General features: G+C 36.5%; 2 protein-coding genes across 4 annotated transcripts in view; both read right to left on the minus strand.

Annotated features, from left to right (window-relative positions):
- Positions 1 to 783: 783 nt before the first annotated feature.
- Positions 784 to 43,697, minus strand: ncs1a (neuronal calcium sensor 1a). 2 transcript variants are annotated; one of them, NM_001328512.1, is made up of 8 exons: positions 43,087 to 43,697; positions 22,286 to 22,310; positions 12,263 to 12,401; positions 11,285 to 11,363; positions 8,867 to 8,955; positions 6,455 to 6,532; positions 5,829 to 5,949; positions 784 to 1,871 (listed from the first exon to the last, which is right to left on the minus strand). In NM_001328512.1, exons 1-7 carry the CDS (start codon positions 43,148 to 43,150, stop codon positions 5,851 to 5,853), a joined length of 573 nt encoding a protein of 190 aa, NP_001315441.1. In that variant the 5' UTR covers positions 43,151 to 43,697; the 3' UTR covers positions 784 to 1,871; positions 5,829 to 5,850. The 2 variants fall into 2 exon arrangements, 1 of the variants encoding a protein (NP_001315441.1); XR_012405782.1 differs by having other exon boundaries at positions 794 to 5,002; positions 5,567 to 5,949; positions 43,087 to 43,434.
- Positions 43,698 to 58,688: 14,991 nt separating this feature from the next.
- The window catches only part of gpr107 (G protein-coupled receptor 107), a 32,946-nt gene continuing 19,545 nt past the window's right edge, over positions 58,689 to 72,089 (minus strand). For both annotated transcript variants that reach the window (XM_009301549.5, NM_001080046.1), the window contains 4 exon segments: positions 70,866 to 70,915; positions 69,947 to 70,030; positions 68,954 to 69,075; positions 58,689 to 59,690 (listed from right to left, as the gene is read on the minus strand). In XM_009301549.5, the coding sequence (XP_009299824.1) occupies positions 59,600 to 59,690; positions 68,954 to 69,075; positions 69,947 to 70,030; positions 70,866 to 70,915 (347 nt within the window). In that variant the 3' untranslated portion in view covers positions 58,689 to 59,599.

Below are 72,089 nucleotides of genomic sequence, written 5' to 3' on the forward strand. Positions count from 1 at the left end.
TCACTATTGAAATGAAACCCAAGGTTTCTAACAGGTGTTTGATAAATTGGTAGCATACCAAAACCTAATAAATGCAGAGGGGTAGGATTGCCAAACCAGACCAGCTCAGTTTTTTCCTTATTGAAATTTGAAAAAATTGATTAGATTATAAAATTGATAGATTCCTTGGGTTGTCCTAAGAACATCCATTCCAGTTATGCCATCAAAAACCTTAAGCCTTAAACCTTAAGCCTCAAGTTAAAAACCTACTTTTTCTATTTGATTTGGACCAATTGACTCAGATCATGCTAACAAAAAGTTATTGAATTAGTGTCGACGGTTTTTGTTTTATGCACTGACAAATGTAATGGCATGTTAGCCCACTTTCCACTAAATTTGGCTCAAACCATGATGCCGAAAGTTGCTCTGTAGCTTGTTGCTGTACTTGTTTATAATGTGGCCATGGACTGCTTGGCTCCGATAATTACTAGCTATATTGTTAATAATGGTTTTGTTCTACCATTCTATTATTATACCATTATATGATGGTTTGGTTCTGTACATGAATTGTAATATTAAAGTCTCAGGTTATCAAGGAATGTGCTTGTTAGGTCTCCACTCAAAATGGCTCACAGACAATTTATTATACCATACTGTACTAACATAAAACATGCAGATTTTTCACGTGTCTTTTCAAATGCAAATAAGCTGCTGTGCTCCGCCCCTTTTCAACAATAAGATTGTGCCTTTACTTCCTGATTGAGAGCCTTAAACAACACAAACAAAAGACACACTCTAAAAATACAACCAGGTATTTTATTTAAAAATGTTTTTATTTAAGAGAGCCCGTTAGGATTATACTGCATTATTGTTACCCCATAACCACAATATTTCATCTACTGCAGTGTCTGGGTGACATGAAGACAAACTCAACAGTGCATTTTGTAAGTGGACAGCAGACAGGCCATGTAACATTACTAGATGACAATATTAGAAAGACAAAATGTTGAGCTTCAAAAAAAAAAACAAAAAAAAAAACATGACAGTTCATTTCAAAGCAGTGTCATTTTATCCACCCTGCCAATATTACCAGAAATATAAATATACCAACAACGTGCAGATTTTCGAATACTGTGGGCATGTGCGGAGATTGTTATATATATTTGCTACTAGTACAAGATGAGTGTTGAATGCATCGCGTTTACGCCCACACCATCACAACAGTCATATGTAATACTGTCGAAAAGTTGCATTCTACATCACAAAGTGCACAGTAAGACTGCCTGTGGGTCAAGCATGTCAGCAGATACAGTCTCTTACAATAATACGCCGGGGCTATTAAAGTTTAACTACTGATTCTGAAGAATAAGCATTGGTTTTATAAGGCCTAACGATCAGTTGTTGTTTATTGTTGAATGATGCTGATTTACATAATAATGTTATATAAATAACTACATGTTGTTCAATGCCAGTGCTTGTAACTTCATCTTGTTTCATCGTGTAGCGAAGTCTAGACCAAAATCCAGCTAGGTCCATTCAATCACATATGGCAAACACCATTAACTCATTGGTGTTTAGATTATATGACTTATACACATTTAATAACACTGATGTGGATGCCCTCAAAGTCACTGCCCATATGAGTGTCTCTTTTTTTATTCACACAAAAGGGCGTTGAAGTCACCTTTTAGTGTGCATCGTTCTTCCCGATTGAGTTCTGCAAAGGATTTTGGTTTTCCAGTGACAGTGGAGATGAGTGATTGACAGCTGATCGCCTCCCAAGAGCATTTCCCACAACGCACCTCTGTGTTGGCATGTCCAGGAGAATGGTGACAGGTCAGCTTTCCTCTCACAGTGCCAGCAGAATGACATAAATGTGTTGTATTGATCACCTTGTATATAAACAGAAAGGAAAGACATAAAGTTTAAATTAACAGGGTGTCCGCGCTGTCTAAAAAAAGTCATAAAAGTTGATAAATCAATTATGAGAAAATTAAGGCCCTTAAAAGGTATTGAAATGTCTTAATTGCATTTTTATGAGGTCCTCAATTTTGTTAAAGTATTGTCCAAAGTGTCTGACTCCAAAAAAGCATAAATAAATTTATTTTCCTTCTTATATTAATAATGGCATGCTCAATCCGTGCGATTTGTTCAAGCTGGAGCATGTCCGGCCAAGCTCCTCCATCCGGGTGGTGTCACTTAATTTGCAACAAACACGATAAGGTGATGTGACGCTCTCCACATGTAGCGAAACTATACAGTGAAACAGACAGTAAATTGGGAAAACGTAAGTTTGCGTACTCCTGGTTGGAGAAAGACGAGTTTAAACAGTGGCTGAAGCCTGCTGCTGAAAACAACCGCGTAATTTATTCTTTCAAGCTTTATTTCCTCCGAGCTTATCTGAGTTCTGTGGCATGGTTGTGCTCCACTGTTTATTTGTTAAAGGTTTGATACTGATTATTAGAACTTGAAGTGGTGATGAGGTCTTAAAATATTCTGAGAAGGTCTTTAAAAAGTCTTAAAAAGGTATTGAAATGACCTTTAGGATTCCTGCATATACCCTGATTTAAACAGTGGGGGGTACTAAAGTATTTACAGATAAACTAACTAGTTTTTAAACTACAACCAATGCAAATGTCAAACAAAATCATTTCAAAGGGCTAGTTTCAACTATAACAGAGGTTATGGCATTATTTTAGATACCATTAATGCATCTAAAATGATTATTTTCATTAGAGGAACATCTATATGGATTCTTGTATAAGTTTACATTTTATACTATAGTATCTATATAAAAAACGCAACCCTAAAGAGAGGAGTCTGGATGAAGACCTGGTGCAGTGCAATCTGAGCTGTGTCCAATGCTTTTTAATGCGCTCACCTATCCCTACCCATCACAGTGAGGTCACTCACTCCATTGAGTGCATTGTGTCTGACATTGCATCGCAACTCAGCTTGCATCATAAAAGCAGCATCCAGATACTATTGACACTGAATGACAAAACCAATTCAATGTCATAAATGTACATTTTATTGAGATTTATATAGCCTGCCTAAATAAGATTTTCATCAATTCATGGTTTGTTATATGACAATATCTAAATATCTTGTTTTGTGTTCAATAGAAAAATGGAAACGCATAAAGATATTGAACCACTTGAGGGTGAGTAAATGGAAAGTAAATGTTCATTTATGGATGAACTATTTATTTATAAAGTTCTTAGTATATACTATTGTGTATTACTAAACAACAACAAGTCGTCCAGGGTCACAATTAATATTATAAATAGGTTTAAAATAATAATTGAAAAATATTCAGTGCTTGTTAAAAGTTTCTTTACATTTTTAAATTCTGGATAAGGCATAAGACCTATCGTCCAATTAAAAATCGGTGGGCCGACAAATAACTCAATTACGATAGGTAACTCAAACTGTGTCAACAAATTTAAATATGTATTTCTGAGCAGCCTCATCACACAGACTGATCCATCATTTGCGCATACACATGAAGCAAGGGTCTATAGCTGACAGAGTGAGTGACATCAAGTAAACTCAGCATCAATCTAAACTTCTTTCTGAAAGACAATTGATCCATGGTGAATGACATGATCTTGTGTTATATCAGGTCGTTGATCGTCATCAGGTCGTCATCTATTTGGTGCGCATTTGCACGTTCATGATTTTAGGAGGTGTTGCTTTGGACGGCAGGGGAGTTTTTCTCCATTGGTTTGGCTCATTTCTTAAAACAGAAATAACATTATTAAAACAACATGGACAAATCTCCAAACCACTTGGCTATTGTTCTCAACAGAATTGAATTTCTCATTCAATTCATCAAATTGCAAAAGTCTAAATACATTTTTGCAAATGATTGAGTACAAATAGCCTACATTTAGCACAATTTCCAAGTGAATAGATCTTGTTGATCTAAACTAATTGTTAACTCTCAGTCTAATGGTTGTTCTCTCCAAAATGTGTCTGCGTCATTTCATTGTATAAGTCATCACATGCACAACAGTCTGTTCAATTGTCAAAATAAGTCAAGACCATGATACCATGAATACCATACAGTAGGTGAATCCTTGAAAAATTTGAGTACAATTTATTACAATTATTTATTCTGTGGAAGTTACTTTGTGTGTGTTTGATCATTACAATCAAAAAAAGGAGGTACCATTTCCTTGGCAGTATGAGTGCAATGTGTGACGTCAAAGCTTGAAGGCTACTCTCATCCTAAAATCCTATTTTCAGTTTTATACACAATTGTGATCTGTTAGCTAGTAAAAAAATCAGTACAGCAACCATTGTCAATGAAGGACTGGGCTAAGACTATAAGGTGGCCATGAGGGATATTTTAGTGGTCCTGTGCTATGACGACAAAACATAAAATATCTAAACATTTTGACTTGCATTTTGGGGGCAGTGACTGTTTAAATGACTTTTTTTTTTTTTTTTTGACACATGAGTAAACTGTTTTTGGAAAGGTATGAGCTTTTGCAAGTAAGCTACAGTGTTGTGCTAAACTATAACACTGTTTTGCCAAATGATCTTAGAATTTTGAGAATGTATTTTCTGTTTCAAGAAATGAGTCAAATCAAAGGAGAAAAACTGTACTACATTTGACATCAGAATTATTAGACCCACTTTGATTTTTTTTCTTTTTTAAATATTTCCCAATTGATGTTTAACAGAGCAAGGAAATTTTCACAGCATGTCTAATAATATTTTTTCTTCTGGAGAAAGTGTTATTTGTTTCCCTTTGGCTAGAATAAAAGCAGTTTTTTATTTTTTTAAAACCATTTTAAGGTCAAAATTATTAGCCCCTTTAAGCTATGTATTTTTCGATAGTCTACAGAACAAACTATCATTAAACAATAACTTGCCTAATTACCCTAACCTGCCTAGTTAACCTTATCATATAGTTAAGCCTTTAAATGTTAATTTAAGCTGTATAGAGGTGTCTTGAAAAATATCTAGTTAAATATTATTTACTGTCATCATGGCAAAGATAAAATAAATCACCCTAGTAGCAAAGAATTTTGGCCCAGATTTGGCAAAAAGCTGGCACAGCAGGCATTCATCCGGCACTGGCATACAGCATGTGGGCCAAACATGGCCCGGGTTTGGCAGAGGTGGCACCGTTTTTAAGGCGGCACACAAGATTTGGGCCAGATGAAAAACGTAGTATTTGGCCCAGATTTAAAAATTTGATAAGTGGGCCATGTGAGTTTGGCCAGTCTTGACCCACATTTAAAATACACTAAAATCATTTTTGAGTAAAGAAAAAAAATTCTACCAATCAGGTCACTTTGAGAAAAAGCGTGCCCATAGTGTGCCTAAAGCGCATCACTCCATGGGTTTATCAATTTCATTGCAATCATGACACACCAACCTATCTGGCCCAGTTCAGGCCCAGTTATGAGTTATTAACTTGGCTGAGACTTGGCCCAGATATGGTCTGTGTTTGGCCCTTGTCTGGAAGCCAGATTTGGTCCAGTCATGTACCGTAATTCACTGCGGCATGTGGGCCAAGCAAAACCTGATTGTGTGGGCCAGAGCTGGGCCAGAGAAATTTTGCTATGTGGGCAGTTATTAGAAATGAGTTTTAATACTATTGTGTTGAAAAATTTGATGAAAAAAAATCTTCTCTCTGTTAAACAGAAATTGGGGAAAAAAATAAACAGAGGCTAATAATTCTGACTTCAACTGTATATTAGTCTATAAGTGAACAATGAATACTATATTAGTCTTTAAATGACTATAAAACCAGACAGATTTGTCCATTTAGAAACGCCATTGTAGTTACTATTTCATATTGCTGTTATCGGACGATGGGAAAACGGACTCACTGAATGTCACTTTGAGATGGTCCTAAACCAATCCGTCATAAAGAGACAGTGCCTGTACAATAGACGGGTCAGCCTTAGAGCCCTCCTGAAACTCCTGTAGAGTCAACATCCCATCTGCATTCTGTTTGATAAAAAAGAGACGTTTCACAGTTCCAGACGCACATTCTTCATTAAGCACATGCAGTTAGTAAACGAACATGGAGAGAGTCAGGTAGAGAGAGTCTTTATGCTGTATTTAGATCTTTTGTTTGTCTCTAAAGCTTAGTTTTCCCTCAAAAGCTCTTGTATCAAAGCTTTGCGAGGGATACTAGATAGAGCTTCAATTTTGTGTCTTTCATCTGGCTTTCCTTCTGTGTTTCTAGTACTTGCTGAAGCATTTCGTGACAATCACAGCAGAATGAAACCATTTTATATGACTGAACATACAGAATAGCTATGAATATTCAGTAGTATTAGGTCAAGGGATTGGTTTGCTAAACAATGCTTGAACATTCTCAGAAACTTTTTGCAATTCACTGTAAATCAGTACATTACCCTTACTTATTTTTAAAAAAACAACTATTTCTAGTCAATTGATAATAAAAGAGGAGGTGGAAGGCATGCAGACTAATATACAAAGGATTCACCTTATCCATCATAGCAAAGATGCGATCAACTCGTTTTTCTGGTGTGTTTTCCTCTTCAGGTAACTCCACTGTGTTCCCCTGCAAGAAATAAACAAAGACATTAAATCCTGAGATATACTGAGCATTCAAACTTGACCTTTCATTCTGTGATAAGACCTACTGACATAAACAAATCATCTGTGAATAACAAATCCTGTCAACCAGCAAGGAGTTATCGTGTTTACTGTATATGGAAAACAAGGAGAAATATAATTTTAGCACACATTAAATCGAAAGCTTTGTCTTGTGCGAGCCAACTGAGTCAAAAATAAGATTTACAGTTTTTTCCAATTGCTAACAAGTGCTTATACCCAAACTTCAGATACTTTTTCTAAACTCTTAACACAGACTCACACCTACAAAACCCAAATTGCCAAATGGATAATTTTCTTCACAAAAATCCATTTTGATAAACATATATTCATTCTTTTCGGCTTAGTCCCTTTATTCATTTGGGGTCGTCATATCGGAATGAACCATCAACTTATTCGGCGTTTGTTTTCTCTGCACACACTAACTTTACCAAAACACTAGAAATCTGACTCAAAATGAAATTATTCTGTCAAAGAATAACACTTGTTTTCACTTCACAAGGTGCATGCAGTAAATCAAAGTACACCAGCTTTCAAAATACTGGCTATTATCGACATTACAAAAACTGCAGAGACTTTTATGTTTCGGTTTTAGATGTATTTTCATGCAAAATATGCAATCCACCATTTTGACACTAAATGTCTTGGTTAAGAATTGTATGTCCACATGTACAGTAATGTTCACATTTAAAAGCATTCCAGTAAAAAGCAAATCCAGACTGGATTACTGCAACTCTCTACTAGTCGGGCTTCCAGCTAACTCTATCAAACCTCTTCAGCTGCTCCAGAACGCAGCAGCACGAGTCTTTAATGAACCTAAAAAAGCACATGTCACTCCGCTGCTCATCCGTTTGCACTGGCTGCCAGTTGCTGCTCGCATCAAATTCAAAGCTCTGATGTTTGCCTACAAAGCGACTTCTGGCTTTGTTCCTTCTTATCTGCTCTCACTTCTGCAGATCTATGTGCCCTCCAGAAACTTGCGTTCTGTGAATGAACATCGCCTCGTGGTTCCATCCAAAAGAGGGAAGAAATCACTTTCCCGAATGCTCGCGTTCAATCTGCCCAGTTGGTGGAATGAACTCCCTAACTGCATCAGAATGATAGAGTCACTCGCTATTTTCAAGAAACGACTAAAAACTCAACTATTTAGTCTCCACTTCACTTCCTAATCTGCAATTGCTTCTCTGGATATACCACTAACTGTACTCAAAAAAAAAAAAAAAACTTGCATTACTAATGCTAGTAAAGAGAAAAAATAACCCCTGCCACTAAAAGAGTCTAAGCCAGACTGGAATCAGCTGTGGTTGGGCCAGTTTACCCAACAAAATCAGCTGTGTGTTAATTATTCAATTGTTTGTTTATTATCAGCTGAGACACATTTTTGATATTGATATTGTTTTTGAACTTATATTATTGCAGTAGCAGAGGTTTTTATACTGTATCTAAGGTTTGGAATATTGTTTTTGCCATTGTGGGATGCATTAACATTTGTAAATACTACAGAAACAATCCATCATTTGGTTGGGAGCTATAGCCTGTCTGTTAGGAAAATGTAAGTATTGTGAAAATGTGCTCACTGACTGCAGATTGGGTGAACATGACATGAAATGTTTGAATGGTATAGCCACAAAAGACCGATGCTGTGCTAATTGTGTTTAGAGTTTTGAAAATGTGACAACTGGTTGCACAAACGCTGTTAGCGACTAAAAACAACTGTAAAAAATACAGCAAGGAACACAAACAATTAGGTTTGAATATATATTTAAATAGATTTTATATAAATAGATTTTACTTATGATTTACATTTTTAAAAATCTACTGCAAACATCTTTGTCTTTGCACAAATGATAATGTATCAACAACAGCAAGAAAGCATCTCATGTAATCAAAAAGCACACAATACTATTAAAGAGATAGTTAACCCAAAAATGAAAATGTACCCATATTTACTGACCTTCGAGTGCATGAACCCCTATGAGCTTTTTTCTTCTGTTAAACACTAAAGACGATATTTAGATAAAAGCTGAAAACCTGTAATCATTGATTCATAATGGAAAAAAAAACTTATACCATGGAAGTCAATGCAGGCTTTCCAGCTTTCTTCAAAATATCTTCTTTGCGGAGGTAGTCACCGCAATCTGTTTATCAATCTGACAGACCCCCATAATCAACTTTTAGAGTTTAGGCTTACAATAAACTCCACGCTGGCCTTCCAAGAAAACACTTTTATTAACTCAATAGGAATAGAAAGTTACGCTTCAGAGAGAAGCAAATGACTCACCACCATCTGGTAGATGGCGTCCACGATGTTCAGCATCTCATCGCGAGTTATGTAGCCATCATTATCAAGATCGTAAAGTTTAAAGGCCCCTGTGATAGCAATAACAAACAAGCACATTTAGAAAATTCATCTTCAAAAGAGCTGAGAATAGTGGTGTATACTTCTCATTAGAAAACTATTGTTGGACTTTTCTACATTTTATTTGACATGCTCAAGCTTTTATTAATCATGAAGAAAAATAAAAACACAGTGGAAAAAATTCTGATCATAGAGTAGTGCTAACAACTGCCTTAGATGGACGATGTTTTTTTAGATATTACCTTTGCTGTTTGAGAAAGTAGGTCTGCAAAGTTTAAAAAGATCACAGTTCAAGACTGTTCTTGTTCCCAAAAGAAAAAAATAATGCTGACCTGCCTGAAATGAGTCGTCAGCCATTCTAGTTTAATTTAAAAACACTGTAGTTGTGGCTGAAGCCTTAAAGAGTTTGGATTGATTTGTTGACGTGTCAGGAAGATGCTGAAATATCCTGATCAAGTTGTGTTTTATAAGGTAAGTTGATTTTTTTCTTCTTCTAGTGTATCATTGTAGAACTTGGGCTCGATTGATTCCCTAAAACTAATGCTATTGTTACCCTATATATCATTGTTTACAAATGGTAAGGAATCCTCTGAAATTCTGGCATTGTCATAGATGTTTTATGTCCAATCCACATTGTAAATGGTGGACCAATCACAATACAAACTGTGCCATCTGGCTAATAAGAGCCAAACAGACTTGCAGAAAGGCAGAGTCTATAGCAGGGGTGCCCAAATTTTTTCTTATGAAGGGCCAAAAATCAAACTTGATTGAGGCTACTAGGCCAGACGTAAATATGCCATGGGTAATTTCCTAATGTGTTTAATAATATTTAAAAATTACTAGAAAACGTTGCTTTATATTAACTAATACAGCAAACATTACATTTTTTTATGAACCTATTACAGTAAAAACAAAAAACAATCTCATTTATAACAGAATTACACTAGTTTTTGCATTGATTTGCTCAGCGATGTCTTCTGCATAGTTTATTCATTCATTCTTTCATTTTCTTTTTGGCTTAGTCCCTTTATCAATCCGGGGGTCGCCACAGCGGATTGAACCACCAACTTATCCAGCACATGTTTCACGCAGCGGATGCTCTTTCAGCCGCAACCCATCTCTGGGAAACATCCAAACACACTCATTCACACTCATACAGTACGGACAATTTAGCCCATCAAATTCACCTGTAGGGCATGTCTTTGGAGTGTGGGGGAAACCGGAGCACCCGGAGGATACCCACACGAACGCAGGGAGAACATGCAAACTCTACATAGAAACGCCAACTGACCCAGCTGAGGCTCGACCAGCAACCTTTTTGCTGTGAGGCGACAGCACTACCTACTGCATCGTCCTTCTGCATAGTTCTCTGAAATTATTTACTGTAAATTTTAAAAAATCTGATTCATTTAATATATACATTTAATTGCAGTGTTTTTTGGAGCTCAGAAATAAAACAAACAAACAAAAAAAAGTTACATCAAATTAGAAATGATGATCTCTGTGTTAAAGGCATTCGCCCCAACCCCCTCCATCATCCTCACTCTCTTCTCAGATGGGATGGTGGGCCAAATAAAATGTTACATTGGGCCAACTTCGGCTTGCGGGCCCTTCTTTTGGGCATCTCTGGTCTATAGTGACCAGTTCCAATAATCATAATAACATATGTAATATGTTACAGTATATTATATATAATTTTAGAGATTGTGAAAAGAAGAGCTGATGCTTGAGTGCATATTAACAGAAAGTTGTGTTTTTATAAACCTAAAGATGACATGAAACAGTAATTAAGGTCCCTTTTTTCCTATATAGTGATGTACTTCCAACTGAAACGGTTTTTGAAATGAGAAAAAAATGGGGCAGTGCTTGATTTCATCCTCTGGAAACTGATTGGATCGTTGTAAGATAGGATTTGCTAACAAAACAGAGGAAGATTTGCCAGTTTGCACAGTTGTGAAGGATTACTGTTTAACGGAATCACCATTGACACCCTTTTTAGAAGTCAGGTGATGACGAGAACCTGCCACCTGCAAAGACAGTGCAGAAACACACTGATACCCACAACCTACAGGATTGATAGTCAAGCCCCGAAGAACTGATAGCCACGCCCTACAGGCATTCCTCCTTTTGAGGGCGGCGGAGAGTTTGTGATATTTGATTAAATAATGTAAGGCCAAATTATTATTTTTTTACGTTTTGTACGTTTTGATTTCATGCCAACTTTAAGACACAAATAGGATCTAAGACAGAATTGGACACCTCTCTGATGCAGAAACAACTGCTCTAAGAGGTACAGTATGGCTCTTATTATTAGAGGTATGAAAGTAATTATGTTTATACATCTGAGTTTTTCATCCAGTGTTCCTCTTGATGTGACAGACAGAGCTTGAATAAACTCTGAGAACTCAATGCGTCCATCCTGTGGACACATAACAGAAAAACAGTGTGAGAACTGACAGATAAAGTCTAAAAAGAAGTCAAGATTTTACAATCTCACACAAGATAAAAAGGAGAGAGCTAAGAGTGAAAACAACTGCAGAATGACACAGCAAAAAAGCCCTGCAGTTAAACACATAAACAGCAGTGAGGGCTGTTATCTCACCTGTGTTCAGTACCATCTTCAAGAGGTTTTCACATATTACTATTGTCATTTTGACAGTGATTCAGAAGTGTGTCTAAAGATGTGATTGCAGCAGACAGTCCTGCTCGGAATCTACAATCATCTTAGAATAGTCTGCAGGGCCTCTAGATCTGCACTGTCTGACTGACACACACAATGGTTTGCCATCCTAAGGAAGACTTTTTAAAGATATATTGCTCTTGAAATGATATAAAATGCATATTGTATCTCTTACAAGAAACAATCAGCATTTTTACATTTTCAAAATAAATAATTATTCTGTATAATTTATAAGCTTGTTTTAAGTGCCCATAAACATTGTGCATTATGAAAAAACATGAATACATACATATTCTTTTGCTTAAACTCAAACAAACATTTATGTTTTACACACAAAAAGAACACAGTATTCTGCAAATATGCTGAAGCTGCATATCTACAAGAAAAATAGAAAGACATAATGTTCCTATCATTGAGTAAATGAAAGTGAATGGATTGTTTACACACTCTGTTTTGCTATTCAGCCAAACAACTCTTCAGGGACAGATTCAAGTGGTGATAATTTTCCAACTCAGAACAGAAGATAACAATTCAAATCATAACATTTACTTGGTAAACAGCTACTTTAAAGATCCCCAGCAGGCTAATAGAACAGTGTTCTCCTATTACTGACTTGTTTCAGCTATTTGAGTAGTTACCTTGTTCTCGTCAAAGACATTGAAGACGAATGTGGCAAATTTGGTTGGATCACCGAAAGGGAAGAACTGCTTGTAGATCTTCTGAAAGCCAGAGGAGTCCAGTTGACCACTGGGGCAGTCTTTAATAAAACCCTTATACCTGACACACAGACAGGGACAATAAGTAAAGGTGAGCATTTAAAGACAGCAATTGTGATTTAACAAAATACATGATTATACTCTACATCTTGTGAAAAAAAAAAAGTACACTATTATTAAAAAAAACAAATGTGTGCATATAAAAAAGGCATTTTAATGTGAAATCTCTGCTTTAAAAGCACAATATGTAAGATTTTTTATTCATAACACCCCCCCCCCCCCCCCCAAAAAAAAAACCCTCACTAGAGCAGTGTTACGTATTTTGCTAACTTATGTAATTACATTTTTCTAAATGTCTCAAACAATGTTAAAATCCAGAGAAATAAGCTATTTTATAGCCACATGAACAGTGCCATTGTGTTGCCATGGTAATAATGTAACACACACTTTTGCATTTTCAGGTTTGAGTTATATAAAAAAAATGGAAACACCACAGACACTTCGTCACCTTAGAATTATAAGGTTCTATCTGACATTTTTGTCAAAATTGAGTTATTGACATTATTCTTATTAAATGACAACTTATTTACATTATGGGATGTTTTTATAAGTTGTTCACATTTTAAGACTTTTTATTTAAAACACAAATATTGCACAAATACAATTTGCTACTAAATGCAAAAAACTTTGAAGCTCAATACCTCAAAATCATTCAGAACGCAGATAGAACCTTTAATTCCAAGGTGACGAATTTAATACATTGTGTTTTTGTTAGTCTGCACACAGGACCTTTTAACAAGAATACATATTTAGTATTATAAAACAGTGCTTCTTCCCCATATGATCATGACCAGAATAACCAGAAGCAGTCAACTGTGGCATAATAAAAGCTCTGCTACTTTCATGTCATGTTGCACTCATCTCTCATCGGCAATTGCTTAAGCTCTCTGCTGCTCGTTTTGCTTTAACTGGTTTCAGCCTTAGGGGCTTACTCACACTAGGTACAGTTGCCTTCAATCGTGCTTAAGCGCGATTGTCCCCTCTCCCCTGACAGCCTACACTCACACTGCATTTTGCCTGAGCACGCCCACGTCATCGATGATGTGACTGTTCAGTTTAACAGGAAGAGAAGCGCTCTCGCTCAGCACAGTGGAGATTGCTTTGGTTATATTGTTTTAGCCGATTATGATGCAATGGCATGCAATCAAATACTTTGCTGAACAGATCCATAATATTTTGCTGAACAGATCCATAATATTTTGCTGAACAGCTCATAAATGATCATAAAAGTCCTTGTGCTCCAGGTATTAGGAGGTTTACTGAAAGTGCAGCTGATGTGCAGCAACGGGGTTTGTATCTTCAACAAACTATGACAGTTTCTGTTTATTGAAAAGTAAGAATGATTAATAAATCCATATAAAACAGTCCCTTAAAAGTGACGTTGCGTCTTCAGTTTTGGGCTCTGCCATGCTTTACACTCAAACTACAAGGGTACTGCAGCAAACCGAACTTCGCTTTGGCACATCTCTTCAAACCAGCCCAGGGCCGGCCAACGGAACTGTTGAACTCCCAAAAAATGGTTGTTTTTATATGAATAAATAATTTTTTTAAGATAATAATACGCTACTATAAATAACATAATATATAATATAATTTTTACTCTATATTTGATCAAATTAATGGAGCATTGGTTTGCAGAAGACAGATATTTAAACTCTTCTTTTAACCCAGTGACAAACAGACATTTCTCACCCAGTATTTAGCCCACTGTGTGGGTCTGGCACCAACTGTTAGCACCGAAACGCATTGCAGTGTTGGAGAACACATGTTCTGGGGGGTTCAGGAAAATTAAACCTCTGTCACCATATCCAGTAATTTTCAGAAACAACACTGCAGAGCTATTTGTTTTCTGTATGCTAACTGATCCCTGACAAATTCAAAGACTATCATTGCGGATAATATCCAAGCAATTTGGGGCAAAGGATGAAATGGTTGTCTAGGATATTATAGGGGACGTCAGGCTTCAAATGCAAATTCATTTACAGGCACATCAGTTTAGATCAGTGCATTTTCAACCTCATTCTTGGACTCTCCTGCAATACTTATGGCCCACACTTGCTGTCTGTGAAATACTGAATATGGATATCAATACTAACATGGGGAGAAAAAAAACACATAATGAGAAGACAATTTTCTGTGAACACACTATTCAGTCATTGCACAAAATAGCTTCATAATCATTATAAGAATCTCCAGCATATGTCATGTGGGGAAAAAAACCTCTTCATTAGCTAAGTGTTCATTACCTCATCAGAGGAGCTGGTGTGCAAGGAAGAACATTTTTCACATTATGCTAATTTACAGAAGCTTGATGACAGAATACTGTCATAACCGCATGTGTAGCACAATTTAATAAGCAATTTGACTGCTTTTAATGATCTAATCAGAGAAAACTCTTTTTTTTACTGAGACATTTACAGTATGGGGACATGTGCAGTCATTAACTCTTGTCGCATATTTATATAATGACTAAATCACTGTATCTCCTGAACAGCTTTCTAGAGTAAATAGTTCTGATGGGTTTAGTGCTGTATTCTGCCTTTTACTTTAATAACATTTGTATAGCCTATGAACTGCTGTACTAGTTTCATGTGTATGCTCTTTCCTTTTACATTTAATCCAAACTTGTTAGTCTCATAATAAGTGTAATAATGTTCAGTCAGACATTATTCAAATTTTCAAAGATCTATTTGTCAAATTAAACAGAAAGAAATTAAATTGACACTGCAGAAAGTTGAAGGGACAACATGAATTTGTATAATCTCATTTGTACAATTTAGCATGATTTTAGTATGATTTTCCCCCCAATGATGGTTGGGTTTAGAAATCTTACATTTTTATACAACTTAACTTGTATGAATTCGTACTAATTAGCCACTAGACTGAAAAAAACATAAAGTTACATTTCCTCATGAGATCAGGCTGGATTATCACAAATACATATAAAAAAACATATTAATTTAACTGGCTGTAGGTTTGTACTCTCAGTGCTAGATTGTAGATGTAAGGGCACTGTACACTAATATAGAGGTTCAACCTTTTTGACTTTGAGGCCCACCTCCTTCTCTGATAAATTTTTGAAGGCCCACCTGTCTGACATTTTCTCTTAAACTGTTTGTCTAGAGAAAATGCTTATTTTAGACCTTTATTTATTAGCATTTATTTTCACGCATTCATTAATTTTCTTTTCAGCTTAGTTACTTTATTAATCAGGGGTCGCCACAGCGGAATGAACCGCTAACTTATCCAGAATATGTTGAATGCAGCAGATTCCCTTCCAGCCACAACCAAACACTGGGAAACACTCATGCACTCTTGGATTCACAAATACATGCTCTATGGTCAATTCAGCTTATTCAGTTTACCTATACCACATGTCTTTAGACTGTGAAGGAAACCAGGGCACCCGGTGGAAACCCACGCCAACACAGGAAGAACATGCAAACTCCACACAGAAATGCCAACTGACCCAGCCAGGGTTCGAACAGCGACCTTTTTGCTGTAAGGCATTCGTGCTACCCACTGCGCCAATGTGACGCCCATCATTTATTTTGCCTTCCACTATTATTCTCATTAGTTTGGACAACTATGCAAATACATTAAAGTGTTCATAGAAAAGAGAGCACTGTTTTGAATTAACAGACTTGTGCGATACCGTACGAGTCGCAGACACGAGGCACATGCGAGCTAGTTATAATAACTCTAATTATTGTTACCTTTACACTTTGCTTGAAATTTTGCTTTATACAATTGAGAGATGTAGTCCTAGTGTGCAGTGGTTGCAAGTCTAAGCCACAGTTAAATCTATATTTAAAAGTGAGGCTGTTTTTACTTTGATCATTTAAATATAACATATTTAATAATGAAATCAAACAATTATAGTACAATATTTGAGTTAATTTGAACTACTTTAATCTCACGTCCCACCTGCAGGATCGCTGAGGCCCACTAATTGGTCGCGGCCCACTGGTTGAGAATCCCTGCACTAACATGTACAGTAGGTGATACTTTAATATGGCCATTACTGCCGGTCTTTGTACCGCCACAGCTCTAAAGGGGTAAGAACGAGTTTTTAATGTATGACCCCAGTTAGTGAATATGCCGCCAGGGGGCACAAAGGGACAGGATGCAAACGGACAGAAATAGCCTATAGAGCAGCTGTAAATATGCTACTTGTGAATGAAGATGAAACGATAAAACAAAGCATTAAAATTCCTTTATTCATCATTAAAAATTTGTTAACATGCTTTATTATTATTGTAAACTTGTTAAGTGGAATGAGGATTTATTTGAAAATAAAAGACAACTAAAATTAATCTATTACTCGCTAAAAATGGCCCTGGCTCATTGAAAATACATACCTCAGCCTCTTTAATTTTTGTGAAATGTAAAATATATAGCTCAGGGTACATTACATTTTACATTTCAGATGAATTTTGATTTTATATTGCTTTTATTTCTTTTAGAATCTGAGCGCTCAGCATCAGAAGTACAACACTGTTGAACTAAAGAGCAAACTGACCAGCCAAGAAAAGTTGTTCATATTCATAGTTTTCCAAGCGGTCACACTAGGGGAACGCCCCCAAAACATGACCGTCTCCCAATGACAGTCAAATCACAGGCTGAGTGATTTCTCTTTTTTAGCCAGAAAGGCAGATAAAGGTTGTGCAATAATATGTAGAGTTATGAGGAGACACATCTAGACTGTGCTTCTACAGAAATTTCTACAAAGAAAGAACAGCCAGAAAAGAGAAATGTATGCCAAATAAACCATAACAAAATTTTGTACCTTTAGATGTCAGTACGATTAAATGCTTTTTATAGTCTCTCTTTTAATTTACATGTTAAGCAATTAAATTGCAATTAAAGTATGAATTGAGATACAAAGTCAAAAAATAAATAGCAAAAGTGAACAAATAGATCATATCAACAAATATTAATCTTAGCAAAACAAACTGACACCAAATATAAAAGCAGACGTTAAATCCCTGAGGATTATCCAAAAGATAGATGTAAATATTGGAGCTCTAAAAAGGACATGACACAAGTGCCAGAAATTTACAGTTTATGAACATATCTGTGTTTTGCTTTGTTGATATGTGATTCAACTATTTGTAGCTTGAAACTGATGGAAACATGACTGGTTTGTGCTGTGTTTCTATGGTGATCCTAGTGCAGCTGCCATTATGGCCCATTGTTTTTTTTGCCCACCAGGTCTCAATGACAAACAGTGGGTAACAAATCATAGCCTGTTAAGTTGTTTGTGGTATTTATTTTGTGATAATAAGTCCCTGTCAATATGTGTAAAGTAATAATATATATATATAACAAGAGTAAAAAAAAGAACAAAAGCTGCTGGTGTTATATTGCTACATAGTGATCATTTTTCCTATAAACTGCAGTCAAATGTATATGTTCAATTCAATTTTTGCACTTTTACAAAAATGTAAGCTAAATCGGTAAATAAAACCAAAACCACCCGAAGAATCACTTTCTTTCTCTCTCTCTTAAAAAAGCACTCCTTACTCTAGGATTAAATTCTCTAAGCACAAAAAATTTACATTGTATAACTAGCACTTCTTGTGTGTATTGCCTCTTCTTGTTGAATCACTGAATGCCTCCTCAATTGTTAGTCGCTAAACCATCTCCAAGTCAAAGTTTTAACAGATGCTTAATTAGTGAAATAAATGAACAAACTACCAAATAGTATGTGTCATGAGTACAACTGCATTCGCTTTCATTATCAAGGTGTAATCATCTCAATAAGAGAATTTTGAGTGCACAATTCACAATAAAGAAACGTAACCTTATTTCCTGATAGCTCTGCCCCTTCTGCTATGTTAGCAGTTCAATTATTCATTCATTAATTTTCTTGTCGGCTTAGTCCCTTTATTAATCCGGGGTCGCCACAGCGGATTGAACCGCCAACTTATCCAGCAAGTTTTTACGCAGCAGATGCCCTTCCAGCCACAACCCATCTCTGAGAAACATCCACACACACATTCACACACACTCATACACTACGGACAATTTAGCTTACCCAATTCACCTGTACCGCATGTCTTTGGACTGTGGGGGAAACCGGAGCACCCGGAGGAAACCCACGCGAAGGCAGGAAGAAAATGCAAACTCCACACAGAAACGCCAACTGAGCCGAGGTTCTAACCAGCTACCCAGCGACCTTCTTGCTGTGAGGTGACAGCACTACCTACTTCGCCACTGCCTTGCCCCACACTTCATTATAGATTCATTATTTAAAGCACACATTTTTTAAGTACTATCAATGTGAACTTAAATTATTTATACTACAAAGTGGCATAGAACAATGTATAAGTATGCAATTTGGGATGCACCTAAATATGATTCATGATGTACTGCTTTTAAATACTTAGTATTAATTTAATGGTAGTATTAGGTAAGTTAAGGCATGGGGAAGGATTAGGCAATGTAAAATATGATTATGCAGAATAAGGCAATAATAAGAAAAGTGTTGCGAATCTCTTATTTCCATTTTATACAACAGTTCTGTCTGGTTCTTGAATCTGATTGGCTGATAGCCATGCAATATTCTGCTAATAGCAGCACTCGTGCAGCCTCTTAGCCTTGTGTATTACTCCACCTACATACAACGACAAGCAGAGGACATTCTACAGTTAGAGTGAATTATTGGTGCTGTTCTGCAGATCGAGACAAATATTGCAGCTGTTGGACAAGCTAATGTACTTTTGAGGCTTTTTTAGTGGAAAATGTAGTTGTTTAGATTGCAACTAAGCAGTTTATTTATAAGGATAGTGCCTATTTTATTAGATTTATAATTTTGGAGATTCAGTGCACCGGCCACCATCAGCTTGTCTGACCAAAAGAAAGTAACGGTTGACATTCCATCACAACTTCGTGACAGAAACCGCAAAATAAGTTGTTAGAGTGAAAAAAAAAGTCAGCGTTTTCTCAACGCAAGTTTAAACTACAGCTGAATAAATTATTATAAATCAGCCAAGTGACATTCTAAGTCGATCTCTCTCTTTTGTATTTTGTAGTGCTGTGTTTATACCACAGAAACTGCCAGTGTTTGCTTTGCTTTGGCTTTTTTGGGGTTAATTATTGTGCTATCCTGATTGCAACAGAAAAAAAACTGAGATATCTCTGTAGATTGATGGCATTTCATGCCGTTAAGCCTTATAGTCTTAAAATGTGAGTAAAAATCATGTTTTGTCATCACTTTGGACATTAAGCTAGAGAATCATTCCAATACTAGCTCTAAAGTGACATTTGTGAACTGGCAACGGTTTCTGCTGTTCTGACCATCAGCTGCAGAAGTGAATGAATGGCAGAAGAAAACAGTTACTCATACAAGAGGGTTTCTGAGACTCTTCGTGTTTGATTTTTTTTTTATACAAAAGATTATGTTGTTGAATTGTTGTATAAACGCAATATCAGTGCGATATGGCTGTATATCGGCACTGGTGGGGGGCACTTAGGCACTTAGCCTACGACCTCAAGCTATTGCACGCCTCCCACTATTGTCAATATACAGCCATATCGCATTGCAACTCATGTGATATTGCTCATGTATCTACTCTTTGTTAATTAGTTTAAGAGAAAAGTTCCTGTTAACTTCAGACCCTGCACTGCAGCTATGTATAAACCAATAACCCCTAAACAAGCTTTAAACACCAAAAGCACAATTCAAACACTTTGCTGAATTTGTTTTAGGACTTTCAGCTTCCATTTCCTGTTTTTTTACACATGTAGTACTAAAAATGGAACAAAAAACATTGCTTTTTAGTTGTGTGTGATAAATCTCTTCTCAGGGATACTTTGAAATTGAATTTGTAAGGCTCCATTTACTGATCCTCTGAGGATTTGATATGGATAGCTCAAAGGCAGGTCTACTTCTGGTATCAACAAACGCACTTCTATCATCAGAGAAAAAGAAGAAGAAAGTAAAGCGCACCTGGAGCTGTGCGTGCATGTGTGACTGGCAGGCATGTGTTCGCTTGCTGTTTAGTGATCTGATCAGCTCTAGACCAAGCTCACAGAGGCTCAGCTTTCAACTCAACACAGTTGTGGCTGTCTTTAACAGAGTTTTCTCCAGTGAGATGCCACTGAAGCGTATCTACAAAGCACACATCATCTGTGAGTCTAAGAATCAGACAAGAAGTAAAGGTATGGTGTCTGTTGGCTTGCTATTATAGATGACTACATAGAATACAAGGTGAACAGTCACAAAAGATTGGCCCACCTTGTAAAGGTAATAAAAGTATAAGATTTTATTATCCTCTTGCGCACTGTCTCTATTTTTTTATGTGTATTGTTAGTCTCGCTTCTCTGCTCCATCACTTTTGTCTTCTTTTATTGCTCTCTCTTCTCTCTTTCCCTACTGGGCGTCCTGCCTAGAGTCAACCGTTCCCCATCTGCCATGAGAGGCATCAAGCAGCCAGAAGGGGTATAGATGCTGGCATGTGAAGTTAAGAATTTATGGAGAACAGGGGGTGAGAGAGAGAATGCGAGACATGATGACTCAGAGCCAAATTTGTGCTCTGAGGAAGCACTGAGTATTTACAATGTTGTGGTACTTTACAACAAACCTTTCTTGCTGGCAGTTTTTTTAATAAATCAATTAGCATGATAGAGATTAAATTAATGGCCAGTGTTTGCTATCAGAAATGTCCATGAGCCAATGATGTGTGCAATTTCTTCTTGGTTCTTTACATTTGTATTTTTCCAAACAAGTCCTTTAATAGCTATGCGAATAGCCAGGGGAAAACCCATAGTCTCATATAGTCAGACCTACAGTTGAAGTCAGAATTATTAGCTGCAATTTGATTTTTGATTTATTTATTTTTTTATATTTCCCAATTGATGTTGAACAGAGCAAGATAATTTTCACAGTATGTCTGATAATATTTTTTCATCTGGAGAAAGTCTTATTTGTTTTATTTTGACTAGAATAAAAGCAGTTTTTTTAAAAAAAAAAAAAAAAACATTTTAAGGTCAAATTTATCAGCCTCTTTAAGCTAGATTTTTTCAATAGTCTACAGAACAAACTATTATTATACAATGACTTGCCTATTTACCCTAACCTGCCTAGTTAACCTAATTAACCTAGTTAAGGCTTTAAATGTCACTTTAAGCTGTATAGAAGTGACTGTCATCATGGCAAAAATAAAATAAATCAGTTATTAGAAATTAGTTATTATAACTATTATGTTTAGAAATGTGTTGAAAAAATCTGCTCTCTGTTAAACAGAAATTGGGAAAAAAAATAAAGGGGGGCTAATAATTCAGAAGCGCTAATGATTCTGACTTTAACTGTATATAGTTTAAAGTCTCAAAAATACTTTATAATCAAATTATCATAACAGTGAAATTGTGATCATCTGTTTAAAAAATATATACACACTGTTGTGGATATAGTGCTCTTTTTTAACCTTTCTTCTATGTTTATTTTGTTATTGAGAAGAACGTGTGCATTACATATTAACACCTGCATCATTAGGATGTTGATGTACATGTAGGTTCAGAAGACTTTTATCATCCATCCACAAGGTTAACCAGCTATACTCAGAGAAAACCCCCGATTCAGATCTGTTTTTACATCACTGTGACGGTTGGGTTTAGGGTTGGGGTAGGGGAAGACGTTAATTAAATACCATTAATGTAACAAATAATTCTGGTTAACTTCTGGCCGCAGATGTGATCTGTAGCTGATTAACCATGTGGATGGATGATAACGCCTTCTGAGCCTAGCAGTAGGCACAGAAGGCCCCTACTGGCCCATATCTCTCAGCTAAAAATCACTGATATTGTCCATTCAGACGAGTGATAACATTAAAATCAGCTGATCGCACTCTTGAGACAGAAACTGAGAGAAAAGACACTCACCACTGCTGTACTTCCTTCTCTGTGACTGCAAAACAAGACAGAAGACAGAAAACAAATGACAGTTAGATTCTGCTCTAACTACCGATATTAGATGACATACTGTAGTCAGAAAAGTTACGTGCTGGTTTGTGCTGGGTAATGCAGGTTGACCAAAGCAGGCACTGAGGGTTCAATTAAGGATGAAAATTTAAATACATTTCTTAATTTGCAATAATTTCAATCCTGAATTACAATTTAAATTAAAAGTGAAGTTAAATTGTACATAAATATAAATATTTATTTGCAGACATTCATTAGGAACCCAGGTACCCATTTACATTTTCTCCTCAGGTCATTTTCTTGTAACCTTCAACCGAAACACTGACGTGAATTAAGCTCAACGACAACAACATCAAGCATTAAACAATCCATTCAACAATATCAAAAACTCAAAGAAGCGTTTTTTGTTTTGTGTTATTGTATCATGGTTTTCATGACGATAAACATACACATATAATTTATGAAAGCAAAAGAAAAATAAAGAGAAAAAGGAGGATGAAAATTATCTCTGATAACCTGCAGTGCAAAACATCACTTCATTTTTTTTCGTTGTGTTTTTCTCATGTAAATGTTTGCTTCTAAGGGTGCTTTCACACCTACACTTTTGTTTCGGAACGTATCTCGTTTGCCCAGTTAGCGCGGTTCGTTTGGCATATGTGAACAGGGCAGTCGCGCTCTGTTCCGCGCCAAAGTAATCGCTCCGAGATCGCTTTAAAGAGGTGGTCTCGACTCGATTGAAAAGAACCCTGGAGCGGTTCTATTACAGTGAGAAAGCGATCTGATCCGAGCGCGGTTATATCACAGTGTTTTATGGATATGTAATAGGCATACGGCGATATGAAGAGAGAATTATGAGTAGGGCGGGAAGTTTCACGAGTCTCCGGATGCCTGCAAACGAGTGATGATCTCCCGGTAATCTCGCGTCTCCCTCCCGGTCCTCAAATAGGCTACGTCGCGCACCCTTCTCACCCCTCCCCACCGCATCTCTCCTCAGACACATCGCGCGCGCACCTTGTCAATCACCATCAAACCCCCACCTCTCCTGACAGATTAGCAGGAAGCTGCAAAATAAACCCTGACACTCCGACCAATGTGAAGAGAGCTTACTCGCACGTGACTTGTTTTAGCTCTTTTGGTCCGATTAGAAACTTTGCAATGTGAAAGCGAACCGCTCTAAGAGCAAAGAGCAACAATGTAACAATTGTAATCTCTGTTTCGGAACAACTGAATCGATTCACAGGTGTGAAAGCACTCTAAGACGTTAGAAACCGACATTTTCTTTTAGCCTCAATTTGATGTTGCCACTATGTTGCCAACTCTTTGCTGTACTGGTTGTTACCAGGTTACGGAAAAAAGTCATTCAATGCTCTAAATATTTATTCAGATAAGAGAAACCCCAAAGCTGTATTATGTTTACGACATCACAGGTAGCATTTAAAGACTTAGCTTAAAAGCACAAGCTTAAAATGCACGCAATTGACAAATAGTCACAGGCAAATTAAACTTTAGTGACAAGGCAGCACTGATCTGGCCAATAATGATCCTGTCTACTGTCCCAAGCATCTCTCATGCTGGCCCCGTGCCATCGGGCAGTCCTTATTGTTGAGCCCTGATGTTATTTACTTGTTTGTTTATTTTTTTGTCTTTTGATTTTGACTCGAATCTCGAATCTCCCAACGTACGCGTCAAGCTACCGGACAAACTGGTAACAGCAGAAAAGCCGTCCACACAGAAGTGTTCAGCAGGTAAGCACGAAAAGGAACAGAGTCATACCACCCCGTTCCTTACGTTTTAAAGACGAAATGCTGCCATAGGTAGATCTGGCTACAACATTTTCTGATCTCCAGAAACGTATATAGAGCTACGTTTTCAGAATGGCCTATGTTGTATGAATTTTATATATTTAAAATAAGTTTTTTACACTCACCAAGATTGCATTTATTTGCTCAAAACAGTAGTATTGTGAATTTAAATATACATATTTTTAAATGTTTAAACGTAATTGGACAGACAGTAAGAGAGACAGGCAGACAGGTGGATCAGGGAGTAAGTAAACTATCAGCACTGCAATTTCAGTAGATAACCAACGTTATATCGCAAGTGAGTAGCCGAATGGAGACATGGAAATGTAGAAACCTGACAGGAGAACTGCTGTAGCTGTCTCTCACAGCTTAGAGGCAGACGGCCATGTCAACACAGCTAACATCAGGCCTGTCACTACACTGTCACTACATCTGACAGCCCCTGAGCCATCGCAGAGAGAGCTTTTCACCAAGATTTATCCCTAATACATACACGAGCAGGCACACACTTTCAGATCCACTGCTACACTGTCTGGACTAGTAAGTGAAGTGTGAAATCAAATGATATGTACAGTATAGCACATATCAAGTGGCGTTAGATGTCATCAAACTAGGTGTATGACATCTATTATTTACAGTAAGGAATATTATAATAGTTTTTTTAAGAATATACGTGTTGACACTGATTTTGTCACTCACCTTTCAACAAAAGAAAATGTCTTGAGAGTCCTAAATCACTTACTGTGTGATGAAGCGTATAACACTATAGGATCTTTTACTTATGCATGACTAAAAAAATGTGTTTTGAAGTTATTTTTAGACTACTGAAAAGCATTATAGGACTTTCATATGTCAACAATTTTACTTGCGGTTTATTAAAGTTACTTGTTTTTATATTTTAGTAGTTTAAGATGATGAATTTCAAGCCAGGTAAGCCAGCCAAGCCATTTCCCTCATTTTAGAGACCAATAAGTATGTAGTTAGAAGTCCCTGCAATTTAAGTTATGAAAGACAAAAATATCCCTTTATGGATTTAGGTTTTTATATTTCCAAGATATTATATAGTTCAATAAACATGGAAGCTTTCTTGTTTTATTATATGTTGTTCTCTGTTTTGCCAATGTAAATAGCTTTAAACAAAGCTGAAAAAACATTGGGCATCTCTGAGCAATGCTGTATTTTTGTTTGCTTGTTTGGAAATGATTAATGTTTGTGCTTTAACAAATAATTTAAACCAATTATTCAATTAGCCATTCATAAAAAGCCACTTGATAGGGCTCTAAGCTCAGAAAGACTCCTCAAACAGGAGTACTCTCTTGAGAGGAGAGGATGTCGAAGCTTAGTGTTTAGAATGCCCCCTCCCAGAGTAGGAATTTGGTTTTTGGATTTAGTCAGTGAGTGGCAAAGGGATCCTGGAATTTGAGAGATAATGAATAATTACATGCTTGATTATTTATAGATCTTCTCATTTGTGCTGATTGGATAAAGGGTGTGACTGGTAATGATGAATTGGACTTGTTAATTATCTGTGCGTGGTCCTCCTGAAATGTATTTATAGAACATTGCTTAATTATAGAGAAAAGAATCCTAAAATTGAAATAATAAAATCATAAAATAAAAACCATCTCAGACTTGTGGTCCAGACATTTTTGTGTTCCAATCTCATTATTGCAGAGAGCTTATGGTTAAAACCTAAAAAAACAATATATATATAATAAATCTGGCCTTAGATATGATGCTGTGGTATATGTTGACACTCAGATCTACTTAGCCTTACTGCCTAATGACTTCAACCCCATTGATACCCTTTGCCAATGCATTGATGAAATTAACAGTTGGATGTGCCAAAACATTCTTCAGTTAAACAATGAGAAAACTGAAGTCATTGTGCTTGGGAACAGAGATGAGGTTCTCAATTTGAATGCATACTATGGCTCTAGGGGTCAAACAACAAAAAAACAAAAAGAAGGTCAAGAATCTTGGTGTTATTCTAGAGTCAGATCTGAGTTTCAGTAGTCATGTCAAAGCAGTTAGTAAATCAGCATACTGACATCTCAAAAACATCGCAAGAATTAGATGCTTTGTTTCCAGTGAAGACTTGTTTAGAGAAACTTGTTCATGCTTTTATCAGCAGCAGGGTGGATTACTGTAATTGACTCCTCATGGGCCTTAACAAAAAAGACAGTCAGACTCCAGAATGGAGCTGCCAGGATTCTGAGGAAAACTAGAAAATCTGAGCACATCACACCAGTCCTCAGGTCTTTACACTGGCTCCTAGTTCCATTCAGATTAGATTTTAAAGTATTACTACTTGTCTATAAATCACTAAATGGCCTAGGACCTCAATACATTACAGACATGTTTACTGAATACAAACCTAAGAGATTACTCAGGTCTTTAGGATCATATAGAAATTTTTAAGAGTTCAGTCAAAGCAGGGTGATTTGGCCTTTAGCTACTACGCCCCCCACTGCTGGAATCAGCTGAAAACACATCTGTTTAGCTGTGCCTTTACTGAATGAGTATTGTGCTACATCTGACAGATGGCACCATTATGTCTTTCTTTTCTTTTTCTTTTTATTCTTAACCTGTTTTAACACATTTGAATCGGTTTTTATCCACTTTTATTAATTGATTTTTATTTTCTTAAGCTTCTTCTTTATTCCTGTTTATGTAAAGCACTTTGAATTGTCACTGTGTATGTGAAATGTGCTACATAAAAAAACCTGCCTTGTCTTGCTTATATTGCCGACTCAACACTTCTTCTTTATTGACTAGGGCTGTGTTTCACAAAAGCATCGTAAGCATAAGTAGATCATAAAAATGATAGTTAGAATTGATCTTAAAATTAGTTTGTTTCCTAAAAGCATCATATGTCGAAAATTGTCATATATCTAGTGCTTAGGCGTGATCATTAAAGCAAAACATGCACTGTCCTGATAGCACACAATTTTATTTTGTGAACTGCATCCCATAGGTTGCATTGTTTTTATACTGTACAAACTGTATTTTCTATTGCTCTACCCCAACCCTACACCTACCCCTTACAGGAAACTGTGTGCAATGTTTCATTGTGTAAAATTTATAAGCCTTTTGAATAATGGGCACATCAGCAATGTCCTCATACTCATAATCTTCTTGTAATACCGTGTCATATCCATATCATTATACACATTTGTGTCAAGATACACACACACACACATGGGTGCACACACAAAAAGCTCTGTCTGGGGCAGGAATGTTGTTATTACCACGGTCAGTGATGTGCATCCATGAAGAGCAAAAGGTTGAGCAGAGAAAAAATAAATTGAGGAGGGAGGATCAACTGTATGAACATATTAATGATTAGACCAGTGTTTCTTTAATTATGGATGAAAACAAAGCAACCCAGGTTCATTCTGATTACGTACCCCTATATACATTTCTGGAGAGTGCCAAATACGGCCCATGGGAGCTAGGTTTTTTTTTTTTTTTTTTTTTACGAATCCAACAGAGGCTGCTGTGTACGGTTTTTCAGATCTCAAATTTCTCTCGCAGGTTCCATCCGCACCTGCTGTTCTCACATAAATCCACTAGAGGCCGCTGTCGACTGACTGACCAACCAAACGATTTCAACCACCCTCCTCCTTCTCTAAATCCAGTGCCTAACCAGGAAAGAAAAGTTACCGTGACCAACGTCTGCCAAACAATTTTAGTTTTCATAAAAACATTACTTTATTAAACGATGATAGCGCAAAAAAAGAGCATCACATTTATTATTTTGTGCCATATATAATGTTATAGGTCAGTGATGGATAATAAATACATGGAGCTATAAACATAAATCGTATTAAGAATCACTATTCACTTCACGTCAGTATTATGTGCCAAGTGAAAAACAAATTAAATTAAATGTCTTAATCTTTAAGAAGAGCCCAGTTACCTCTTCTGTCATGTTTTCTGGCTGACTTGAGATTGCTTTGTGTCTCTCTCCCACTATACTGATCCATTTGTGCAGTTTCAACTTCTCGAGATCTATTTTGATCAGGCTCATTATAAGACTCAGGGTTTTAAAAAATGAAAATATGTGTGACCATTTGCCATTTTGGAAACACAAATATTATTTAGGTAGGCCACTATGCCATTATTTATTTTAGCTGCTCTGTCATGAATCTGGTTTGTTGATTGTCAACCTTTTCCCTTCTGTGTTCTCCTACCAGCTGTTAGCTCTTGCAATCAGCGCGAGTGCTGATCAGAGGTCACCTGTTCTCGCTTTGTCATTATTGACACTCCTATATCTACCTCCCTATTTCTCCCTCTGTTGTCAGATTATTGTTACTCTGTGCGTTTGTTCTACGTGTATTTTGTTCTTCACATAATCAGATCAAATCCTTGTTTGTCTCGCCAAGTCTCGTTTTGTATTACCCTATTGTGTTCTACATTGTTTGTACAAGATTGCCGCAGCCTGCTGAAGTTTTAGTCACCTGTTGACTGTGCTCTGACCACCAGCACCAGGAGGTCAGAAGTTCCCACATCGCAGTGGTGGGCACGGACAAATCTGCTCTCCCTCTCTCTTGCTCCCGGCTGTGGGTGGCCCCTTTGAGTTTCGTTTGTGAAGAACCAGCTCTGTGTTTTTTTCTGAATTAACGACAGACTGCCTTGGTTGACTTTTGTTATTAAAAGACTTGAGTTAAACTGCAAAACCTCTTCTCGATTCTGTTCCGTGACATGCTCACTGTGCGCAAAACAACAATCACCAACCAACGAAAGTGATTGAAAACACAAGAACAGCACATTGGCTGACAATATTGTTCAGAGCCAATAGTTTTGCTTTAACTTGCGCATGTTGACTATCGCCGTGTGTGTCACACAACCTTCTCTTGCATTCACACTCTCTCTCTTTCTCTCTCTCACACACACACACATACACACGTAGGTATTCACCGTGCACAAGTTAATGCCAGATCCATTAAAATAAATTCCAGATTGCAAAACATAAATATCGGCCATTTTCCGGAACAGGATCTGGCAAGATCCGGCTCAAATTAAGCACTGCCTAAACCCAACCAACAGTGTTTTTAAAAGCACCGGTTGACCCGCCCACACCCTTTATTTTTTTAGCTTTTGTTTTTCTTACACTCTTTCAGAAACCGCTCTTTATCAGACTCAAACCCCGTTGTCGCAGTCAACTTCACTTTGCGTCTTAAGTCTGCCGACAAACATGGCGAGCTACTGGACAAACTGGTAACAGCAGAAAAGCCATTCATAAGTTAAGCGAGAAAAGCAACACCATCATACCGCCTCGTATAATTCATTTTAAAGATGAAATGCAGCCATACGTATCTCTTGCTACATAATTTGCGATTTCCAGAAATGTATATCGGGCTACGTTTTCAGAATGAGCCCATGTTGAAACGAAGACAATTGTTGAAACAATGCTCTTAGGCTTTGACAAGAAGAGAGAGCACCAGACGAATATAAAGCCAAATATTCTAATAAACGAATAAAGTATTAAAATATTAACATACCTAAAGGGCAACAGAAACCTGTAGGTATAATAAAAAGGCAGCCCAGACAGGAAGAAACAAGGGTAAGAGGACACATCATAACACAGGTGTGTCTCATCAGTGCTCTGACCCAACATGACTCCATCTACTACATCCTTCTCCATCTCGTACAACAAAGAACAACAAGAAAAAAGCCTGGAAGAAAAACAGCTTTCTCTATCAAAATAACACAGGCAATAAAAGACACTCTGCAATCTCTCAAAGCATAATAACCAAGCCTATAGCCCAGCCATCTCATCTAATCTGTCCATCAGGCTGCAGGGCCCTTTTGCTCGTTCAACACAATTACAAAGCCTCTCCCCCCTCACTGTCAGCTATCGTGGACCATGGCAGCAAATTAAGACCAGCAAAAGAGCAAGACGAGAGCAAGAGACAGAGACAGGCAAAGAATAATGAACAATGTCTTGGGAGCCAATGAACTCTCAGAGACTCTTATTTGTCTGATTTGTAACGCGAATGATATCAGATACACCAGCACTGAGGTCATATTTTTAATACATTCAGAAGAAATCTAAATATATGTACATTGAAACCTTGCCAGTCTCATTTCTCAACAGAAACTGTATTGGTAAGCTAACTCGACCAATCATGACATTTCTTTTTTTACTTAAGTTGCTTCAAAGGTTTGGGGTCCTTAAAGTTTGTAAGTTTTTTTGTTAAAAGGTTTTTTTTTCTGTTGAAAGTAAAAGATGAAGGGGTGAGGGCGCCTCACAACAAGAAGGTCACTGGTTCGAGTCCCAGCTGGGTCAGTTGGCCTTTTCTGCCAGGTGTTCATGTATGTTTTCTCCAGGTGCTCCAGTTTCCCCCACAGTCCAAAAACATGTGATATATGTGAATTGGGTAAGCTAAATTGTCTGTAGTGTATGTGTGTAAACATGAGAGTGTATGGGTGATTCCCAGTACTTTGTTGCAGATGGAATGGCATCTGCATGTGTAACATATAAGTTGGCTGTTTATTTAGTTGTAGCGACCCCTGATGAATAAAGGGACTAAGCCGAAGGAAAATAAATGAAATAAAAGAAGATACTTAGAAGAATGTTGGTTGCAAAGAGTTACAGACAGAAGTCAACAGAGTCCATAAATTGTTTGGTGACCCACATTCTTGAAATCTCCAAATGAAAGCACAGAAATTGACGTTCATCACGGGCAATCAAACCTCTACAAATGCTTCAAAATGCTGCAGCATGACTGGTCTTCAGTGACCCACAACAGAAGAGGGTTAACTTTTGGTAGCTTGCCCACTATGACACTCTCCTTCTCCTTTTTTGTGTATGCGTCTGATCACTTTTCCATTTGTCTTTAACTTTGTCTGCAGCACAAAAGTAAATGTAAAAATTTTTTATGCCTGTGTTGTCTGGTTTAAATGAATCAAAAACAAGTTTGTTTCCCGAATTTTTGCGCAGGTGTGAATACAGCAATCACAGTCTGGTGCACACCAACAAATAGACAGAGACAAAGCTAAAGAGGTGATCCCGGTTCACTCCCAAATGAACTCTGATATGGTTCATTTAAAGTGTGAATATGATCCAACCCCGTTCTGACGTATTTGCAGAAATCCCTGTGCCTTTTGAGTTATCAAAATCCCGCAGTTTGACTTTCCTTAAGGGAAAATGTTGTGTTTGCTACATCTCCTAGCCATTTGAAAATAAGCCTCAGTTCAACCAGGAGCTCAAAAGAGACACACTGCTTTATTGACATTTGGGCATGTATATCAAATCTACAAAAAAAGAAACATAAAATGCTATCTTCAGCAAATACATGAAGGACAGGGATGTTGAGTGGTCCAATTTCTGAACCGCAACAAATACAATAAGAAAAACAACAACATTTATGTTACGTTTATTCCAACCCAGCCTCATTCTGAAAACTTACCCCTATATACATTTCTGGAAAGTGGCAAATACATCCTAGGAGCTCAGTTTATCGCAGTTTTTGTTTTAGCCAATCCACCAAAGGCCACAATGTGACCTTTTTGAGATTCTCATCTGCTGTTTTCATGTAAATCCACCAGAGGCCGCTGTCAACTGACTGACTGACTGACCCACCCACCCACTTCCCTAAATCCAACTGACAGTTTTAAAAATCAGTACAGAAAAAGAAAAGCCCTTGCCTGATTTTTACCACATTTTCAGATTTTACCACATTCTCACCCTGTTATTTACTTGGTTTTATTATTTTTTGGATCCTGTTTTTGTATTACCCGCTTTCTGGAACGGTTCTTTACTAGACTCGAAACCCGTTATCATTGTTAACTCCTCTCTGCATCCGCTGATGTACATGGCGAGCTAACTGGTCAAACTGGTACCACCCGATTCACACAGGGCGTCAGCGTCAACACGTCCCATTCATTTTGAACGGATGATGTCAAGCGTTACCGAACTGAATTGTGAGTCTGCCAGCACTACTTCAGTGGTGTTGCTGGCTGCAGATGTTGGGAATTTCTCAACTTTTCAAACACCAACGGAAGCGTCACCCAAAAGGATCGCTATGCAAATTTCCCAGCTCAGACAGTAGCCGATTACAAAATAGCTTTATTGGCTGACGCTGCTATGATGATCGTGTCAGCCCCAAATTCAGACACACCCTCAGTCAAGCATTGACGCTGAAGCCCCGTGTGAATGGGATGTAACAGCGGCACAGCCGTTCATACGAAGGTAAGCAGTCAGCTGGTAAATGCGAAAAGGAACGGCATTATACTGCCCGGTAGCGTTCATTTTAAAGACAAAATGCAGTCATGCGTAACTCTGGATACATAATCCGCAGTCGCGGGAAATGTTTATAGGGCTATGTTTTCAGATTGAGCCTATGGTGGTTTATTCCAGACAAAAGCAATTAAACTAACTTTCTTTTTAAGTATTAAATCACACCAAGACAAACAAATGTTGGTGCTAAACTAAAAGCATTTTCATGTTACTTACTGACTAAAACCATTAAACCATTAAATACCAACTTTTTTGTTGATGTTTTTGTAATTGTACTTAAATCAGAAAGTTTTCTATAACATACATTTGCCACAATGTTACAGCAGTTGACTCTGACCAAGGTTGGACTCTTTAGGAAAGTGGATATTAAAATCCTGAGTTGAGAACTCGTTGAAACAAAAGTTGCATTCCATAGTCCAAATGTTTGTGTCTAAAGTGAGTAATCTGCTCTGAAAGTACTCTTTACTCAGTCGATCCATCGGTAAAGACCTCATGAAACTACAGCTCACTGCAGAGCATTGCTGATTATGTGAATCAGAGGACATCCCCTGCCAGGCTGCCTGTGTGGGCCACATTCTGTGAAGCAGACTCTCGGTAAATCTCCCTCCACATAATGCCTGCTATATCGCCTCTACCCTGGGCCACCCACTGTGATATTTGATTAAGCCTATTTGTGGACATAAACTCAATATGAAGGCAGAGAAGGAGATGGGGCAATGCTGGAAACTTGAGAACAGCTGACTGACCTGGTTGCCATCACCACTGGTCTCTCTCTTGACTGTCTCCTTCAAGAGGAGTACAGAGGTCACAGCATGAAGGAATGGAAGAATCAAATCAGTTTTTATCCATCATATTTATCAGGCCTGTTCACACTAACACAAATGCTCCTTCGTGAAAACTCTGAGTTCTGCATGCAATTTGTGACACTCTGACAGTAGGTGAAGTTTACAGAAAAGCTGAAATACCACGATTTGTCCAGTATACAAATCGCTGTGTAACTTTCCATAACTGACACATGCTAATAAATATATAACTATTTGTTGTCGCTAAGTTAAACACCATGTTTTATGTACCAGCATCAGTTCTGGGCATGTGACAAAAATTGCAAACTCGATGCAAAAACGGGGTTGTGATGTGATAAAAAAACAGGTCTGGAGTGCATTAAGAGCAATAAGAGCCTAGGTTTGATTTACTACATATTCTCAAACATGCATGGTGCTTTGGTGTTTGCTCAGAGCCTGCCATATATGAGCTGCTCTTAATTTGCAAACATTTTAGCAATATCTAAATATAACATATAGTAGAAACTAAATTGTCTAACTGAATCATCTTTGATCATAAGCTTGCAATAAACTAATAAACTGAATGAAAGAGAAATGCTTGATTCCACAACTCATGCCTTTATGTAATCATCAGTATATGAAATATATCCTTTAAAAAATATTAATGGTCACTACAGGACTTTTTAGATCATATAAATGACAATATGATGTCACTGGATTTTTAACCAGGTGCTACAAGTTCTACCGATTAAAACTCCACTAAAAGAAATAGGATCCCTCAATTCCGGTTCCTAGGGGAGGACACAATTCGACATGACACCAGCTTTACTGTCACGAAGGCACATAAAGGCTGATTTATACTTCTGCGTCAAGCGCAGAGATATGCTTTGTTGCAGCCTTCACTCGCGAGATTGCATAACCCTTGCCGTGGCTGACATCGACTCTACGCATAGCGCAATCTCTATAAATTGGTCGTCTTGGTAGCAGTGACAAGCTTTTATGGTGCTGAGAGCTGCGAGCCCGATGGAGCGAGTGTTTACAATTTTCGATCCTATGAAAGAGCTCAAAATGGAGACTTTTGTTTTGTGTTTACCTTATAATTAAAGTTGCAGTATGGTGTAGAAATATGGAAAAGTGCAACAATTTTAGAATGAGGTGTGTGTTATCTTATCTAAAATGACTGAATATCATGTACCAATAAATCCTTCCACTCTATTACTGAGCGCCGATTCTACATTGAATCTTACCAAGCTACAAAAAAGCTGTTTGGCTGGCTGGCTTAACTTCTGCAAAAAAAACTACGAGCCCAACATTGGCCGCCTCTCAATTTCAGGATATTATAATGTTGGAATTATCAACAGCTTGAGTGAACTTGGTACTGCCATGGGATTCTTACTAAATACTTTGCCTGAACATGAGATGAGAAAATGAAAGCAAATAAGCAGCAGCAAGGGAAAAAATCAGATGCCCGGGACATAATCTTTAAATAATGAGATATAAAAAATAAGTAAATATATATAAAGGCACGATTCGATTCGATTTTCGATTATGAATAATTAATTAATTACTTAATGACCAATTATTTGTAGCCTACCGTTTAAACTACCTGACCGGAATGGTCTTTGTTTTACCCATAAACAAATCATACAGTAAATGAATAAAGGCAAGATACACACATAATTACCACCTGTCAATCACTTTTTCTGCGGGACTCGTGAATAGGCAGTGATCTGTGTCTTTATAATGGTGTCGGTAAAAAAGATGCACAACCAACAGGAACCAGCCAACAGTATCTGAGGTGTTCGCAAAAATGACTAAGTACAAGTGAGTGAAAGATTGAATCAGTCTACTGATCCTCTGAATGCCTGAACCCGCTGTCTCGAGCCCATGGCTGTGTGTGTGCGTCTGTGTCTGTGTGTGTGTGTGTGTCAGAGGTAGAGAGGAAGGAGGGCTGCTCAGAAATGCTACACGCCACTGTGGATGTCAAATCATTGTCGTTCTAAAATGCTATTTAAAAACAAAGACAGTGTAAACAGGGCCTGAGTGTGTACTTTTCGCGAGCGGATTTGCAACGGGGGCGGGCAGAGGATCGTGATGCCGGTGTTGTCTATTGGACGAACCCTAATACGTACTAAGCAGAGCTTGCAAAACTGTGTTTTTTTTGTCGACAACACGAACGTTGTCAACATAACTCACTGGAAATCCAAAATGCTTACACACCGGCGACTTCATTGAAAGAGGAGAGGGTTTAAGTTCTGTCGACGGGTCTCCTGTATCTGCAGTTCAACAAGCACTTCAACAAGCCTGTTTTTTTCCCGCTTGGCAAGCCAAGCTGATGTGACATGGGGGCGTGGCAGCATCGACGATTCTATTTTTTGATTCAATAATCGAAATTGAGCATAAATTTCGATCACGATTTAGATTTTTAATCGAAATCGTGACACCCCTAATATATATATATATATATATATATATATAATTTCTGCGATTGTGTCATGAGGCATCGCAGGCAAGGCATTGGCTGTTGTGAACTATGCCACAGTACACAAGAAGAAATTATTAAATCTTGTGTCCTATTTGTCATTTAAGAATCCCCATGACAAGGAATGTTATGATTTTGTGCCGAAATCATAACAAATTTGTGTGATTTGACTGGGGCTTAAGTCTCTCCCACTTGGAGGTCACCTGCCCTACTTGGGATTACTAGGTGTAATCCCTCCCATTTGGAGTTCTCCAGGCTGCAGCGGCAGTTCCTTGACAAAAAACTGCTGGAACACGTAGGCCAGGGCATTTCTCGGTTCTCAAAATTGTAGCCCAGGGCACGTATTGCCAATGAGCCAATTTCAGGACCAAAAAAAAAAAACATTTCACATAAAACAAAGCAAATGGTAAAAGATCAGCCGTAAAGCAGGTGGAAATGCTTCCTATTCATTTGAATTCTAGGAAGCAAGGGAAATATATCCTCATATTTCTACTTATCAGAGCAGTGGAAGATGTGCTAGCAGTCTTTAAATGGAACAAAGGATGCAGCTCATCGTCATGGTGACCGAAGAAAATTAACTAGAACAGAATAAAGAGTGTGTGTGTGTGTGTGTGTGTGTGTGTGTGTGTGTGTGTGTGTGTGTGTGTGTGTGTGTGTGTGTGTGTGTGTGTGTGTCTATGAATGAATGAAAAAAAAGAATGAGTCAGATATTATGATATTATTAAACAGATGCTAAGTCAAACAGGCAGCTGTCTGTCTGCTAGTAGAAATATGAATGAATCCAGAAAACCCAAAGGTTACGTTTGAGCATGAAGTATGGAGGAGAGGATGACTATGGCTGATGTGAAACCAGCAGTACAGAGGGAAAGATTGAGAGGTGAGTGGAACAGACAGCAGAGACACCAGGCAAAGACAACAAGAAGAGACAAGCCGCAACCAGGCTGAAACAGAAAAAAACTGAGAGGACTGGAGAAAAGGAAAACTGAAAAAACCACTGAAGGAGAAGATTTGCTCCAAAGCTTGCTTGCTTTTTGTTTTGTTCTTTTTAAATCTGTTATGTATTTGAATGGCTCATCTACTACTCATTTTGTATGTGTAAGTATATTCTGTAAGGAAGGCCTGTTTGTTTTCTTTATATTGTGATTTTTATCATTATTTTTTTAAATGCATGCCTGGGCCCAATAATACCCAGCTGCAGACCCGCAGACCCACACACGTTTCAGGCACACACAATCCAGCACACACAATCTAGGCAAACCATATATGGTTATGACGAATGTTAATGTTATTAACGTCTTCTCAGGCATCGTCATCGATATATTTTTATATATGTTGTTGACAACAAATATAGTGTACACAATAGACAATAGTGTATACTATTTCACAAATATGACGACCGAGACGGGTGAATGAGGATCATTGTTTCTGAACGTCATTCAATATAAAAGACTGAACAGTTTTCTTTCAGTCATCATAGAAGATCAGTCATTATTTATCTGACAGAGTCAATATAGCAGATACTCGTTTGCTGGCTTTGCTGAAACATCAGAGCTATATAAACAATCTAAATTGGACAGGATTATTTTATATAATGGATTTATTATAATGAAGAAAATAATAGCAAGTCAATACGCATAGGCTATAATACATCTTTATAAGTAATAAAAAATGTATGTAACAAAAATGTAATAAATGTATAACACTATATTTATATTTACCCCAGCGATTGAACAGTATTTATTTGCTTAATATTCTAATAACTTTTATTAATGATTTCTCACATTAAATACTAAAGCAATTTATAGTAAGTAATATATTGCTTTTAAACCATAAAGTACTGGTAATTTGTGGTAATTATAATTTCAACATATATAGTTAGTCACACAAACAAATTAACGGTTAATAATCAATAAAAAGGTAAAAGTTTATCAGTTAGTTTGTCAGTTTATAGCTATATTTATTTTAAATTATTAAATATAGTAATACATTTTAATTTAACACATTTTTGTTAGTTTTTTATATTTTACTAAAAAGCCATTGTAACTAAATATGACAACATTAGTATAATTAGGAACATTAGAATGACAACATTATCCTGAATTAGTTTATTACACTTAATCATGCAATTAGACGGTCTATTATGTTTTCCTTGTGTATGTGGATATAAAAATAAAAGTTCCAAAATTCTCCAAATATTTTTATTTACATAATTTGACTTCCAAAACTGCATAATAAAGTACAGCTGATCAAACCATTATTAAACTGGTAAGTGATATTCTAAGTCAATCTCTCTCTCTTTTGTATGTTGTAGTGCTGTATTTATACCAGTAATTGTAGTGTATTGCATGTGAGATGGGACTCACATATCAGGAATGTGTGTATTTTATGTCGGCGACTCTTTTTATAACCCTGAGTTACTTTTGGGTTCTGTTCGTTTCTAATGCATCTCCTGTTTCACTACTGCAGACTAGTTCAGTAAAAAGAAAGAAAAAATGCCTGCATGTGTTCAGTGTTTTCCCTTTTCGCAAACACAACAGTAATCTGGCAGTGTTTGCATTTCTTTGGCTTTTTCAGGGTTATTTACTTTGATATCCCAATTGCAACAGAGAAATAATAGGAAATGTCTCTAGACTGATGGCATTTTATAATCTTATAATCTTAAAATGTGAGCAAAATCTGTTTTGTCATCACTTTAGATATTAAGATAATCAGTAGAGGACTGAAACAGTATTTGATTTTCTTTTTTATATACTCGATTATGCTGTAGAACTGTTGTATAAACTCAATATCACACTTGCAGCAGTGCGATATGGTTGTATATAGTCACTGGTGGGTAATGATGGTTAAGTTCAAAGAATCTGTCAAAAAATACTGCATTTATTGTTTAATTATTTAAGCAGTTGACTAGTAAATTATTTCCATTTCATCCATTTCACAGTGAATCACAGTAGAGCCAGAAACTAGTTTGTACTCTTATTTGTACTCTAGAACTGTTGTTCTCAAAACAAAATATAAAAAATGAAACATTTCATTTCTCCTGCCTGGCACACACAGTATGTAGGCTTTTGGATAATAATACGTGACATCCAAATGGCATTTTAGCCATTAGTCATTTTTGTCATCCAATGAATTCCAAAATCAAGTCCTTCTCTATATTTATCTTCATTTAATATCCTGTTGAATGTGGAAATTCATCATCTCACATTACAGAAGGAAGAATTGGATGCAGAAATCAGTTCACATCAAACTGATTACAGGTTACTACATTCATCAGCTCATAATAGAAGAATCAGAAAGGGAGAGCTGCCGAACACTGGAAAGAGACCATAACTCGTAACTCAAACCCAATTTATCCTTAACACACTTTCAATTATGTGCTGCGATTTTAAGTTGGCCTGCATTGAATCAAAATCTTCAGCATGAAAAGTTCAGATTATTAACAATTTCAATAAAAGCTGAGAGACAGCTCACAGCATTAAAAAGAAAAAAAAGGTTGCAATTAAGGAGTTTAAATGCAGAAATCTCTAAATGCCGTCTGAAATGTTCCTCTAAAATAAGCATTTTTATCAGACTTCTGTGTGTATATTCAGTAATATCAATTTTATAGCAAAGAATAAGTCGATTTCCTGCTCTTTAAAGCAAAATCTCCACATAAACAGAGGCGACTGAGAAAAATATTGATTCAATGGAAATTTAAGATGGCACTAAGATGTTTTTGCATCTATACTCTTTTATATAGTATAGTACTCTTTTATAAGTGAAAAGAAAAGAAAAAATTACCAACAGTATGTCAAGGAAATGACAGAAGAAAACACTTCAGGTCACTTACATGAATAGTGCATTAAAAGCCTTGTAGTCTGAAGAGTGATTCACACTAGTCTTTGAAGCTTGGCTTCTATTGCAGTCTGATAGATTTGTGCAGCTTACACACTTACTGTATCTAACCCTGCAGCGAAGAAGCAGGAAATTATTTCCTGACAGCCCTGCTTTACCCCCCGTTGAGCACAAAACCGACCTCTGAAGATGCTCATTAAACATCAACGGTTCACTAACACTGGGAATGTGCTTAAATTCCATTCAACTTTAAAGTAGGTTTGGTAGAATATTAAACAGGTTACCTACTTGTAGGTGCTGGAAGATCTTTGACAGTGTATTGTAAGGAACTGAAAATGTAAGGCCTGGAGTCACAATTTTCTTTAGCACCAAAGTTTCATACTTACAGTATAAATGATATCACTGTAGTAAAAAAAAAAAAAAGGTCGGTGACAATAAAAAAAAAAGTAAAAATTATTATACCTCTTTATACTTATCACTTATGACAAATGAGAAAAGCTATTATTATTTTTGCTAAATGGATCAACTAAGCACAGGGTACATTCTCGAAATTTAGAAGACAATTTGTCATTAGTGTATTAAATAAAACAGTGTTAATTTTACCTTTTAAAAGTCAACACAGCAAACAAATAAAAACATCTCTTATTTTTTTCCAGAGCAACTTATATATTTTTATTCACAAATAAAAAAACATTTACTTATAACCTCATTTAACATTGTGTAATTTAGAATTTTTTTTAAGTTGGCAACCAAACAAGTGTTAATAATTAGTGTTTGTGTAATTATATTTTGACTCGCATTGTTTTGACAAAAAAAAAAAAAAAAAATCTGGGTTTCTGCAATCAAATGTAAGGCTTTAAATTTGTAGAAACAAAATGAATATGGTGCACGACTGAAAACAATGTCTTGATGTTGTGGGATTTGTTAATAATATTTAATTGTAAACATTTTGAAAACATTTACAACTGCAATTGAGAACAAGTCACTGTGTAAATAAAAGATTCAAAGCAAATTCATCACTCACTTCCCTTCCCTTCAGCTTATTCCCTGATTTTTCAGGGGTCATCACAGTGGAATGAACCACCAACTACTCTGATATATGTTTTATGTGGCGGATGCCGTTCCAGCTGCAACCCAACACTGAAAGTATACAACACTCAGTGCTGGAAAACATCCACACACTTTCTTCTTCTCACACTACAGCTAATTTAGTTTATTCAATTAACCTATTCCTATAACAATATATACATGTATTTAAACCCAGATGAAACCCAATGTGAACATGGGAAGAACATGCAAACTCCACACATAAAATTCTGCTGGTCTGGTTGGCACTCGAACCAGTGCCCTTCTTGCTGTGAGGTTACAATGAACCACTGAGCCACTGTGCCAGCCCTACAGCAGATTCATTGGGGAATAAATCTGTTTTATCAGGTCACTGCATTAAACTGAACTGTTCAAAATGGGGAATCATTCAGCAATGAATCGTAGCCACAATTGTATTACTACATTGGAAGGGTTTTTTAGGGGGCTGTTTTTTGAATAAAAGGGTTTTGAATTGAAAGGATAAATGATGTAGATTTATTTACACAGCCTTTTTTTGACCCAGAGTGCCAATAATTCTGACCATAACATCTACTATACTTTTCTGCAATGAAATTTGTATTCTTCGTACTGAGCCAAAAGGTCAGTCTGTGACATTTTGATTCTCTACAGGTCAAATGTCTTTGCTTAAAAAAAATATTTGAGGTTGGAGGTCAGCAAACTTGAACTTTAGCATGCATGCTTATAGTTACAGTCACAAAAGACGTCAAGCTTTATTGAGTTTCATCCATATGCATTCAAGTTCAAGGCTGAATTTGAAGAACACCCCAGAGATGCAAGCTTGAGAAGAAGATGTGAATAAATTGTGATCCATAAAGACCAATAGGGTGACACAAAATTTGCATTATGAAAAACAACAGAAACTTCACAAGCCCTTGCTTCTTCTCTCCAGTGTTTGTGTGCTAATGTAAATGACTTGAATACAACGTATAGATTAAACATGGCTAGAGAGCACATGCACTAGAAAAAAAATCAATCCCTCAAACCATTGCTTCTAAATCCAGTCATGCACACTTAATTATTTCATAATTGTCAAAGCTGTTCTACTTTCTCTATTAAATTTGGTTAATCTACAGTTGAAGTCAGAATTATTAGCCTCCCAGATATATTAGACTCCGTTTAATTTCCCCCCAATTTCTGTTTAACGGACAGAAGATTTTTTTAACACATTTCTAAACATAATAGTTTTAATAATTCTAATAGTTCTAATAACTGATTTATTTTATCTTTGCCATGATGACAGTAAATAATATTTGACTAGATATTTTTCAGGACACTTCTATACAGCTTAAAGTGACATTTAAAGGCTTAACTAGGTTCATTAGGTTGACTAGGTTAGGGTAATTAGACAAATTATTGCATAATGATGGTTTGTTCTGTAGACTATATCGAAAAAATCTAGCTTAAAGGGGTAATAATTTTGTCCTTAAAATTATGTTTAATAATTTAAAACTGCTTTTTTTCTAGCCAAAATAAAACAAATAAGACTTTTTCCAGAAGAAAAAATATTATCAGACATACTGTAAAAATTTCCTTGCTCTATTAAACATCATTTAGGAAATATTTTAAAAAGAAACTAATTCAAAGTGGGGCTAATAATTCTGACTTCAACTGTATTTTTCCGTGTGATTATTAGGCAGCATTGACAAGGTCTCAAAGCCTCATCTTGTTTAAATCAACAAAAGCCAGTTAATGTGATAATGATGATAATGCCATGTTTTCGCCACCTTAGGGAGGAATTGTTGCAACACAATTTTCAGTTAGTCCCACACCTTATTGACAGGACGTGAGAGTCGCTGCCAGCGGTTTATGTACACCTTATCTTCTCACAACAGAGATGCAAGCCAGTCAAAGCACGCCTAATGATTATATGATTAGTGACAGAGGAAAATCAATAACTCCAGAGACGAAATGATCATCCCGTTCGACTTAAAGGGACATCATGCATAATAGGGCAGGCAGGCCGGACACACACGTAAACAAACATAATCAATAGACTAAGCTTAGCTACATTAAGCGTATACCTCAGTCTCTTATGGAATCCACCAATGCTTATTTTTTAGACATCAACCAAGAGACCCTAAAATTAAAATGATGCAAATTGTTTACTCATTCTTGACTTGTTTCAAATAAGTTTGAGCTTGATTTTTGTTCTGTTGAAGATATTATATGAAGAAATTTTGAAGAATGTTGGACATCCTTGCCATCCATAGTAGAAAAAACAAATACAATGGTTGTCAATGTTTACAGGTTTCCAACATTCTTTAGTATATCTTTTTTGTGTTTCATCAGGACAAAAAAGAAAACTTAAAATGGTTTCGAACAAGTCAGAGTGGCTAAATAGTTGCAAATTTGTCATTTTTGGAGTGAACTTTCCCTTTAAAGTAAACGCAGTGCCTGTTCTGCTTCACTTGAATTTAGAGGAGGATAATGATTAGATACAACATGCAATTAACCAGCACAAAATGGCACTAGACATGGAAAAACTGAATAAATATAGCAGTACTCACAGTAGGTCTTTCTGCACAAATCTTCCACTACCTCAGGCTTTAGTTTGCTGTTGGATTTGCCCATCTCTCCAGCTGGCCACAACGCTTTATCCCACTCCCTAAATCACTCCCCCAATCCCACCTTCCACTCACATTTAAAGAGAGAAAGAATGAGAGAGAAAGAAGGAAAGAGAAGAGGGAAAAGCACGCGAGAGGCACAAGTCCTTTGAATGGTGCCTTTCCTCCAGACCGCAGCAGAGTTCAAACAAGAGGAGGAAGGACAAGTAATTGAGAGGAGCAAATTACACAGAAGCAATGTGATTACAGCATGCAGAGCCCAGAGTTGTCTCTCCTCACTCGGAGGGAATGAAAGAGGGAGAGAAGCAGAGAGGGCTTTAATCTGTTCACCGGTGTCCCTCCTCCCTTTCCTCCACCTCTTCCTCCAGCGTCTGCGGTTCCTCAGCTGCTCAGGGCAGAGCTCGAGTCCAGCAGAGGCACTCCGTTGTTAGGAGCTCGCAACTGTTTGCGTCTGTGCACAGGAAGAGGGAACGATTCACTGAATGACTGACTCTCAGACATGCACACGCATTCGCTCTCTCTCTCACACACCCTCTTTCTCTCTCTTTGTGCGTGTGTGTGTGCGCGGGCGCGGGAGTGTTGTCACCGCGATCTGTGTTGATGCTGTTGTCCTTGACAACCGAAGCCACTCCCTCAGCGCTTCGCCCCTCAGACAAGACTTTCTTGATTATATCAAATGTGAACATTTTATTTAATTGAAAACATCATATTTTACTTATATATTTAAAAAAAATATATAGAAACCAAAATATAAACACACACACATATATATAAACAATACATGATAATCATGAAAACATGATAACAATTTTAACGATTTCATATAGAATCAGAAACTTTCTGGCAGTAACTTACTGTAAATCAATATGGTGGCAAAGTAGCACCAACTTGCACTAAATACTATTATTCTAGTTTTGTTGAATAAAATAAGCAAACAATGTAAATAAGGTATGACAACAAGATGCTGCGGTGCCATAAACTTGTATTATTGTATTATTGTTAGCTACCCACATAGCAAAATTTCTCTGGCCCAGCTCTGGCCCACACAATCAAGTTTTGCTTGGCCCACATGCCGCAGTGAATTACGGTAAATGACTGGACCAAATCTGGCTTCCAGACAAGGGCCAAACACAGACCATATCTGGGCCAAGTCTCAGCCAAGTTAATAACTCACAACTGGGCCTGAACTGGACCAGATAGGTTGGTGTGTCACGATTGCAATGAAATTGATAAACCCATGGAGTGATGCGCTTTAGGCACACTATGGGCACGCTTTTTCTCAAAGTGACCTGATTGGTAGAATTTTTTTTCTTTACTCAAAAATGATTTTAGTGTATTTTAAATGTGGGTCAAGACTGGCCAAACTCACATGGCCAACTTATCAAATTTTAAAATCTGGGCCAAATACTACCTTTTTCATCTGGCCCAAATCTTGTGTGCCGCCTTAAAGACGGTGCCGCCTCTGCCAAACCCGGGCCATGTTTGGCCCACATGCTGTATGCCAGTGCCGGATGAATGCCTGCTGTGCCAGCTTTATGCCAAATCTGGGCCAGAATTCTTTGCTACTAGGGTAAGTAAACGAGTTCTTCAATACAGGGATTCATTTACAAATGAATTTCTCCCTCTGTAAGCATTAAAAGTGAAAGTATGGAGAGGGGTGTTACAGGACATGGATCAAATTTAAAAGGTAGGGAGGATAAGACATTTCCACGCACACAAACATGTTCTTTGTCGGCAATGCCAGTGCGGTCACTTATCCATCGATGTAGAAAAGTGATGTAAAATTATGATTTTTGTAATTTAAAAAAATATTGGCATACTGACCACCTGGAAAACGTACGATCATAGATATATGTATATATCTCTGGCTCTGGATGGCCCATCCTCCACTGCACCTTGGTCCCACATTTAATTCAAAAGAGAGCTACCCTGTTCTAAAATGGCAGCTCTATTGACGCAGTCCTTCCAACGGACAACAACTGCACAGGTGTAGCCCTGTCTGTCCTACGCCACCCAACCCGCTTCAGGCTGGTATCGATCCAGCGACCTTCCGCATAGGTGTCGGTTGTTCTACCAACGAGGCTAAAGACCATGGCCTCCAGCATCAGTCGCTAGAGCACCTTTAGAGGTCAGAGGAGTGAGGTTTACCTACACAGCCCCTACTGGCTGGCCTTCGTTACATTGGCAACATCTAATGTAAATATCTATGATCAATGACAGCAAAAATACTGTATTCACATTCACAGCACTATTGATCTACAGTGGTCTCTCATTTATTGTGAATGTTGCATTCTAAATATAGCCTGCGATAGGCGAAATCTGCGAAGTAGACAGCTTTATTTTTTGCAATTATTATAGATGTTTTAAGGCTGTAATACCCATCTCTACAAACTTTATACACATTTTTCTGAGACATTAACATTTTCACACTTATCTCTCTTGTTTTAAACTCTCAAAGTTCAAACCAAAGGTCAAAACCTGTTGTCAGACGCAAATAGATGTCAGCAAAGGGTTCATAAAGCTTTTTAGCTTTTGTGAGGATAATATTGGCACCCAGCGTAATGTTCTTTTTCTGCAGTCAATTGATCCACAAAGCGAAAGCAGACTCCATCCTTAAGAGGGTCACAGCAGATGCGCCGCGGACATGACAGTTGGAAGTAAACACGAAGGAGCACATTTGCATGTTATTTACAATCAAATTATTCAGATGACGCTTTGTGGTCGGCAGAAATATGAATAGTGTGAATAGTTGTAGCTGGGCACTGCAGACAGCCGCCGACTTGCGACGCCAGTGCATGCACCCTGAAACCAGTTTGCACCTCCTTTTCGATGGTCTTAATGCGAACAGTTACAACCTTTTTTGCATACTTCTTAAAAGTCACACTGCTAGCGATCGAAAATGTATGTTAACTTGGCAAGCTGAGCGCATTCTGTACTGTAAATGAGACACGGAGGAGATTATTTGACAATAGTCTACAGCCAATCAGAACACAGAGCACAATGCGCAGTAAAAAAAAAAAAAAAAAGTCAAATTGCACTAAAAATAATTTGCAAATCAGCGTTTGAACCGTTTCATAGCAAGGGACAACTGTATTTTTAGTATTGTATATCTTTACTGTAAAATATACAGTAATTTTCACAATACAGCAACATACTGCATAACTGCTTTACAGTAAAATTACAATTCAAATTACTGTTAATACTGTGTAATTTACAATGTAATTTACTGTTTAATTTACGTTTACACTGTAGGGCTGTGCATGCTACATGCTCAAATTAAACAGCATTACTGCATATTTTATTGTTAAGCTTTAATAACAAATTAAAATATACATATTTCCAAAAAATATTATTCTAAAATCATAGACTCAATATAAATATGTGCATTTTCAATTAAAGGTTTAGAAAGTATAAATGGTTAAAACGACTCGAGAGAGTCATTTAGTTTAACTGTATGAGCCTGACAATAGGCTAATTGTGATGATAAATACAGAAACAAATATAATTTAACGAAACTGGCTATTAGTAGTAATGCACTATTTTTGTAAGGTAAGTGGTTGGAAAGAATTAGCTTGGGCTGAATTTAAACAAACAAATTAAGTTGAACATTAATAATTTTAATTAGTTTGTTTAAATTAAGCACATATGAATTGTTTGCAACAATTTAGCAAAAATCGTTTAGTTTCAGTATATTGGATAAAGTCTAGAAGTATTACATATATGCTATTAAACCTAAAAGTACTATTCTAAGATTAGTTTATGATTGACAGACCAATGTGCCTTCAATAAGCTAAACATGTTTGTAAATATATGTAAATTGTGTTTGTTTAAAAAAAAAATAATGAGTAACAATTTGTTTCTATAAATAAGAAAACATAAAATAAGTAATGTGTAATATTATTTGTAATATACAAATATCAATTTCAAATTGTGTATAACATAAAACCACTAAGGATTTAATATTAATATAATATTGATGTACATTCATAAGAATAATCCTAAAATAGGATTATAGTTGAGATTATAGCCCAGCTGTACAGAATAAAGGCTCACGCACTGTCATATTCTGATGAAGCCCTGCCTATAATCTGCTGGCCCAGTTTAAGTCCAGGCCAATTCACCCCTCAGGGGAAGTTTAGTTTGTGCAGTGCAGTTCAGACATCAGAGGGAGTGGAAGGCAAATGTCATTTTTTGGGGCTAAGCGAAGAAGACAGAGACAAAAGCAGATGCTGAGTCAGCTTCATGCTGCTCCATAAACAGCCAGAGGCCTTCGCCAACAGCATCACCTGCTGAACACTTTCAGAAGCATAGACATTAACACCATTAAGCTGTTTTGTGGATTTTAAAAGAGCACATAGGCAATTACAATACTTTGTTTGGTGGTACTAGACCAGATCTGATTTTGCAAGAGCTGGGAATACACAGTATATATCATTTTATTCACAAGAAGCTCTATTTTGTGAACCTCAGCGTATAATGTAAGCGGACTTGCGTTCTGTTCCAAATTTAGTTTGCAGAGATATGATTAACAGATTAGATATCTAAGTCTTCTAATTTCATTTTTTGTCTAATAGTTCAATTAATAAATCAATAGATTTTTGATCACAGAGCTGATGAAACTACACATTTGATTGTGTGATGATACCAGATTATTAAATTATATCACAGTAAAACATAATATATATATATATATATATATATATATATATATATATATATATATATATATATATATATATATATATATATATATATATATATATATATATATATATATATATATATATGTATATATATACATATATATATATATATATATATATATATATATATATATATATATATATATATATATATACATATATATATATATATATATATGTATGTATATATATATATATATATATATATATATATATATATATATATATATATATATATATATATATATATATATATATATATAATCAGAATTACTCACCCCTCTGAATAATTTTTTCCCCCAATTTCTGTTTAACAGAGAGAAAATTTCTTCAACACATTTCTGAACATAATAGTTTTAATAACTAATTTCTAATGACTGCTAATAATATTGACTTTAAAATGGTGATTGAAAAATAAAAAACTGCTTTTATTGTAGCCAAAAATAAAACAAATAAGACTAATAAAAAAGACATACTGTGAAAATTTTCTTTGCTCTGTTAAACATAATTTGGAAATATTTAAAAAAGAAATAAAAAAATCAAAGGGGGGCTAATAATTCTGATTTCAACACACACTCACACACACACACTCACACACACAAGCGCACACACAAGCGCACACACACACACACACACACACACACACACACACACACACACACACACACACACAGCTTTTTTAAATATTTCTCACTTGATGTTTAACAGAGCAGTGAAATTTGAAATGTTCACAGTGTCTGATAATATTTTTGGCGAAAGTCTTATTTGTTTTATTTCGGCTAGAATAAAAGCAGTTTTTATTTTAAACACCTTTTTATGTTCAAAATTATTAGCCCCTTTATACTAATTTTTTTCGATAGAGAACAAACCATCATTATACAATTATCATTATCGCTCTCTCTCTCTCTCTCTCTCTCTCTCTCTCTCTCTTTATATATATATATATATATATATATATATATATATATATATATATATATATATATATATATATATATATATATATATATATATATACACACACACACACACACACATAATATTGGGTGGCTTTATGATATATGATATTTTTCTGCAGTTTTTATAAGCTTTTCATATTTCAAAAGTTTTGTATTTAAATTTAGGCATTCTAAAAGATTACTGAGGGCATTAATTCACAGCACTCTATACAAACATTTTAGAAGTAATTAGTATTTTGTTTAGTGGAATTCACTATTACTTAAAAAAACAGGACTATTCTAAGAGGAAGAAAAAAATAATACAGATAAAAATCACCTGGAAGATTGAAGAGGCCTATAAATAGCATCCAAGCAAAAGGAGTAGAAAGGGAATCAATTTAGTGATTGACTTATTGCACAGCGGGAGAACAAGCTGGAAAGTAGCCAAGAGTTGAAAGACACTTCTGAATATTTTGCAAACGTCAGAAAAGAGGGGGACATGTTGTTCAAAGTATTTGGCTTGGCAAGCACCACTTTCTAAAATGATGAATGCTATATTTAGCAACAGTTATACAAGCTACCAACTGTAGTATCTCAAAAGAGGCTTTTATGATAGATCCCTTCCTTTCAGCTAAAGGTTACAGGAACCCTTTTCTAGTCAAGTTTCACTGGCTGAGAATACAATGGCCCAGTCTGCCTATTTGAAAATGCTTCTCTCTCAGAAAATGAGAGAGCCACCAGACCAAATGCTCTGACTGAGACAAGCCACAGATTTTACTGAGAGGATGGGCATCACAAACACTTATGAAGGATTTTGAAGATAATGGCTAAATATATGGAGTCCAAAACGGCAATTAAATGTTCCTTTTAATATTTACAGTAAAAGAACTAGATGCTTGTATGTAAAATCATGGGGCTATAAGCCTTTTTTGGTTTAGTGTATTACCATTTTCATATTTTAATAATTTTTCAAAAGTGAGAAAATAAATTATTATCAATTCAATTTAATTCCTGTTTATTTCAATAGCGCTTTTACAATGTAGATTGTGTCAAAGCAGCTTAACAAAGTTCTAGTCAAGTCCAGATTTCAGAGTTGAAGTTCAGTTGAGTTTAGTTTACTGTGGTTTAAATTCCACTGCTGAAAGTTCAAACACTGTAGAGCAAATCCACCGAAGTGCAGTCCCGATCCGAGCAATCCAGTTGTGACAATGGCAAGGAAAAAAACTTCACCAATTGACGAAGTGAAAAAAAAAACTTTGAGAGGAACTAGGCTCTGTTGGGAATGACCATTATTCTTCTGGCTAAACTTCTTGTGTAAAGCTGCAGTCTAGGCGCCAGAGGCTGGAGAAGCTGGACGTCCATCGTGGAGAAGCCGCAGGTGTGAGTAAGGCCAGTCTGATCTCACGAGGAAATGTAAGTATTTTACGTTTTCTCAGTTTAGTGGCTAATTCAAACGAATTCGTATGAGATCAGTCGTACAAAAATGTACGAATTTAAAAAGGAGGCGTGACACCTAACCCCACCCCTAACCCCAACTGTCATTGAGTGATTAGCAAATCATTTTAAATTGTACAAATTAGATTGTACGAATTCATATGAATTAACCACTAAATCAAAATGTTACAAATTGCTGTGAGATTGTGTTGGTAAAGCAAAGGCGGGAGTTCAGGCTGGCCCACAAGATCAATATGGGGACTCGTTCGTCACAGTGGTCTTTCAGGAATCAGTCTCATGCACTCCATTTCTCCATGATGACCACAAAATTAGCTCGGGATACGGCCTGGTCCAGGATTATAGATATCTTGGGAACATCTTTTCAAGGGTCTTGGATAGCATCAATGGCGCTGCATAATCTCTAGGGACCTCAGAGTGAGTATCCCCAAGTGGAAACAGAGAATAAAGAAAATAGTTAGCGTAGCTGCTGTTCATATAAACGAGATGCAAAAATGTTATAAATAAAAATAGCAGTTATATAAACAAACAAGTAAAGCATATGAGAGTTTCTAACACAATGGTGTATTAAATAGTGTGTCCTGCAGGTGACAGCTCCCCTGCGTGGAGCACACTCATGCGTTATACCATTATGCAATGCATTGAGTGTATGCTTTACTAAAAAGACAGGTCTTTAATCTGGTTTTGAACTGAGAGAGTGTGTCTGAGCCTCGGATATTATCAGGAAGGCTATTCCAGAGTTTAGGAGCCATAAATAAGAAGGCTCGACCTCCTTTACTCGAGTTTGCTATTCTAGGTACTACCAGAAGCCTCGAGTTTGAGATCTAAAATATACACTGTAAAGAAATGTTTTATGTTACTAGGTTAATCAGATTTTGACTAAGTGAAATTTATTTCTAAATAAATTTTGAGAGGATTACGTGCTTATGATTGTTCACAGCTGTTCCAGCATTAGCTCATGACCAATTTTCCAATCAGATTATTCCTAACTCTCGAAGAAACCCCCCCACCCAAGCCTACTTCTCCTCCTTTCAAACGCGCAACACGGTGGCCAGTGATTAGCACTGTTGCCTCACAGCAAGAATGCCCCTGGTTTAATTCCCTTCTAAACCAAGCGACATTTCTGTGCGGAGTTTTGCTCATTCTCCCCGTGCTCGTGTGGGTTTTCTCCGGGTCCTCCGGTTTCCTCCCACAGTCCAAAAAACAAGCACCCTAAACAATTAGTCCAAAACATTTTTAACCAAGCTCTGAGTACACCTCTTCTCAGCCATCCATATCCGACACATAGCTACAAATAAGCAAGGGGGGCGTCATTGAGATCTACCTGAGCTCAAACTCCCCTCTCGCCCTGCAACAGGAGGGAGCCCAGGGCTCGAGGATCCTATAAGCTCAGGGCTCTCTTCTGGGACAGCATGCCAAACCAGCTTAATTATCAATCCTCAGCTAAGTGTGAACTCTTTTAAACGTGCTTTTAAACGTGTAGGCTTATTTTGTTAAACACAAAAGAAAATATTTTAAAGAAAGCTGGAAACCTGTAGCTACTGACTTCCATAAAGGGCAAAAATATACTATGATCATAGTTACAGGTTTCCAGCTTTCTTCAAAATATCTTATTTTTGTGTTCAACAAGATAAACCTACACATTTTAAACCACTTGAGGGAAGAAGCGAACATGTTCAAAACAGAAATGTCAGTTTTGTGTGTCTATTCCTTTAAGTTATAAAACATGTAACAATATTTTTTGTCAGTTTGATTAAAGTTGATATGACTGGAAAAGTTCATTTGATTCAATTTATAAACATTTTACAGTGCATGAACTCTAAACCAGGGTTGCCCAAAGTAGGGCCCGCAGGCCAAAGTTGGCCCATGCTATTCTTTCATTTGGCCCACTGTCCCATATAATAAGAGAAGGAAAATGATGGAGGGGTGGTTGGGGCGAATATCTTGGATAGAGATTGTCATTTAAAATTTAATGTAACCTTTTGTTTGTTCTGTAATCTCTTTTGCAATTTGTTTTGTATCTGATTATTTGAAATCGAAATACTGTCACTCGATGGATAGTGGACAATGCACAAGACATCGTCGAGCAAATCAAACCAAAGGCATGTGCAGCTTAGTTTACTCAGTGTTATTAATGGGATTGTTGATGTTTATTCTGTAATACATGTATTATAATTGTTTTTTTAATACACTGCATTAGTTAATACAATTTAAAGCAATGTTTCCTAGTTATTTTTAAAAATTAGGAAGTAAATTAGGAAATTACTCATGAAAACTTGGATGTAATACAGTTTGGTATATATTTACCTTTGGGCCCACAGACCCCAGCCAAGTTTGGTTTTTGCCCTTCATAAGAAAATGTTTGGGCGCCCCTACTCTAAACACTAAATCTGAGACATTATTTTCATGAAAAATTCTAATGGAAAAGTACCAACTGGATATTAAACAGCTATTTTTGTGCCTCTGTTACTGCACAGACAGCTTTAGCAAGACAACTAATCTTTAACCCCATTCACCCTGAACAGACTACTGTCAACCTGAGTCATCTGCTATCTAATCCTGCTTTTAGCCACTCTCTTTTACACCATGTGTGACTATCACTGCCATAAGCTGGCTAAACCCTGACCTGGTAAACACTGCCCATTTAAGCTTTAAAGATGATAAACAAACTTAGAAATTGAGTAATAAGTAACATTGATCTTAAAATAATTGAGATTTTCATGACAGAAACCACACTGTAAAAAGAAATCCTGGTTGCCTTCAACCTTATGAGTTCATTGAACTTATATTATGTTAAACTGACTTAAAATGGCTTGCATAACTTATGAAATCAAGTTAGAACATGCTTAATGTAGTTTAATAAGTTACATTGACTTAAAATATATGTTGTCAAGACAAATTGATCATATCATTTTTTACAGTGCGGGAACATACAGAGTTTCTCATATGCACTCAAATGTAAAACAGGCAAATATACACACATTAAATAAGGGATTATTTAAAAATCTCTGTTTTTCTAGATTAAGAATGATTTTATTTACTTATTTTTTATTTCAAATAGAGTTATCAAGTAGAGCAGTGTTTCTCAACCATGTTCCTGGAGGACACCAGCACTGCACATTTTCCAGGTCTCCCTAACCAAACACACCTGATTCAGATCATCAGCTCATTAGCAGAGACCGAAACACCTGTAATGGGTGTAACAGACAAAGGAGACATTCAAAACATGCAGTGCTGGTGGTCCTCCAGCAACGTGGTGGAGAAACACTGATGTAAAGCATTTTTGAAAATGGTCAGAATAAGAAATGTGTTTAAGTTGTTATTGACTCTGGGTTATTTCAAAAGTAAGTCTTAAAGGGTCAGAAACACCAGAACACATTTTTTAAAATGTTGATAGACATATATATGTTCCATGTTGCTAAAAACCTTATTAAGACACATATATTTCACCAAAAAGTTTTGCATTGTTTAGAGCAAATTCGTTCTTCCGGTTTAAAAAGAAATTCTGAAGCTACGTCATGGCGATGAGATCATTGTGTTAATTCCAGCGTGGAGATTGGCTGTCAGTACCGGCTAGTACAAAGTGATGTCATTGAGATATCAGCACATCTGTTCTTTAAATCATGAGAAAGACTTGGTTCGAATTAATCAGTGGTTCAAACCAGTCACCCCTTTAGATACTGGTTTTGGTCTAAAAACATTGCATCTTTTTGTTATTTTAGAATTTTTATTTATTCTATTTTATTTTTTTGCTATGCCAATATCAACAAGTTTTTTTTTTATTTTTTTATGTTTCCATAAGATGTCATGTTATGTATGTCAATAATGTGTCATAACTTTTAACACATACAGATTTTTTTGGGAAAAATTACTCATGAAATTGACATGAACAGATCGCAATGTGGATGTGGACAGGCTCTTTTTAAAAATACCAGAAAATGTGCAATTTTCAGGAATGAGAAGCTGTAACATTTATCTCTTTCGTTAAGTAAGAGACCAGTAAATTACAGTAAAATTACCAAAACACCTCAACCAGTAAATTAAAAAATGCACTGTTCACACACAGCCAAATTACAGCAGTTTACTGGTAATGTTACAACTTTACTTACTCATTTAAAAAACAAAACAAATGATTTCTTCTAGGAAGACGATAAAAATTGATATTGTTATTTATGGACCTTTATTTTGACATTTTTTGACAAAAATTATAACAAGTTTTAAGACGAAAGCTATAGTTTTATCAAATGTGGCTGCTGAGCACGAGCCTTGAAAAGAAATGCCAGTAAGCTTAGATTGTAAGTTTGTCATTTCCAATGGAGGCGCACCACTGGCGTGACGGCGAACACGTGAACCTTACAGATGTTGATCTACCTTTACCATTGCACACACTTTGTAACATTTTATTTATTAAGTTTAAGAGTCTCTTTTACACTCATGTTTATTTTATTATAGCAAGATCAGATATTTTGTTTCAATATTTTTGTTTTTGACTATTGAAACTATTTGCCTTAGTAATGTTCGTAAAATTAAAATAAAGTGATCCTGATATTCCTATATAAAAAAGTATTCAATAATTATTGATATCGTATGATCTGAAACATGATATCCTGATATTTTTTGCAAAATTACCCAATCGGTCTAACTAATCTAATCTGAAAAAAGGCTATAACCAGTCAATTCAAACAAGTGAACAAAAGTAGTGAAGCTAAAAAGACTGAACTCTGCTTTCTGTGAATATTGTGTGAGACTATACTGTATGTAACAGCAACCATAAAATGGGGATTTTCCAATTTTAGTTTTGTTTCATTAATATTTCTAATATTTTTATCAAATTTTATTTATATTAAATAGGATTTCTACTGGCTGATTCAAAAAGAATACCACAACATTGAAAATCTGTAATTAATCATATAAACATGATGGAACCTTGGGTAATTAATCAATGTGAAGAGTACATAAATTTTTTTTCAGTAGAAAACAAGCTCATAGATGTTCAATATGACCCCCTCCAGACACTGGAGTGACATCAACCCAAAAGTTGTGGTATTCTTTTTGAACCACCCTGTATTTTATTTACTTTGATAAATATTCCAATGAGGGGCAGTTTTGAAATAAAATAAAATAAAAATGCAGGGGCTCAAGCACCAAAACATCCAGTAATTATTATTGATTCCTTGGAAGAAAGCTGCAAATCCAATAAATGTTAGCGTTTCGTGCTTCGCAACATCCAAACTGCATCACTGAAGTTAGCGTCTGTCCCCATTATCATTATGAAAATGTAATCCAAAAGAAATCTATTTTTGCTTTTAAATGGATTTTTTTTCCAAGCAGTCAGACGGGTTTAACATTATTAGCATTTGCAGCTCTCCCATTCTCAGCAGCCACAGCTCTTCATTAGTCCCTCTTTGACATTCTGTCAACATCAGATGATCTTAATGGCACTTGAGCAGAAGTGAGCACAGCACTCCAGACTTGTGAATTAATTATAAAGCGAGTCGTTTGCTTCAGTGCTGCTGTCCAGTGTTTACTCTGTCCAAGCTTGAGAAGAGATACTGCTTTAGGATTCAAGTCTTTCCTATGATCATTTCTGCTAGATATGAAGAGCTGCGGGACGTTTTGTCCTTCTGTTATACAAGGACTTACTCTATAGTCTGAACTATATGTTAGAATGATAACACTTACTTTAAAAAAAGTACCAAGTACTCTGGCTCATTACCTGACTATTATTAGTGGCTTATTTTTTTTTTATTAAATTCAATTCAAGTTCATTTGTATAGCGCTTTTCACAATATATATCATTTAAGCAGCTTTACAAAATGCCTTATTATTATTAGTTAATTTGTATTTAGGGTGGCACGGTGGCTCAGTTATTAGCACTGTTTCCTGGCTGGGCTAGTTGGCATTTCAGTGTGAAGTTTGCATGTTCTCACCATGTTGGCATGGGTTTCTTCCAGGTGCTCTGGTTTCCACCCACAATCCAAAGACATGTGCTATAGGTGAATTGAGTAAACTAAATTTGCCATAGTGTGTGTGTACAGGTGTTTCCCAATACTGGGTTGCGGCTGGAAGGGCATTCGCTGTGTAAAACTGGAAAAGTTGGCGATTTATTCCACTGTGGTGACCCCTAAATAAAGGGACTAAGCTGAAGCAAAATGAATATTTGTATATATAAAGTGCATTTTCTCTATGATCTTATTCTATACTCCTAATTCTACCTGATACCTAAACCCAAATACTACCTTAATTATTAAAGCAGTAAATTAGATGTATGACTCTTAAACATTTTTTTCTAGCACACAAAATCAGTTAACTAATATACAGGTACTCACTAAATTAATTGCTTAATAAGTCTGATTTATACTTCTGCGTCAAGTAGTCGGCGTGACCCACAGTGCCTGTCTTGCGTGCAGTTAGGCATTTATACCTCTGTGTGCGGTTTGTGTTGCTCTGCGGTAATACTTCTGAAACACTATCTGGCAGGGTTTTTTTATGTTCCTGTGTCCGGTTTCTTTGCGGGTGTTTTTTTTTTCTTTTCTAAACACTACCTTAATGTACATGTAGCTCAAACTCGCCTATTAAGAACGCAGGAACACTTATTCAGAATTGCGGACGTGCAACATCTTTAATCATAGGGTAAACACAAAACAAAATTTTCCATCTGGAGCTCCTTTACTGGACTCGACACTTGTAAACAATTGCTCTATCAGGCTCGCAGCTCTCAGCACCGCCCACACTCGTCATAGCTACCAAGCCAACCAATCACAGATCTTGAGATACGCATTGTTGCAACGTGCGGATACATTTTTTTCAGAGGTGCGGATTGGCATTAGCCACTGTGAGGGCTATGTGACTGCGCCGGATCATAACCATATTTAGATGCTTTAATTCTACAGCTCTAACTGAAGTTCACAACTATCATTTTTAACTATTCTAATGAGCAGCAAATTAGAAGTCGTAGTTAATACAATTTAATTCATATTTACTTCTATATCGCTTTTACAATGTAGATCGTGTCAAAGCAGCTTAACACAGAAGTTCTAATAAATTGAATCTGCTTCAGTCCGGTTTTCAGGACAAACATCACCAATTGGCAACAGTCAAGAAAAAAAAAAAAACCATGAGGGAATCCAGGCTCAGTTGGGCATGACCATTTCTCCTCTAGCCAAACTTCTTGTGCGGAGCTGCAGTCTACGCGCCGAAAGCTGGAGAACACTGGATGTCCATCGTGGAGAAGCTGCAGGCATGAGTAGGTCACCGGTGGGTGTTCTGGCTGGCCCAGAGGAATGGGGATCAATGAGGAGACTCGCCTGTCACTGTGGTCTTTCAGGACGGAGTCTTATGCTCTCCACTTCTCCATGGCCACCACAGCATCTACTCAGGATATGGCCTGGTCTAGGATTATGGAGAGCTCGGGATGAAAAAAAAACAGACTAACTTAAGCGTAGGTGCCGTTCAAATTATAATGTCTTTTTGAGAAGTGTTCCCGGCCCCGGTTGCCCTAAATAATGCACCTTAACAATCCTTTAGAGGATTTGGCTTTCAAAAGGTATGCTAATTCACAGAAACTGACAGAATGTGTCTCCTGAACTGGGGAACTCATGAAGACTGTTCCACAGTTTAGATGGCAGATAGGAGAGAGATCTACCGCCTACAGTTGATTTTGATATTCTGGGGATAATAAATAGTCCAGAATTAATAAACCATAATAGATGTGAGGGGCTATAATAGAGGAGCTAAGCCGTTCGGGGCTCTGTAGGTAGTCAATGTTTTCTTTATTTTAATGTATACAATATTTAATGGGGAGCCAATGCAATGACGAAAGAACTGGAGTAATATGATCATATTTCTTAGTTCTAGAAAGCACTCTAGCAGTAGTTAATAGTCCAATTTTGTCCCAAACTAAAGTGTGAATTTTTAAAAACATGGGTGTGAATTGCAGTGTTAACTTCTGACTATTTATCAAACAAGGATGTCAGAATTATTTGCTTAATAACTTTTTCTAATAACTGAAAATAATATTTATAGCTAATTAATTTAGTTAACTTTTTAATAACTCATTTCTAATAACCGATTTCTTTAATCTTTGCCATGATGACAGTAAATATTTTACTAGAAATTTATCATAATAATAGTAGTTAATTAAACAAGTTAGGTTAATTAGGCAATTCACTGTATAACAGTGGTTTGTTCTGTATACAATCAAAAAAATAATGCTTAAGAGGATTAATAATATTTACCGTAAATGTTTTTTTTTAATTAAAAATTGCTTTTAAATAAAACAAATAAGACTTTATCTAGAAAAAAACATTATATAGGAAATACTGTGAAAAACGTCTTGCTCTGTTAAATATCACTTGAGAAATATTTGAAAAAGAATAAATATTGCAAAGGAGGGCGAATCATTTTGTCCTCAACTGTACATGCTTTTAAAAAGATAAAAGACAAATACTAATTAAACCATTGCACAATTTAATACTGAAACACATTTTCATAAAGCTTGCTCAAAGATATCCGAAAATAAGCAAAATATTAAACATCAAAATAAAATCCTCCATTGCATTAGCGACGATCATAAATAACAAGATCCCTGAAATCATTGAAATCCATGTTTGATACAATTGAAACGCACGATTCTGGACACCCTGGATCCATTTTATGAAAGTCCATCGTCATCCAAACTAATAACCCACAAATACTGAGAAAATACAAAGCAGCTGTCATCAAATCCCGACTAAGCTTTAGAACTGTACACGTTATTCTTTGTAACATTAATCTGGGTTATGTGTGTTGTTAAGGGCTTGCATATTTACACAGAAATGATTTGTTCGGAGAACTCAGAGCAGGAAATCATCATTTAAATAACAGCTGAGAGAGACGTCACGGGCACAGCAGTTTTCTACACATCCTATAGTGACCTCGCGTAGGCTTTCACTTGACGGGAGTGTGTACCTGTTAAAGTGCCACAGCGTGTCTAAAATCAAGCAATGCGTAAAAAGATCATAAATAAATTTTAAAATGCAAATAAAACAAGCACTCACACATGCACGCACGCTCACACAGTCTCTCACACACACCAAGGTAAAATGAAAGAGCACTGCAACAAGCATTTCAGTTACAACTACAGTGGCAAATGGAATCATGGAGTGACGTTGGGTGAAATCTCCACACCTTCTGTGCAACATTTACAGAGACAAACGCATACATGTGGATATGGAACGTGGTGTGTTTACATGTGATCATGAGAGCAGGTCCACTGGAAATTCTGGGAAAGCCGTCGAGCTCCTCTTGAAGAATTTCCCACATGTCAGTAGCTGGCCACAAAGTCCAGAGGCACACAGAACCAGTGGAGAAGTTCATCTCCCATCATGCCATGCTCTCCCTCTCTTCTGATGGTCCGTTCGACACTTTCTTCACTTTCTTAAGACCCTCTCCTATGGCTGTTGAGGTCATTGCCCTGAAATCAAAGAGACGAGCAACATTAGTAAAGCAAGAAATCGCAGACGTGCTCAAGTGTTATATCATGTTTGGCGATACTGCACTGATTCTCGAAAAAAATGGTGGCAATATTTATTTATTTGCTTGTTTACATGCAAGATTACTAGCAAACTGCTTGTGTAGATCAGAGCTCAACAACAAGGACTACCCGATTACAGATCTGAAATATAAAATCTTCACAGGGCTCCCACTTCTGGCTAAACACACAAGTCCCTGACTTTAGCTAATTAAAAATTTAATTTCAAAGCATACAATGAGCAGAAAACTCCATTTGCAAGCTTTTTTTCTTATCCACATTTTAGTTTAGTACAAAACAATAATTTCAACTAACAAAACTATCACATTAATTAATTAATTCACACATAAAACCCATCTTTTACCATGTGTTGTCACATCACATTGGTAAAGCCTGAAACACTGCTGGACTGGAAATTTGATTAATATACCTTATTTAATTTCAATCGTCTTATCAATCTATTCAATTAGCCTTTAACACCGAGTTAACCATTAAAATACTATTGATTTACATGCATCTAATAGTTTAAATTCATGACATTTGCAGAGGCAAGAAATTGCCCACCACGGCTTATCAACATTGTTGAAGTAGTCAGAAAGCTCATATGTGAGCCCAATGTAGGAGTGCATTAAATCAATGGAGTTAAACACAAACATATAGCTATATTCTTAACCACAACACACACTTTCAGTATTAATCCACACAGTGGCAAAAGCTGAACTATTTTGAAACTTGACTGCCGCACGTGTGTAGGAACAGCTGACCATGGCCATAGCAACGACAAACGGCAGTGAATCGCAAGCTCATGAATAGGTTTAAATCCTTAAAGAAAGCAATATGAGAATATAAAGAGTTAACCAGATACAGTACAAGCTGCGTGGAGCAGTTACAAGTAACAAAACACAATTAAATACACATTTTGCAAGCTAGAGAAAACAAGGAGGCAACCATTTTAATCACACTTACTTATATTAGTCGAATTGACGGAAAAACTTATTTTGTGAACTGTGTACTGATAAATTTCTTGTCAATCGATGACAAAGCCCCATACATCAATCAATTTGGCTAACAAATCCCCTATTGTAAGTGTGTGGATTGCTAAAGCACTTGTCAAGATGACACAAGGCTGGGCTATAATGCTGAGGTATTTTTGCAAAAATAACCTTTGAGCTCTGACTCTTCGCAGCCTCATCTTTGGGCAGAGAAAATAACACCAACTTTCCCTTACACTTCAGTGTACCACATCTTCTCATATGATTCAGCTAGGATCTGCTACAGTGTTTGTTTTCTTTTTCTTACTACAATGATTAAGGCACATGCAACAAATGGGCAGGGCTTGAGTTCTGTATCGACGGAAAACTTCAACACGCAGTTTTCAGTTTTGCCTTTTTACAATGCGAGATAGGACGGTACTGAATGTGTACCTTATTCAATGGTACTGTATGTGATTTGTTAAATTTAAAAAAATTTTTTTTGGTTGTTTTGGTTTCCTTAGTAGTTAAGATGCTTTTACACTATACTGTATGTTTTAGAAAAGATGTCTACAATACATGGTGAGAAGCATAGCCCTAGACTGCAAATATAAGAATCAAGTTCTTTAGCCTGTATAGTGCCCTATTTAATTACGTTGAGGTAAAAAGAATGTTCGGTTTCTAAATCCTTTAGCTTTATTTAGACTCTGAAAAAAAATCTCAAAATATGCAAAGCGCAAACAAATAAATTGATTAAACACAGACTGTGATGGCATTCGTTAAAACAACACAGCACAAGACACTTTTAATAAAAGCTAATCAAATGTCTCTCATTCTGAACAGTAAACGCTTTCATAACAGAAAAGGGCTTTGTCTGTAGATACACATTCAATTCTATCAGCATTCACTTATGCTACTAATATAGACAGTAATTTAAAAATATGTTTTAAATTATAATTAGCTGGCTAATGTTATAGCTACATTCCACATTTTTAAATGTAACTGGTATGACTGTATGACCAGTGAGACTATCTATCCAAGCTCACCTCAAGATTTCAGGGTGTTTGCTGACGTTGAGCAGAGACGTGCTTTGCGGTGTCTAAAACTACACAGCAAAGTGCTCTCTCCCATATTAGATAACTCAATAACAGATTTGACAAACTTTACATTTAGCATTTCTGTCTTCTTTTAACACAGTCTGTGAAGTGGTCACATTGTAGCCAAAGCTCTTAAAATTAAAATTTTCCTGGAATGTTCGCCTTAGTTAACAGCTTCAGGCTGGTGATTACATTATGATTGTTAGTTGACAAAGGAATAAAATGGTCCTAAAATGTAGCTTAACCATGACAAATGGGGAATACACATAAACAATGTCACAAAAACATAATATAGATAAATTTGAATTATAATGACAAACAAAAAGCATCCATGACATTTCATTTAACCAAAAACAGAAAAACTCCCTGACTTTTGTCTTGTGTGGACATGAAGGTATCTAAGCCTGTTTTGTACCACTGTTCTCAAGTGGTTAACCAAAACCAGGTCCACAAATAATTTCAGAGTGTCCCCATTTTCTGAGGAAAGCCCTTCAGCAATCTAGCATAAACTTATGTTTAATTCATAAAAGAGAGAATCTGTTTAAACACAAAAACAATAATATCTTTCTCTTAATCTTTCCTTCTCCTAATCTCAGAGAACAACTTTGCAACAAAAGTTTCAAAACAAATGTAATTAAATTGAGCATTCGCATTTTTCCTTTCTGAATCTTCTCCTGCCGAGCCGCAAATGTTTCAATCACCTCAACTAGGACCACATTTGCCTTCATTCTTTTCTAATTTTACACAAACAGTGCCTTATTTATATACAAGTATTTACATAAAAATGTTACTATGAGTTCACGGCGTAAGCATTCTGCATTAGAGGCAAACTGGACAGAATGTTCAGAGCTGATTTAGAGACTAAGTGAAAGCAACACACACACACACACACACACACACACACACACACACACACACACACACACACACACACACACACACACACACACACACACACACACACACACACACACGCGCACACACACACACACACACACACACACACACATACATCCATATACATACACGCTCTTGCTTTCATACTCTGCCCTTCTGTTCCTAATAATTACATGAGCACAGATTGGGCTGCATATGGCCACACTAGTAAAAGCAAAGCATTTATGGCTCAGATGCACCACTCATACAGTACGAGAACCTACTGTTTTTGAATCTACAAAACAATTACTCATTGGAGGTGCTCTTTAATTTGGTTCACAAAGTACACAGTATAATACAGTACATTGTATAATAAAGTACATTGTATTAAAGACGATCTTCCTTCCTGCTCAGTTGCTAAAGCATGGCACTAATAATGCCAAGGTTGTGGGTTTGAGTTCCAAGGAAAGCAAGGACTGAAGAAATATCTACCTTTAATGTAATCCACTTTAGATAAAAGCGTTTTTATATGCAATCCATAAGTACTGCTCCAAAACAGAAACCTAGCGGGCATCAACTTCAAGGTAACTTTCACCACATGGCCACAGACAACAGTACCAGTGTCTAGCATTTCTCTCAGCAAGAGCCTCAGACCACAAAGACAAAGCACTTAAATATACGTGTAAATATTAATGAGGAACCAAAAAAGGGTTTTCAGTGTCTTCATTGTGGCTTGGTAGAAGGATCTTTTTGATTCCCCAAAGAACCTTTCAGTCAAAAGTCTATTTTGTTTGTTTGTTTAAAGGGCCATGAAACCCCCTCGTTTCAGCAGGGTGTTTTCACACCTCTACTTTGGAAAAAGTCAGAAAAGTGGGCGTGTCCAGCTCTGTTTAGGGGGGAGTGTCGGAGGAACTAAAGTGGGATGGTGTGGGAGTGTCTATTTGGGCACGAGCGAGTTTCAGAGTCAAAATACACACCCACACAGACAGGAGAAAGTGATGGTGTTTAACCTACATGGACATCTGTAGTCGAATATTTGCCAAATTATTAAATGTTGGACTTTAACTGCAGTTTGGCTCTTTCATTCAGGGAATTCATTCATGCCCCTCGCCACAAACGCGATATTTAATTCGAGGAACTGCTCTACGCGTGTATTTTTCATGCAATGTTTGATACCGCACGGCGAATGAGAGAAAAAAAACTTCAGCATTTCCCGGAAACTTAGATGCACTCGGCAGGTAGCGTCAGAAAGCCACGTGTGTTATTCCGGTCACAAAATGCGGTGCTATGTTTGCACTCAGTGCAATAGTTAACTTAATTCGATACGAACACACTGAATAAACAAAGAGCACTGGTCGCTCACTTACCAAATCTGTAGAGACAGGACAATCACCAGCAACTAGAGCCGCGTCTTTATGAAGAGGAGACTAACGTTACAAGCGAATCCGGATTTCAGCTTTTGCAGATGAGAACAGCTCTCAGGTAAACAATGTTCCTCCTTAGACACGTAAGTTATTGTTGTCGAGCATCGCTTACAATGTTAATCCACACGTGATCCAGCTGAGCTCTCACAGAGAGAAAATAAAAACGAAACTTAATGGCAGCAAACTATAAAAGCAACACTTCACGCTTGTTTTGCCAACACAACGTGGCGTCTCTGTGGCGTAAACACGGTGACACTAATGAATATTAATGAAGTTGCACAATAGAGCGCGCTGATTGGTTTGAACCAAGCCTTACTCATGCATTAATGCAACACACTGTAAGACGTAATAAGACTCACTCTGGCACAGACGCCCAGTCTGCACGCTGGAATACAACGCTATTATGTCATGACCGTGACGCAGCTTCAAAAATTCGTTTCAAACAGGAAGTACGAATTTGCTTGAAATAACGCAAAAACAACCAATTTACACTTTTTAGTGAAATATAGGTGTCCTAATGGTGTTTTTAGCAGTGTGGGACACATATACGACTGTCAACAGCTCAAAAAATGTGTTTTGGTGTTTCGTGACCCTTTAAGGGCATAAAGAAGTTTGAAAAAGTTGAGTGAAGGTATACTGATATTGTATCTGTATCATGATGCAGTAGACAGGGTTTGTCAGTCTGTCATGCTGCTCCTAAACACATCATCGATTATAAGGTAAACAGAGCTATTTTCCAGTCTGTCGCCTGAGAAGCACCTCTGCATGTATTTACATTTTCTATTTGACATTGACAGACACTAAAAGGAACGGTGTTTAGAACCTCAAAAGACATGGTGTAACATTGTGACACTTCTTGTCCAGTGTGTGACCTCTCCAAGACTAATTGTAGTAATCGTACAGGTACGGATATATCTGCAGCAGCTCTATAACTCAACCCTCTAGTGCAGGGATGTCAAACTCAATTCCTGGAGGGCCGCAGCCCTGCACAGTTTAGTTCCAACCCTGCTCCAACACATCTACCTGTAGGTTTCAAATAAGCCTGAAGGACTTGATTAGTTTGATCAGGTGTGTTAAATTAGGGTTGGAACTAAACTGTGTAGGGCTGCGGCTCACCAGGAATTGAGTTTGACATCCCTGCTTTAGTGTATTAATGTGAATAACTTAGTGGTGTTGGATGTTGTTTCCCTGTCTGAATCCTATGGAAATAACACGTGTATCAAAAATGTTGAATTCCAGAACAGAACAATAATCACAGACTAAGTATTTGGCTGAATTTAGTTTGAAATTATGTAATTTTAGGTGTTGTTTGATTTTTTTTTTTATGTGTACAGCAGGGGCTTTAAGAATCTTTATTTTTAAGCGTGTATAGACTCAGTGGTCACTTTACTGAAAATGTCTGTTGGGCTTCTGGCAAACACAATAATGTGATGTAATAATAATAATCTGCAGCAATATCATGCATTTAAACAAACAGACAGTCAAAACAATCTAACAAAGTTTAAATGAAACATCAGAACATGAAAAATAGACAATTTTAGTCAGTTATTTTAAACCCTGGTGACCAGATTGCACATTTTGTCTCCCACATTTAATACACATTCACATCACAAGCTCATTAGGCAACGGCACCTTGAACTCAGATGAGTGTGTAACATATGGGACCGTTAGAAAAAAAGTGCAGATCAGTAGGGCACCAGAATCAGGATTAAAAACCCACTAATTTAAAAGACTTGTAAAGTGGCAAGGCTGTTGTTGCAGTAATAAAATCCAGTAAAAGGTAATTCATGGAAAGTTGATAAAAAAGCAACAGTATTTGAACCACCCGCTATGACTGAGGACTGCAGAAGAGGATGTCTGAATACATCAAACGATGAGCCGATGAGCTCTAGGAGCAGCAGAAGAGCACACATACTGATGATTAGAAAAAAGATACCTGCTCTGATAGGTATAGAATTAAGCTGCAAAATTCAAGTGGAAGGCTCAGATTTCGATGTAAACAGTAAGAAGGGCATTTATCCATCCTGCCTTGTGTTAACAGTTTAGGCTGCTGGTGGTTCAGTGGTCTGAGAGAGATTTTTTTGGCACACTTTAGACCCCTTAGGTATCCTGTGGCGTCTTAATGATGCTCAGTTGGTACAAAGTACAGTTTTGACCATGTCTTTCCCTTCATGAACACAGTGTATTCATCTTGTTTTGGCTACAACTAGCATAATAATGTGCCATATCACAAAGCTCAAATCATTTCTAAATGATTTCTCGGACATGACCATCAGCTTACTACACTCAAATGGCCTCTACAGTCACGAGACCTCAATCTAATAGAGCACTATTGGAATGTGCTGGAATACAAGATCTGCATCATAAAAATGAAGCCAACAAATCCGCAGCAACCATGTGATCCTATCATGCCAGTGTGGACAAAAAAAAGAAAAAAACACTGAGGTAAATCTCCAGCACTTTGTTGAACACATGCCACAGAATTAAGGGAAGGGGAGTGCAATCTGGAACTAGCAAGCTGTACCAATAAAGGAACTGGTGACTGCATATTAACCTCTGAGGTCAGGTCTGTATAATTCGTTAAATGAATATGACCCAACTGTTGCTCTCTTATTAAAACACACCAGAGATGTACATAATAATAATAATAATAATAATAATAATAATAACAATAATAATAATAAAGGCTTGGACCTAAACTCCGGATGCTCAAGCAAGCAAATAATGTTCTCTATTTTTTTTTTTGGTAACCATCATCCATCTTTTTGGTGTTCTTTGCGAGACTCAATGAGGGCAGCTGAATCAGGCCGCGCCCCAAGTCACCCCCCAAAAAAGTTTTGGGAAAATAGGCCACAAAAAAAAAAAAAGAAAAGAATTCACTCTGTCCATTCAGCTCGAGTAAAGCACGGTGTCCTGCACAAGGCAAACAGGAGAGATAATGTGGGAGGAGGAGGAGGAGAAGAAAACGGGGAAAGTGCAAGCAAGGAACAAGGACATTTGGAGTCACTGGGCTATTTTGGGAAGTGCCGGGATGGAGGGGGGGATTGGGTGTATAGAGCACATGCTGCCTGAGGGGACACTGAATGCGGGGTGAATGGGAGATGGGGACTTGGGGGAAGGAGGGGAGGATGGGGTTGTCAAGAAACAGAACAAGACTTGGACATCAGGGAGTGGAGAGAAACGCAATCCACGGAGATCTTAGTGAGAAAAATTGCAAGGATGGTAGAAATATGACAGCCTGTGCAGATGAAAAGATATGAAGGGAGAGATATTAAAACACAAAACATCACTTGACCTGATGAGGCCATCTAAAGAGAGAAATTGCCTTAAAATCCGCAGAAATTGAGCAGCATGGAAAGGAGAGTGTATTTTGGTGTGTGTGCTTGTGTGTGTAAATAAACAGGGCATGACAGGTGCTCTCGGTATGGGTATGTAATGAGGAAGAGTTTCCAGGTCTTCCAATCAGAAAGCACCCCTTTGGGCTTCTTCTAGGGCCATGCCAGGTGGCTGGATCATTGTAAGCCTGTCCGTGTGACCAGGTCACAGCTGGTAATGAAGCACAAGAGGGTCACGGTGTGTAGAAGAGCAAATGCACACACAAAAGATGCTTCCATTATTGTAAAAGATGGAAAATGAGAGGAAGCAGCATCGTTCTAAAGTGAGAGACGGTCTTATTTCATCTTGAGTGTCATCATCTGACATCACCAGCTCTCTGTGCTGTGAGTGAGTCATAACAGGAGAAACCAAACTGCCCTTGATCTTATGAGATAAAAGACTGAAGTACTTTGAAAACATCTCAAGGTGCAGACACTGAACTCTTTTCATTTCTATTCAAACTTATGTATTGTCACAGCCACTTTATGTTTCAACGCCAATGGAACTGATTTCCTGTGAATGTTTTCTGATTTCCTGGCAGTTTCAATTCATGAATACTGACCAAAATGTCGGCAATAGCTCATAATACAGCAAGTCAGTGCTTTAATACAAAAAAACAAGAATATGAGAGGAAAAGGTGGTTGATTAAATGACTCCTTCCTCTGAAAATTGATTATGAATCAATAAATTATTTGATTAATGATTTAAATTATGCAACATTATGAATTGGATAAAGCAGCATTTTTGAATGAAAGTTTTGTTTTTTGTTTTTAATCAATAACTTAGTGACATTTTTTAGCAGTTACTTGTTGCCACTTACTTGTAAAACAACGTAATTGTGTACAATCTTCTTTGATGAAGTCACTGTAGACATCAGCGTTTATATCAGAGCTCTAAACTTCTGTCCATGTACTAGGGGTTATTATAGTTTAAATTATTGTAAAACAAATATAAAGACACTATTTGGTTGAAAAGTCTGTTTGTGAAGCCATTTAATAATTATGCAAATTTTAACTGTACATTTTAATTGTATTCGTTAAAGTTTTATTAGAAAATATAATGAAGGCTCTTTCATTTAAAAAAAAATCATTTAAATCATCAACATAATTTAAAAATAATACATTTATAGTATAAATAGGTGTGTGAATTGACCTTTTGTTAAAATTAATCATGAAATACAAGCATGAAAAAATATTGATTTGCCTCATATTGCAAGTTTTTCTTGACAATCTCCAGAAAATTGTCAAGTGAAAATTAAGCCTAAAATCACGTAATTACCTATAGGTATATAACTAGAAGAGTAACAGAGCAATACACTCTAAAACTACACTACAAACTACTGTATTTTTGATTATGATAATATACTAAAATAATACACAAGTAAACAACATAAGAACACTTGCCACATGAAATGAATATGGGCTTTGACACAAGCAGCTTTGTAAATGAGAATAATTTCTTACACATCGTCCATCTCCATGTCTTCATCCTCCACAGACAACAGCAGGTAAGGGTTGTAGGAGGCTGGCCGGAACTTGTGTCCAGTTAAGAAGAAGAAGGTCAGAGTGGCCAGCTCATTCATCAACTATCAACAGACAATAAAAACACAAAAATTCAACTTGCATGTTTGCACCTCGAGTATATGAGTAATTAATCTATTTTTATGTAAAAAAATGTCTATAATTGTTTAGCATGTAAAGTTTCACAATCTAATTTCGAGGAGCATGTGATATGATTGATCGCAGCTAGTCTCTTACGCGCAATCAATAGTAAGCCAATAAGATTATTCCAAACTCACTATAAACAGCCCATCTAGCATTACTCTCTTATTTTCATTTTTGAACAATCCCCCATCCACCTCATCTCCCTCTTTTCATCAGGGGGAGTTCTCGAAAACTAGCCAATCCTGTACTCCCATATACAGTATGCTCATTGACCAGGTGGGAGACCTGGGATCAATTATCTCCGAGCTCAGGGTTCTCTCCCGGGACAACACGAAAGTGTACACACTTGAAAAGGTAATTTGTTATCCAGAGTATGAAGACTGCTACATTTTAGCTACAAAATAAATCTATGACTCTTACAAGAGCATATTTAAGCATGCTTACTAGAGCATGTTACTAGTCTGCTCAAGGCTTTATTTATGAAGTGAACTACTGGAAAAAAAAACTAAATAAGAAAAAATAAATACACAATTGGCCTAATACACAATTTTAAAAAAGTTTTTCCTTCATGGCACAAGAACACTGGCCAATTCAGATGCAGGTGGACTCGTAAAAAGAGAACTAAACCGGACATCAGTTGGTAGAAAAAAGCAAATGTCACGTTTTCAGCCTCGGTTTCATTGTAAAACAGTTATACGTTACCAATAGACCGTAATTAATTTCTATCTGAAGAGATTGATAGGTACAGTATATTCATGCTTATAAAACAGGTCTTTTCTGTATGTCACTCACCTGGTAAAGCCACTTCCACTGGAAAGGAACAATGACCTTGATGAGACTGGCAATGATGCGGGTGAAATAAATATAGCATACAATCTGCAACACAGAAAAACATATTAAGAAGAAATAAAAGTGAGATAATTTGATCATATCAAATAAATAAAATCAATCAATCCATTAATCAATCAATCAATCAATCAATCAATAAATAGACAAAACTAACAAAAATTAAGCTTTATTATAAAAAATTATTTTTTTATATAAAAAGGAAGACTATTTAAGTCACTAATTAAATAATTCTATGTAAATGTGACATTGATTTTCTGAACTTGCTTCCATAAAAGCATTATTAAAAAATACTGCTGATATGCATGCAAGTACAAATCAATGAATTAAAATGTTTCTACAACAATTAAACAAATGATAAAACTGAACTGACGTCATCGCAGTAAAAACACTTTATTAACTTTATTAACTCAACAATTTTGACTTTTTATCTCGAGTTCATATCACAGAAAATCTCTTATAAGATCAGAGTTGCAAGATATACAAATCAGTTATGTGAAATAACCCAAAAAAGCAATATGTGAAACAATCACGGAGATTAAGAAAAAATTAAGACCTGAGCTTTTTCATCCAACTCGGAGTTTACAACTTTTCATCTCTCAATTCTGAGTTTATACTTCATAATCTTTTTTTTTATCAGAATTCTCAATATTTCCCTGCAATTGTGATGTAGTAAGTACTTCTTTTCTTTTTAAATCGAGAGTAAAAAAACAAAAACACTATTCATAATAATATCTAGACCATCATAATTACATGCACTTGAAGAGAAAGTGTAACCATGGAATTAATAAACCTAATTAAAAAGTCATAGTATTCTGGCCTGTTTAGATCTGAGATTCAGGGGCGTGTTCTGGTGAATACTTACCATCACATAGTAGTGCCTAAATAGTTTCAGTTGAGCCAGATTGATGGCAGCTAAAAAAAAGGAAAAAAAAGGCCAGACATTAGGATTAAAACAGAGCGGGAGAGGGGATGAGCTGTCCTTTTACCTTTCATGCTTCAATTACTGTGCTTCTCGCTCCTGCTGTGAAAATTGTTAAAAATCAGAAAGCAATCAAAGTCTACATCTTCTCACCCTGCGAGGGACGGCCAGAAGATGAAAAGATGAAATGTGATAGGCAGCAATAAAACAGTGATTATTTGAGAGGGAAAAAAGAATGGTGATTGTCTGGAGGGAATATTTGCTATCCCACGTAAGATTATATGAAGTCATAATTATTCACCAACGCAACATATAATGGTGCTAAAGTATACAATATATACTGGTCAAATGTTAGGGGTCAGTAAGATTTTTTTTTTTGGAGATATTTATTTTATATTTTAGAATATTATAGAAGAGACCTACTCTGCTCACCATAGCTGCAATTATTTGATCCACAATACACTAAATACTTCAATTTTGATGAAACTGATTAATAGAAACTTATATAAAAAAAGGAATTTATTTGATTTATTTGAGAGCAGTGAAATTTGAAATGTTCACAGTGTCTGATAATATTTTTGGCGAAAGTCTTATTTGTTTTATTTCGGCTAGAATAAAAGCAGTTTTTATTTTAAACACCTTTTTTTGTTCAAAATTATTAGCCCCTTTATGCTAATTTTTTTCGATAGAGAACAAACCATTATTATACAATTATCATTATCTCTCTCTCTCTCTCTCTCTCTCTCTCTCTCTCTCTATATATATATATATATATATATATATATATATATATATATATATATATATATATATATATATATATATAAATAAATATAATTTTTTTTTAATCTCTAACAATTTATCGGTCCTTTGTTAATAAAAGAAAACACATTAAAGCTACACTGTAAAAAGAATTGCTGTAAAATTGACTATTACTAGCAATTTTGGTTGCAACTGTACGTGTAAATATGTATTTACAGTGCACTTGTAAACTTTACCAGTAATACTGTAAAATTGCTAGTAATACTGTAAAATTCACAACATTGTAAATCAACAAGTACAACTGTGCTGTAGTTTTACAGTACAAAAGTAATTATTAATTTACAGTGCACTTCCAAAACTTGCCAGTAATACTGTACATTTTACAGCAATTTTTACAGTGTATAC

The sequence above is a fragment of the Danio rerio genome, chromosome 5 (assembly GCF_049306965.1).
Source record: "Danio rerio strain Tuebingen ecotype United States chromosome 5, GRCz12tu, whole genome shotgun sequence".
Classification (NCBI taxonomy): Eukaryota; Metazoa; Chordata; class Actinopteri; order Cypriniformes; family Danionidae; genus Danio; species Danio rerio.

Excerpts from the sequence above, each read along its gene's own strand:
- ncs1a (NM_001328512.1), bottom strand. The coding sequence starts at position 43,150 with ATGGGCAAATCCAACAGCAAACTAAAGCCTGAGGTAGTGGAAGATTTG. Across the intron at positions 12,402-22,285 it reads GAGAAGGAAGTACAGCAGTG|GTATAAGGGTTTTATTAAAG; the intron begins GTGAGTGTCTTT and ends TCTGTGTGTCAG. Across the intron at positions 5,950-6,454 it reads TCTTTGCTATGATGGATAAG|AATGCAGATGGGATGTTGAC; the intron begins GTGAATCCTTTG and ends TTTATCAAACAG.